The 67,686-nt window shown below is 38.0% G+C and overlaps 1 protein-coding gene across 2 annotated transcripts; it reads left to right on the top strand.

Moving 5' to 3' along the window:
- Positions 1–7,290: 7,290 nt before the first annotated feature.
- Positions 7,291–33,912, top strand: LYPLAL1 (lysophospholipase like 1). 2 transcript variants are annotated; one of them, XM_017812955.1, is made up of 5 exons: positions 7,291–7,431; positions 11,674–11,773; positions 22,516–22,685; positions 32,758–32,873; positions 33,486–33,912. In XM_017812955.1, exons 1-5 carry the CDS (start codon positions 7,347–7,349, stop codon positions 33,723–33,725), a joined length of 711 nt encoding a protein of 236 aa, XP_017668444.1. In that variant the 5' UTR covers positions 7,291–7,346; the 3' UTR covers positions 33,726–33,912. The 2 variants fall into 2 exon arrangements, with proteins under 2 accessions (XP_017668444.1, XP_017668445.1); XM_017812956.1 differs by lacking the exons at positions 7,291–7,431; positions 11,674–11,773 and adding exons at positions 13,214–13,469; positions 14,643–14,793.
- Positions 33,913–67,686: the final 33,774 nt, after the last annotated feature.

Genomic DNA, 67,686 nt, shown 5'->3' with positions numbered 1-67,686 from the left:
TTATGCAAACATAACCTACAATGTTTCCCACTGTCTGAAAATCTAGTTATTTAATTTTCTACATAATTCTCTCTATGTTAATTGTCTCAGAATGGAGTCATCCAGTAATCCACAGGTGGCCAATTTTGCAGCTTTCACATGTGTGAGAATTCATTTAGATAAGTAACGGAAAACCTGCTCTACAGCTCAGCTTAGAGCAAATCCAACACCCAGTGGATAACCTTTCTACAGTGACCTGTTCATATTTTTCATACTATAATTCCATAGTTCCTCTACAGGAAACAAAACAAATCCTTGTTATTGCTAGCTTGATGGTGCTGATTTTAAAAATGTAGGTATAACTACGATATGACAGAACTGGGTCTTTACTATTTTGTGGTTACTGTCATCACACTCCAACTATGAGAGTTTACAGACCCAAACTAGGACCCAGTTAGACTTCCGAGCGACATAATTTTCAGTGGCCTGCTAATAATGCTTTGGCCATGACCTGGAATCCAACAATACAAAACCAAAGTAGAAACCTAGAATGCGCTTAATCTCACCTAACTTGAGATGTCCAGATGAATACAGCTGAGCTCATGGCCATCAGCATCCTCTACAGATCATAGAGAAGACTCATTGCCTCTACTGACTTCAGAAAAAGGCCAATGTTACAGACTCAGAAAAAGATATCTGTGTCCTTGAAGTCCAGCTAAACAAAACAGTTAGGACTGACCATAGATTTTACCCTCAGCACACAAAAAAATAGTACACCCGGAACTTGTTATCAGGGGTTACAGAACTACTCTTCTGGGACATATTTAATTTTACAAAAATAGTTAAAACATAACAAATGTACATATGATAGTCACTCTGCACACTGCTCTTATATTCAAGCATAAAGTCATATGTAGGAAAAGTGTATTGATGCATATTGCATGTCCTTCTACCACCTCCGATCTATGATAAAAATGACACACCACAGTGTTTTATTCTAAGGCACCATAAATATTACCTTAAAAACTTGGAGTACTGTATTGCACTGTTCATCTTACCTTAATATTAATATTATATACGTGTTTATGTATAGACAAGCTTCACACTGTTTTGGAAGAATTTGGTGTATGGACACTAAAGTAATTTAAAATACAGTGCATTCAATTTAAAGAAATGGTGTTTCCATTAATGCACTGTCTGAAAATGGAACTATATTTCTTTAGGACACCCTCTGATTTCCAGTTTTCCAAAGGTCTTGGATCCTGTCAAATAGTCACAGTATTGTACTGGAAATGTGAACAAAATATTAATTTTCCAAATTAAAGGCTTTAAATTCAGGCCAATATAAACCTTTCAGAATTATGGCTCTATAAGTTTCACCCCAGGGTGTGGTGTTGCACAGCTGAGGAGCTGAGCTAATAAGTGTTGAAAAAAGGAAAACACTGCTTTATGGCATCATGTAAATCGGCACAAAAAAAAAAAATGCTTGCTCCTACACCCCAGTCTTGACAAATAAATGCCAAAATGTGGAAGCCATAGAAACAAAGTCCAATTGGTATGAAAGTAAGAAGAAAGCAACAAATAGTTCTGTCAGGGAGTTCTGTATTACACATTTCTAGTGTCAATATAAATTTGACCTGCTCAGGTTCAGAAGAGGTAAATTAACCAAAACCAAGGTGAATACAGATAATTATCACTTGCCATTTCCATGTTGCAGTGGCATTACACGACTGTGAGTCCAAAAGACTCTTTGGTTGCATTCAACTTACCTTTGGTTCAACCAGAGAATTACTCTAGACTGACAGTAATGTGACCAATACCAGATTTTAGCATTAGGAAAGCAAATTTACATTTTGTTGTGACTGTATTAAGTCTTGCCAATATATTTATATGAGCAAAGCCCTCTTTCAGACTTCCAATTTATACTGGCAAAAGTACTCCACATTGGCACAAGATACTTTGGTTGGATAGATTGCATTTCTATGGAGAAAACGAGAGAGCTTGTTAGCACAGCTATGTTATTTGAGAGTGTGATGTATTTAATATGCTCAATTCACATATACATGAAGTCAGAATGGGGCAGCACAGCTCTGGTCACGCTCATTTATGAATTCCAGTGCTGTAATCTCACTAGAGTGCTCCTATTAATTTCAAGAATTTCTATTTCATAAATCAGAACTTAAAAAACCCAGTAAAAATTGTAAGAGTTTTAAAATATGAATCTTGGGAGTTTTTTCATGCATGTCTGGATTTTAAGGTTTCTTTTTTCATAGACTTTTTTCTCCATTCATAGTGCTTATGTCCTCCTAAAGCAACAAGAACCTGAGATTTGTATTCAATAACATATATGCAAGAACACCGGTCCTCGAGAGAAATACCAAAAAAACACAACAAAATCACGAGGTGTAACAAACTTACCAGATAAACATATTAAATCGATGACAGATCTTTCATTCCCAGTCCAAAAATTTTACTGAACACTCTAATAATATTGTGGTCCCGGTACCAACATATTCCCACAAACCTCCACTGGAGCCAAACACTTCCACAGCATTTTAATCTTCTGCAAAAGTCCTGAACTCAATCTCCCACACCCAGGTGAGTTCACTACCCAGGAAAAGAATCTTTGAAATATTGACTGGTACCTTAAGCAGCTCTGCTAGCAACTGTCAAACCCATGTAAAACCAGTCACACCAGTTAGCAGCTGTAGCTCTAATCACCAACATTAAATAAAAGGCAGACACCACTAGTCCACATAATAATAGAAAGCAGCTTCTCTATTTGCTGAGAATACTGTTAATATGATTTTGGTAAGCCCCAAGCATGTCTGTGAGATTCTTTGGGGAATTCTGGTTGAGGAATATCCCTCCAGGCTTCAGCAGGCTATAAGCTGAACAAGACAAACCAAGGAGCTTGCCTGGGGATGCCTGCAGATGCAGCGGCTGAGTGGACATCCAAACGACTCAGAAATACCAAACCTGCTGCAAAGAACAAGCAGAAGAAACACACATGCACAAGTAACGTAGCCAAGCCTGGATTTGTTTTGGCAGGGTGTTGGCTAGGTGCAGGCTCTGATTTCTGAAGAAGGGAACTACCTCCTGTGTCCCTGGGACAGAGCCTTCTTTAAACAAATTGTATGGCACGAAGTAAATATCTGGCTCCTCCTAGCAAAGTTATCTCACAAGACCCTAAATAATGATTTTCACTTGGGCCAAAAAGAATACGATCTGTTTATTTATTACTTGTTTACCTTGTTCTGGTAACTAGAAACATTGGGTCAAGATCCCATAGTGCCAGACAGTATTCAGATGCAGAACGCAACTTGCTTTTCTCTGGTGGACTGATTTCCCTTACCCAACTGCACAGTAAATCATAGCTGAGATGCACAATATTCTGCATACAGCCTAGCCAGGGGGCTTTTTTTTTTTTTCCTCATAAGGAACAAGACAAAACAGTACCAAAACATACTTCTTGCTGGATAGGAAAACAACTTTTCAAAGCTACATATTTTGAACATTGATCATTTGCTAAAGACTCAATTTTTTTGTTAAATTAAAAAGTATGAATGGAAACACATTTTTGGTTGGCTTGGTAAGGATAGGAGTAGTTTAGCATGATAAATGGACAACTGGGTTCTGTGCCTGAATGTGGCACTTCCTACCTCTCCTGTGGCAGTTGTGCAGAGCTCTTTACAAGAACTTTTTACAATAAATTATGCCAAGATGTACTCTGAAAGGGGGGACCTAAAATAACCCCATGTCAAGTAAATTCTATGTCAAAGCACTGCCACTGAGTTCCAATGAGTGAAACCACCTGAAAATTAGAGAATAGTTTTTAATTTTTATCAGACCACAGGAACTGGCATGATGGTCTTAAAAATAGGGGACAGACCCTTGAGCCTGTAAAACACTGGGAGAAAGGTAGGAGAGGGAATAAAACTACAAAAGAGTCAAAGAAATTCAAGACTTAATTTTAAAGCTGTAATAATGAAGAAAACAAGTATGGGATAGCTTCACTCAATTATGTGATCTTCTGACATGGTGATGATAATGTCATCATGCTGAGAAAGAAATAAAGGGGGGTGTGGAAAGTTTCAAATACTCAGTATTTTTATCCCCACATCCATATCAAAATCCCTACTTCTGTCAAAATCACCTAAATATATAATAATATAATCAATTAGAAATCAGATATACTTCTTTGTAATCATCAATGAAGCACCTGTGGATTAACTCACCTACTATAAAAAAGAACAGTAAGTGTACAATACCTACAAACTGTTTTTCGGTATGAGGTGCAAGAGCCTTAGTCCTGCATATACAGTTGTAGCAGCATTTCTGGATGTTATATATGTACACATGCTGAACATAAAAATCACTTTGCAACATACTGCTTTCAGCTAGAGTCAATTTTTAAGTGCAAAGCCATTTTAAATGGAAAAAAGTATCAAAATGTTTGCAAGTAAATTAAAGTCTTCTCAGGTTTTTTTCTGAATAGAGGAAGTGTGAAAGAACAGAACCCAGTCAGCAAGCACTTTGAGCAAGGGCCTATACCAAGGAACAAAACACAGCACACACTTAACCTTTACTTTCTTTAGAAAACTTAAATATCGCCACTTATTTACATTTCAATAGTTATTTCACATTTAAGTCAATTTAAGTCATTTATTTCATTAAGCCCAGGAAAAAAAAATAAAAAGAGAAGCAATTACAACAGAATATGTTTTTAAGGGTATGGAATCACATTTTATTAACGTTGTGAAATCTAATAAATTCCTTTTGAAGATGTTACATGTCAGCAGTGAAAGACTTGTAAAACACCATAAGCATGAGAACTTAAGCATATGTTAGTTTAACAAAATTTGCAAGGTATTTCCATATTGCCTATAATTTTCTACAGTTATTAACATACTGGCAATTCATTCAGAATATTCCTTTCAGTTAATAAGGCTAGGTTTTAGCAGCAGCCATGGTTTTCATGGATTACATCTCTTTGCTTCATAGGCTTCACAGATTTGGCCCAGGAAAACGGTTATAACGTTTTTCTAGTTCTTACTCCAAGCATGTTTCCTCCTTCCCCTACTTCTTTAGGTAGAAGGCAAAACTGGCAGGGAAGGGGACTCTTATTCCCCTAACAACAGAAAACTCCTAGAAACAATAGAATCATCTACTGGCCATTTCTGAGCACTTGATTCAGACCTATCATAGTACTAAGGGGTTTTTGCCATGGGGTTGTTTTTCTGTTTGTTTTGTTGTTTTTTGGTGTTTTTTAAAAATGTAATTAAAATTCATTAATCATTAAATGTCATTTAATGTCATTAACATTCAATATAATTAATATACTTCAAAAATGTCCCAAAAAAATATTTTCCTTGGGTATAAATAACAAGTAAATTTGTTGTCATCCGAATAGTATTACAGCTCTTTTCTGTTTATGTTTTTTGAGAGCTCCTATTCTCTCACAAGTTGCTATGTAGTTGTCTATTTTGTCTTTAGTTTTTTTGAAATTTTAGTGTTTCTCCTGAAGCCAGCCCCAGAGTCCTCTCCACTCAGGGAAAGACAAAGTTAGCCCTTTGTTTTCTGACAGAAAAAAAAACAACAAAGAATAAATCTTATGCCTTGACTGTTTCTCTTTTCAAAAACCCAACACACAAAATCCTCCAAACCTTGAGTACTACTTTTGCATGGTGTGATATTTTATCCCTTGGCATCAAGCTTTATGTGTTGGCACAAAGAAATCTTGTACCTCCAATCTTGTAACTCAGAGGCAGGGAATGATAATCCACAAGCTTTAAAAAGGCTTGATCATGGTTTGTTGCCATAACTGTGCAGAAGAGTTTGTCCAAAGCCACACATCAATACCTTTGTTCAGTAACTCTTCATATATAACAGCCCTCAAAAATTATGATGCCATGAAAGATGGCAAGATAAAATATTATAAATAAGCATAATTAAAGGAGTGAATATGTCCAACAATAATAACTAAACTTTCCTTCTAAGCTAATTAAAAATAAAAATATAGCCTTAAAATCTCAAATATCACAATTATTTTTGTATACGGCAAGTCAAAGGAAAAGTAAGGTGTGTCTCAGCTGCTAAGCACTGGCAATAGTAACTTGTTCATGGTAGCACTACTTTGCTGAAATTTTGTGTTCTTTAATTGGGAAACTGACACTGTAGAAAATTTTAGATATATCTTTCATCCCTTCCCACCATGCAATTTGTTCATTTCCTCAACTATCAGACTATCTTTCCTTCTCTTTACTTCTTGGCCCCACTGCAGAAGGCTTTTAGATATATTAAAAACACAGCTGCATACATTCTAAAGGAGCATCATAACATGCCATTTGTCAGTCTATGTTTAACCAGTGCCCTAGGATTTCATGGCCTAAATATATAGGAAAATAGTAGTCAGGACAGTAATTTGAAAAGAAATACAAGCACAGCATGCTCCTCATACTGCACACACACTGATGTTTCATCTACTTAACCCACAGGCCATTCTGAAGGTAATAACATGCTACCTCAAGAGGCTAAGGTTTCATTACATTTTTAAGAACTAACAGGTGCGGCTCTATGGCTTGCCAAAATACTTTGTGATGAACTGCAAAACTAATCTGTAAACTTGCTGCTCACCCCTGGGTCGCACTGCACCTGGCTAGTGAAATGGCAATAGTGGAGTTTATGACTGGTCATCCTTGTTCCACTGCCACAGACCTCAAAGTACTAAGGCAGGTGGTTAATCTGCACAGCACTAGGGGAAAAAAAAATAAAAATTGTGATTTTGAGCCTGTATGAGTTACGTAGAAGTGCAAAAGTAAGCTCCTGCTCCTTATCCTCTTACACCAGCTCAGTAGAAACTAGCAAGAGCATCAGAATAGTTGTGCTAAAACATGGATTAGACCAGGTCAGACAAGCTTTCGAATGTCTACTGGACTTTTTTTGATAGCGGTCCTTGTAAACCCTTCACTTTCTGAAGTGCCTCCAAGGAGACCGCAGAGCCCCGTGCCACCTGCCTCCCCTCCGCCCTCCTGCCAGCCAGGCCTTTGCCCTTGGAGGCGCAACCCTGGTGAGGCTGCAAAACCTACACCAGACACCTCCCCGGCACGTCTGACAACAGGCAAGGGGCGGCCCCCTCTTTACTGTTGGAGCCCCAGCTTGTCTGCCACAAAGCACTGCGAAATACGCGCTCTGGAGAGATTCGGTGTTTACTATAAATAACGGAGCACGGCATTAAAAGCGAAACCTATCCTGGTTCGCTGCCAGAAGGGCCGCGGGCTCCCGAGGAGAAGGGCGGAGACAGGGCGGCGGGAGGCCCGGAACCGGCAGGGCCGGCCCGGAGGAGGAGCGGGGAGGAGAGCGCTGGGATGGCGGCTCCCGCCGCCCTGCAGAGGAGCGTGGTGTCCCCCGCGGGCAGGCACACCGCCTCCCTCATCTTTCTGCACGGCTCAGGTGGCTGCTTTCCCCTCTTCCTTGCCCCGCGGCTGGGGCAGGGCGCAGGGTGCTGCCCGGCGGGGTGCTCCCGGGATCGGGGCTGGGGTGTCCCTCCCGGGGCTGCGGGAAGGAGGCGGCGGGACGGGGTGGCCGCCAAGGCTCGGGGGAGGGGTGTGAGGTGTCGCTGTCCCTGCGGCGCTGGCCGGGAAGGAGGAGGCGGCTGTGGGCACAGAGCGGTGTGTCTGTGCCCGGAGGGCTGTGCCGTAGGGACGGCGCCGGCCCACACCGCCCTGGCCTCCTGTGCCATGAGAACACACGCGTTCTAGATCATGTAGTCATAGAACGTGCCGGGTCTGGGGGGGTGCTCATCAGCATCATAGAGTCCAACTCCTGCACAGGATACCCCAAGAATCACACCATGTACTTGAGAGCATTGTCCAGTCAGAGCATTCCTGAAGTCAGGCTTGGTGCTGTGCCCACTTCCCTGGGGAGCCTGTTCCAGTGCCCAACCACCCTCTGGGTGAAAAACCTTTTCCTGATATCCAACCTAAACCTACCACGATTCAGCCCCACGCTGTTTCCCCGAGTCCTGTTGCTCTCTTAATTGCCCCACTCAGAGGGTAGCCACTGGCAAAGGATGATTTTCACAGTTAAAGTGGCTCTTGGTGGTTTTGGATCGGGCTGAGAGTATTGTTGTCACCTGTTAAAAGCCCGTGTTGATAGACTGACTTCTCTCTGTTAGAAGGGTCCTGGCCATGTCCAGACTGGCTGTGTGGCCACCACTTAGAGAGGGGAGAGTTACCTGCATCAATGACCAGGCTGAGGGCAGGAGGGGAGTGTGCGTTTTGTTGGTTTTTTTCCTTAAAAGTTATTTCTAACCTGCTAAATAGCAACACATGAGTTTTATAAAAAACCCAAACACAGTAATCATAGATCTTTATTAGATCAAGGCCTTGGGAATCCATTCTGTTGAGCTACCTGTGTGCATATGGCAATGTGTTCAAATCTTTCAATGTCTTTCTCTTAGTTTCGCTTTTTGCTGATGCTTCTGTTTAGTTTAACAAAGCTGTATGTGCTTATTAAATTAGTTTTGTTTTTATAACCTAGTTTAATTTTGCTTTTTTAAAATTCTGTGAGTAAAAGAATGAAAGTGAAAGAGTTTATAAGATGTGTTCAGCCCCCTTGTTAACACTAATGCTTTAATGCTTGAGGAAATAATTTTCTCTAATGTTGGAGGAGTAAGGGAAGATTATGGTTAGAGGTTGATTCCACATGTGGTTAAAGTACTCTACAATTTTTCATTTTTTTTATATGATTTTGTTCATCATGTTTGCAATGGGGAAGTACAAGGGTGCTTTTATTTGGTTTTTAGCAGTTCCGCAGAATAGAATTTAAAACAGAAGTGCTGTTGCTGTGGGCTGGCCTGTAAACCTGAATTGTAAACCTTCTGTACAGCACTTGTGATGGAAAGTGGCAGTCAAGTGGCATGAATCCATTTTGTTCATAATGCTTACTCTAGACAAATTATAATAAGCGCAGAATAATATAGAAAAGTGGTAGAAAATTCCTGGTACTGTACATCCAATTTAGGTAGAGGATCCATTTGATAGCTTTGCAGGGAAGGCAAATGAATATAACAAATACGTAATAATTTTTTAGGCTTAGGATTGCAAATTTGTATGTTGTAACAGGCACAGAATCATAGGCTGGGAAAGACCTTTAAGATGATCAGTTCCAGCCATTGATCAAATGCTGCCAAGTCCACCACTAAACCATGTCCTTAATTACCACATCTACACATCTTTTAAGTACCTGCAGGGATGGTGATTCAATTACTTCCCTGGGCAGCCTGTTTCAGTGCTTGAAAGCCCTTTTGGTGATGAAATTTTTCCTGATATCCAGCCTAAATGTTACATTTTGTTAAACTTTGCGGAGAAAGAAAATTTGGAAGTTCAAGCTATATGTGAAAGGAAAATAATTCATATTTTACTTGAGGAGGGGAAAAAGATAATAGTGTTGCCATCAGTCAAAGCAGAATCATCCATTGTTTGCTTCTTTTTGTAGTGTTCAGAAAAACATATGGCGCTAAAATGTAAGAATAGCTTGAAAGACAAACCTTTCAGAAGGTTGTTGACTTTTGTTTGATGTCACAGTCTTCTCTCTTTCTCCCTCCCATGCAAATTCTATTCTTAGCAAATCAAAATGCATTATCTGTGCATGCAAGTGCTTACTGCATTTGGGGACCATTTGGGGCATGATGACTTCTCATACACAGAAAATTTAACAGAAGTTAAATTTTCTCTTACTGAGCTTTTTGTGAACTTTAATGGACAAACTAGCTTCCTTAACTTTAAATGTTTCTGGAGATCTTTGCAAAGTTTAAGAAGTGTGAATAAATAGTAAAATGCTATATTCTGCATCATTAGGGCATTTGTAAAGACCTAATGAAGTCCTGATTCTGTAAGCATTCAGATACTTGCTTAGGTTGACTTACCTGAGGGTTGGTCCTGTGCAAGTATTTGCAGAGCCTAGACCTTGGCTTTCTAACTAAAAAAAGAGGAGTGTATAGGGGGAAAAAAAAGTTTATTCAAAACATATCCCAAAGATATGTTGCTTGTGAGGTGGCAAGAACCATGAGGAAACCTTTGTACATCAAGAGTGTCTGTGAAGAAACAGAGGTGTGTTTGGACTTAGACCATACTATTTGCATAAGCAAAGTGCTTGTGGGAGTGCGTCCTGAAGCATGAAGGATGTAACTTTGATTTCACTGTTTGACTTCCCACAGAATAACTTTTGTAATGGAATTAGCTTTGCAACCCTGTTGTTTATTCGTCACATGGACCATTTAGGACAACAGAGAACAGTTCTAGTTATGCCAGTTGTGCTCGAACAGGAAAAAAAAATGCTGGCTTTGAATCCTTCGTGCCTTCTGTTTTAATTCTGAAGATGCATTAATTGTGTGTGTAAATAAGCATCACTGAATTTTGTTTGAGTGATAAAGAGCAAATTTTCTCCATTGAGGACTTTGTAACATTGTAACAATGAACTGGTATATTTATGCAACAGTGTTCAGATGAGCCCGTGTAAGGTGGCAGTAAACCTGGCTTAAAGGCAGTGGTGTTTTTTCCTCATGGTTTGAGAAAAATAATGTTTTTGAAAAGAATAGGCTGAGTTCTCAAGTCAAGCCAGGCACCTTGAGATAAAGTAGTAGAAAGTACTGTTAACTCGGATTAGCAGTTTGAGTGGATAATATGTGGGAACCTCAGCTTCAGACAAGACTGAAGGCCTGTGGCATGAGTGGCAGCAGTGAAATTCCAGTTTGCTGAACCCCCACCCCATTTTTTAGGTTGAAAGTATTGCCTGCTATAAACTGTATTCCTTGATGGACTGGTTTCCTCAAGCTTGATGTATTGTTTAACACTGGAGACTCGTGTGTGCGTGCTCGTCAGAGGGGTGGCAGTGGAGTTATGGTGGAAGATAACAGCGATGCAAAGACAAACTGGAGAAACTGTCTGGTCTGTACCTGTATACTTGTTTGAAAGGAGCATGTGCTGTCTGCAGAAGAGTTCATCCTGCTTATCTGTTCATAGCACTTCAGTCTGCAGAAGTTTTGGCCATAGATTGGGTAGCTAAGATTAGGAAAAAAACATGCTGAGAGTCAGATCTTAAGTAGTTTTCAAACAGAACCACGGGATTATAGTTTCTTTAAGAGCCTGATAGATACTTTAACCTGAACTCATCTCTTGAGTGCTTTTACAGAACACATTTTTCCCTTAAAGTCCATGTGCAATATTAGCATAATTAAGTGTGGAGATCCTTTTCACTACTCTTGAGTAGGTTTTAAATTGGGTTAATATTAAATTCTCTAGTATAAGTAATCTTTTGTAAGGGAAGGAGCAGGTATTTTATTTCACTTTTTAAAAATGTTCATCAAGATTTTTTGTTTATCACTTATCAGCAAACAAGGCAAGTAATAGGTAGGATCTTGTGTCTACCTGGGAGATACTTAAGCCATAGGATTTAGGGAAGTATTTATTAAACTTATGCTGTGGTACCTCTCAAGTAGTCTTTTTTAGGAAATTTTGAGTCCATTTTCATTGGAAAGGGGACTAAGATTCTAGAAAGTTCTTTTTTAGCATTTTGATGTATTGACTTTGTGATTTGAAATTAGGTCAATCTGGAATAAATGTATTTGACATTGTATAATTGTCTTGCTAAATGCACAGAATAATTCTTCTTGTCACCTTCTGTGTGATACAGGTGATACTGGCCAAGGAGCAAGAGCATGGATAAAACAAATTTTGAATCAAGACATGGCTTTCCAACATATAAAAGTAATTTACCCAACGGCTCCTGCCAGGTATCGTTTAACATATTATTACTGTAGGATTAAATTACGCTGTTCCTCTACTGTAAAATACGCTTCTGAATATTGGTACAGACTATTGTAACACTTCCTTCTTCTCTTTCATATGTTTGTTGGCAAAACTGGAGCTCAACAGTGCATTGTTGTCCAGCAACTGCGATTTTAGTGGTTAAGTCTCTAAATGGATAAGACTTTACAAAAGTCACAGCCTCTAGTTGAAACTCAGGTGTTGTCCTCATAGTATCTTTCCATCTCTTTGATATAGACAATGATGTTCCGATGTGTGTTGTAGTGCCATTGTAGAGCTATGTTCTGAATCCCAATCCTCCCGTATTAACTCCCATCTATTAACCCTTAAAATATTCTGTTGTATTTAATGCCAGGTTGACTGGTCTGTTTGATTAGTAGGATTTGACAGATCTTCAGCAGCTGGAGAAAGGAGTCAGAATTTGAAAACACACGTTGCTTCTCATTTGAATCCTCATCCAACAATTTCAAAGAGAATTGGGTTCAACATTTGCTTTAAGCAAGAATCTCGTTGTTAAATGACACTGTGTGTTCGGTGGTAGACTGGAAATACAGATAAAAAAATTTGCCTGCAGGCATTTGAAAGTTTATGAGGTCAAACCTAAAGGCTAAAAGTTGGGTACCTACCTCCATATTTAGCCATCCAAAAGATAATATTAAATATATAATACATAATTATAATATTATATATGTAACATATATTAAATATATAGTATTAAATTTCAGAATTGCTTAATTTTTCATAATATAAAATCATTTTTAAGGTGTCTGTGACTCTAAGTTAGGAAAATGTTTCCTTAAAGGGTAATAGGGCTTGAGTTTCTTTCTGAATTTGTGCATAAGTGTGGATGAATACTGAACGGAAAAGGAAATTGTAACAGTCTACACAGACTTTCGAGGTACAGAGGTTTGAAAGTTAGAAAAAAAATTCTTGGAGGGTATGAACAAGTATAATAGCAGATTTTGTCTGGCACTCGCTAATACGTGAAAAAAACCCCCTTTCCTTGACCATGTATTTTTTATGGTCCGCTTAGGCAGGAAAAAGCAACTGAGAGATTGCAATGTGAATGTACTCACTGTGTTACAGAAAAATCAAGACCGTGAGTGGAAGTCTTTGAAGCAGTGTGTTTTGGGTTAGTAGGAAGTGAACACGATTTTCTGTAAATAATGTGCTCATTACTTCATTGATGGCAGGCTGAAGTGATGCCAGAGTTATAAGTGGCACATCACACATGCTGATGGGCTCCATACCTTCCCTATCAACACAGCAGGTACTGGAGAAATGCAGGAGATTTTGCTTTTCTGTGAAATGATTTTTCTTTGCATGTTACATGCAGCCGGGGCACCTCAGATTGCATCTGTTGGGCCACTGCTTTGCTTTTCCATCCCACAGCACTTCTGAGGTCAATCCTTTTCTCATTTTTTCTGGTTTCTTTGGGTAACTATGGATGTAAACTATGTATAAATGATTAACCAGCAAGATCTTCTGACTCAAGGGAATTTTTTTTTATCTGAAGACTTTAGATTTCAGGACTTTGGTAAACAGATGGGAAGAAAGGCACTGTTGTAATTAAAAGATGTGAATAAACAGTTTATTTCACTCTCTTTTCTTTTTTAAGTTGAGGTTGCTCTTGTTCCTGTCTACAACAGATGGAAGTCACATGTGAGTTGATTCAGAAGCGTCTTTTAGCAAAACTGTAAAAAGGTGTATGTTCAACAAATATAAAACACACTGTGACTGGCAATATGAAGTACACTTGTGCACAGCCTTCTGTTGCTGATAGGCAGCATTATCTGACACAGTGAAATAAAGCAGGTGCTCTTAAGTACAGTAATGTTTGCCACTGTTTGCAGCAATGCTGAAGTGAAATTTGTGATGATACATGTTACTGTTTGAAAACAGAAATAACAGGAGCCTTTACAGTTGTTTAGTGTTCAAGAACAAATTACACTATGCTTTTTGAAATGGTTTTGTAATAGATGCTCTCCGTTCTCTCAGAGAAAATAAAAGCAAGGCCTAGAATATCCACACCTGGATGGCAGACATTAAAATAATTATATCTGCATTAGGAGCTTGAATATATATGGTGATTTTATGTGTGTGTATATATTTATATGTTTTGATAAGAATTCAAAATGTTTCTACCACCAGTGGGGGAATTCAGAATCCTTGATAATGAGACCTATAGCCAGACAGTTGTGGGCATGCAGATATGCTGAAGAAGATTCTGATCCAAATTCTTTGATCATGTAGAGAAAGAAGGATGTGCTGGCAAAAGTTAAGCTGATGTGAGAGAGCCTCTGTGGGTCTCTATAACTTGCCACTGTGCTGTCAGGTTATAGGGGCAAAGTGCAAAACTTGGCCGCAGGGTCTTCAAAGAAAAGCTTGAAGTTTGGCAAGACCGGATTAGGATTGCTTGGCTAATGTGCTTCTCTGGCAAAATCCTGTTAATGTGGATGTACTTCATGCTCTATAAACTCTTGTCTTTCCCAGCATAACTTAGCACATACACATTGAACGTTCTCTGTCAGTTTTGCCAGTAAAAGCAGGTTTGATGATATAACCGCAAAGCTTGGGGCTTTGGCAGGATAAACTGCAGGTCAGGAATACCTCTTCACATTTCTGATGGATATTATTCTGCTGCTAGATCTATAGATATGATCTTACACATTCTTCACCTCTATTAGACAGAGTTCTGAAAAGCAGCGGAATTCACATTTTTCAAGAAAACATTGAATTCTTTTTTTCTTTGTGGGGGATCGATGTGGTTTATATTTATGTTTTATTTAGATTTTATCCCCGGCACTGAAACATGCATATTTTTGATTTGTACAGCATCAGAGATTCAGACATATTTTGATTCAAGACTCAGTATATTTGAAAGTTATTTTGGAAAACCAGTCCAACATATAATCGAGAAGAATTCTGAAATACGTCCTTTGGCTTCACTAGCATTGATGTCGGCAAACACTAGAGAGGATTATAGGTAAAAGCAATAGAACATTACAGGACTACATTTTATAAAACTGTTTTTAACTGTTGTCTATAGATCTCAGTAAAAAGTCACACATTTTTTAAGAAGACATTTACTTTAATCATTTTTATAATGTGCAGGGTCTGTATAGAGAATGATCACTGGATATGCCCTGGACAGGTAAAGTGTTTGCAGCATTTTGTCTCACTCATCCCCCGTCACTTTGGAAACTGCGATGAGTCTCATATTTGTTTGCTTCTTGAGCAAAAATAGAAGAATGTAGATAGTTAATTTTACTATTAAAGAAGAAAGTCCTGCAAAAATACTAAGTAAAATGCATATGGTAAAAAGCATACTTAGATAAAAATGGGAAAAATATGTGGATTTGAAGCCTCAGTGTGATGTAATGAGAGTAATGACACCTGAATTTTGAATATGTTTGTAAATTAAATGCATGTACCTGGGGCATGCAAATTTTGCTTTACGAATTAAAAGTTTTATACATTGCTTTAAGGTTCTGGTTTTTTTTCTCTATAAAGTAGTCTACTGGGATACTTAAAAATTAGTAGAGAACTTGTTTTAACTGTTTGATTTAGCTTTCTTTCAAGATCAGTGCTTCTGTACATAGATTAAACTTGTTAAACACAACAGAATTCTATATTTTCTCCATTGTAATGCTAATATACATCTTTAAAAAAACCAAACTCCAGTTGTAGCCCTAGCAGCTGATGCAATCCCTAAAGCCACGTCTACACTAATAGTTTTAAAGGAAAGGGTTTCCTTTTTCCTTTTTTATTTGGGTCAGGGTGGCTACAACTGAAATACTGTTTCAGCTGCTACAACTGTGACTTAAACGTTAGGTTTCTATTGAGTTTCTAAATCAGAACTGAATACCACCCAATTTAACCTTTTTTTTTTAATAGAAAGTGATAGTTTAAATTGGCATTGCAGGAGCTAACGTGGTAAATTTAAAACCATTTAGGCTCCACTTGTTTTAATATATATACCTTACCTTCTTTAATTCCCTGAAAAAATCTAGGCCAAAGATTCTTTGTGTTGTCTTGCATTCCGTTCTGACAGTCCTTCTCTTTTGCAAGTCAGAAAATAAACTATAAATACTGCTTTGCCTATTTTATGGATCTTTTTGACATTCACTCAACAAACCTTTCTGTGGCACATAATTCTCTGTGCAGAGCTTGTTGTCTGGTTGGGTTTTTTTCCCCCAATTTGTTCTAACTTCCCATATCTTTATGTGGCTGATAAGGACTACTCAGCATTATATGGCATAGTACTCCATCCTTTCACCTAAGTTCACATCTTTGCTCAGCTCATGGTGGAAATGAGTTTCATCTCATCACAGTCCCCATTTGGCTGTATCGCAAAACCACCAGACAGTTTGGCACCATCCAGCTCCATTGGCAGTCTCTGCCTGTGAGAGGCCTAGGACTGGAAAAGCAGCAGGGGTGTACTGCAGGTCGGACTTGAGATGGATTGGCGGAGCTGTGGAGGGGAGTGTGCACAGTGCCTATCATACTGTTTTTGGCTCAAGCAAATGTTATTAATCCTTGACTTTTGTAAGCCCTAACCTCATTCATAAATTTAACACAAAGAAGTCTTTTTAAAGGTGGAAACTTAAGGGAGAAATGGAAAAGGTTTGGGTTGGTGTCATGGGGTGGTTCTTTCATCTCCTTTAAGTAGAAATTTAACATGTTCTGCATAATAATGCTGGAAGCATGCTTAGATAAACTTTGTATTTTCCTTTTTATTTCTGCTCTTGAATTAGGTGAAGAAAACTTAACAAATATGTGTACATCTAATGCTTACATCAGATGCTAAATATCATGTGGAATGCAGATACTGTAGTCATGCTTGGGGAAAACAAATTAGAACATGATGGAAATAATCTTGGATTTCTAATCCCTTTAACTACATTGTGCTCTTAGGCATTCTTCCTCTTGTTTTGATTCTCTCAACGCTTTTCCTATACAGAAGAACTGGAGACAGAGGTTTTTATATCACCCTTCTAGCGAGCAGTTGTGGGTTTGTAAATTATGTGTCATTCTTGCTCTTGCTTTATAGTCTTTTCAAGGGTTTCTGTGCTTAACTAGTGTCATTCATCCATCCTTGGTGGTGTTTGCCACCAGCTTGTGAAAGATATCACTTTGAATCCCAGAGTGTCTTTCAGACTCCACAATGGAGAACTGATGCAGATTGGGCCCTGGTTTCCCTTTTGCCACTTTCTTTCTGTGAATTTATAAAGCAGGCAATATTTGTTGGTTACTGAGGAACTGGCAGTGTGTATGAAAAGTCTTTTATGGCCTTTTCAACCATAACATTGTTGCTGTTTTCTGATTAGTACAAATCCCCATAATTTACGCCACCCACTCGAAAAAAAAACCAATCCAGCAAACCAGTAGAAACAAAGAAACAGAGACAAACTCTTAATTTCTCCCACTGAGTTTTATGCCAGCTTCTATTGTGGCTTCCTTTGTCTTAAATGATTAAGATTTGTCTCAAGTAACAAAAGCTGTCAGCGTAGTATTTCTTCAGGTAACCATTATGTACTGGTTCAGTCAGCTCTCATTTCAGGCAGTATACGTCCAGAACAACTCTATCAAAAACATTTGCATGTGGTTGAGTGAACAGGCACAGCCTTTACTGAAGAACAGCCAAAATTAGTCCTCATGGAGATGACTCTTGTCTTACCTTTTGCAATTTATTTTTTTTAAAGTATAGCTCCAAGTCGAAACTGTTTGAATTTTGGACATGTCTTATGCTCTGTTTCCATACCACAAGGCTTCATTGTTAAGATATGTTAAACCTCAGTTTTAACATAAGATATACCTTGGACTAGAGATTTGATTTATACTTCTCATTTGACTAGCTGGATTCTCTGCTTTCTTCCCCATTTCTTTTCAAATTTGCTTTCTGCTTCAAGAAGACAGTGGGAATTAAAAAACAGAATTATGTACTAAATTTTCTATTATGATGTGGTATTGAAATTCAGCAGTGAGATTATGCTATGAGAGAATTTGGGACTAGGGAGTAACCTTGCTTTCATTTGAAAAACCTGCCATCACTTTTAAGAGAGTCAAGACTTACTTCTAGAATCAGTCAATATTTTGGGTTGAAAGGGATCTTTAAAGGTCACCTAGTCAAATACCCCTGCAATGAGCAGGGACGTCTTCAACTAGATCAGGTTGCTTGGAATCCCATCCAGCCTGACCTTGAATGTTTCTAGGGATGGGGCATCTGCCACCTCTCTGGGCAGCCTGTGCTGGTATTTCAGCAGCCTCATTGTAAATAAAGTCTTCCTCATATCTAGTCTAAATGTACCTCCACTTAGTTTAAAATCATTCCCATTGTTCTATCACAACACTAAGAGGATTGTTCCCATCTTGCTTTTAGGCCCCTTTAAGTACTGGAAGACTTCACTAAGTTCGCTCTGGAGCCTCTCTTCTCCAGACTGAACAAATCCAACTCTCTCGCCTTTCTGCATGGGAGAGATGCTCTATCCCTCTGATCATTTTTGTGACCCTCCTCTGGACTTGCTTCAACAGATCCATATCTTTCCTGTTCTGAGGGTTCCATAACTGGATGCAGTACTCCAGGTGGAGTCTCATCAGAGCAGAGTTAAGTAGAACCTAGACAGTGTGGTAGTGTGCTCTATAGATTTTCTTGAAGGGGTGCGCAGTCTTCCAAAAGACAACATTACAATGTCTCTCTGCCTCCCAACTGAGAGAAGATGAGTTTGAGAAGGAAGAAAAATTGAGGATTTTATTAGTTTTGATCTTTCTCTGTCCTTATTTGAATCTCGAAGCCTAACTTCACTATAAATTTCCAGTTCTGTCTGACATTTCAGGAAGTTCTGTCTGGAACCCTGAAAGCCAGCACCAGTGGTCTGGGTTTTATGTGACTGCTAATGCAGAGTGATCGTAGCACTGAGCGTGAGGGCAATGATAAAATTGTGCATCAGGAGAAAGAGTCGGGGGAAGAATATTTACTATTTATCAACGTGCTGTCTGCTACTCTTATATTTCTTATTTAAAGCAGCTAGCACTGCTGGCTTGTCTTTTAACTTAATATGTTGGACAGGCACAGTGACTTACTGGATAATGAACAAAAACACCTGTAGCTGTATGTGAATCACTTTGCTAATAGCCTCATTTTGGAGATAGAATTTGCCATCGGTTTAGATCTGAATTTGAACCCCATGTAGCATCATTTGGTTGCTCTCCACTTCTTTTAACTTAGGATAATTTCAGACTAGTTAGCACGTTTCTAAATGTGATTAAGCAGGTCTAGAGTTCATGCTTCAGGAAGGTGGAAAAACATGGTGTTACTGCTGCCTACTTTATATTTTCCTCATTACTACAGAACTCACATTAGCAGAAGCTAACTGAAATTACATGTATTGCTTTGAAACTTTGAAGTCAAATCAACAGTCAAAATTACTTCCATTTGAATACATATTTGAAAAAGACTGAAAGGATGATAAGTACTTTCAGAGATAGTATAGGATATATTTTGCTTTTAAGATGTTGAAGTATTGTGTAGGATCTTCTTGAAATCGCAGTGTCATGCAAGAGGTGTACATGTGAGAAAACAATACTAGATCAATGGACGCCCTTAAAAATAAGACCTATAAAGTAGTCAGAAAACATGATCTAGAGTGATTTGAGGATATTGGGAAGCATTAAAAAGACTCTAATCCTAATAGTGCCTGCAGTTTCTTAAATGATGTTTGATACTAGCCATGTTTCCTTTACGTCATCTTTCCTCCTTACTTTTAAATGTTAAGAGATAAGTTCATATGAACTTTTCCTTCAGTTGTCTCTTAAAAATTGGTACAAGTTTGGAAGCTGGATATACCCAGAGAGGGTTCTTGATTCTTGTTTTCTTATATGGATTTGAATCTTTCATGTGCTCCAGAACCAAATAAATTAAAAAAAAGAAGGCTTAGGGGACTATATATTTTCATTACCAGTTTCAACAGCACACAGTTTTAGAGACACAGAGCTTTATTTTTAGTATAATTTTTAGGAGAGGATAAAGAAAGTGAGGCACAAGGGGAGTAATGTTATGAGTTGCGATTAAACTTAAGAAAGCAAAAAAATCCAAACTTAAAGTACACAATTTGTTCTGTCACTGTCCTTAACTGACCACATTGATCTTATCAGATGGAGTTTTCACTCACTCTGTATTTCTTTCCTTTTGCATATTTCAATCCAGCTTCTCGTGTCACTGTAACATAGGGATTTTTTTTTTTTTTTGTGGTTTAATTGTATGAAAAAATTTGGTGCTGTATTCTTGGAGCTATACAGATGGTTCCATGCCAAACATATTTGTTTACCGTGGTAATGTCTGAGTTGTAGTGTGCCAGCTAATAAAGGGATTATTTAAGGAACAAGGTGAATGACTAAAACAGATGTGCCAGTTGGGTGAACCATTAAAAGAATCTTACTTCTCAGCTTTATGTAAAGGTTATTTTTAAGGCATTTCTGAGAAATCAAGAGTGGTTGCAAGGATGTTTTTGAGGCAGCTGAAAATCACTTGCCTGTTTGCTTGGGGGTCTTTTCCTGTGGGCTTAAAGCACATTAGTCTTTCAGCTGTCTTACTGAAGAATTTACAAAGACAGCAGGTAGAAGTCCTGAGTTTCGTCTTCTCATAAAGTATAACAATCTCATAGTGCAATTTGTCCTGTTTATAAATGGCATGATTTTGTCTTTTAGTTGTGGGGAAACCTGCTTTAATATTTTTTTAATGTAAAAGTAAATAGCTGTAATGCAATACATATATATATCTTTGTTCCATGGAAATCTTGGGTCAGTCTGCTGTAATAATACTAAAACCTTTCACATCTTTCCTCAAAAAAGTATTAGGTACTCTGACTTTACCAGAAAATGAAGCCCTTTGGCTGCTAAGCATTTAACCAGGATTGATGTACAAGTGTTTTAGAGAGAACCATGAATCAAATGCTGTTTGCCCAGGCATTTAGTCTGCTGTACATCACATTGACCAAGTGACTTCCAGAAACTCGAGTGATTCAGTTCTTGATAGGTTTGACTGAAATGTCTCCTTATAGAAATTGACTTTTGTGAATTAGAGATTTGTAATCTTGTTTCTTAGATGTTGAAAAATTCATTTGGCAAGAATCCTGGAGACAAGATTCTAAAGAGAATAATAAAAAAAAAAGGCAAAAGCATTTGAATAATATTTTTTAAACTTAGCCTTAGCTTACTGGGTGTACAAAATATTTCCACTGAATTTCCTTTAATTTAGGTGGTTAAGTATATGATTTGTTTTGAATTAAGCAAATGAGGGGTTATTTAAGGCACACTCTGTACTAAACTTGACCATATATTGTATGCCATTTTGAATAACAGTACATTTCAGATACTTGGTCCCGAAGCTCTGCTCAGAAAGATGAAACTGTAGAAACTTTGTTGCCTCTTTCAATATATTTGTCTTACCAACTTTAAAGTCATGGACATTTTTTTTCATGTTCATTGCAACAGACAGAAGAAAATTTATGTTCTCTCATGTTTTACTTTTAAGACTAAATAATGAAATATCTTGAACTCTCATCTTCATGGCAGTACTGCTTTAGAAATAGCTGGTTACTATGTGAAGCCTCTCTGGTATTAATAAAGGCAGAATTTGTTCCTTCATTAAGAATAATTGAAATAATGTCATTCTCTTTTTAGGTTAGTTGTGTTTTGGTTCAATGCTAGTACTGAAAAACATCCAGGGAGAGCACAGAAGTGAACTTTAGCATTTTCAGTGTGTTCCCATCCAGACATTTATCAAAGGCTGTCTATTTGTGGATGACAATTGTAATCTGATCTGAGCTTAAGTAAAATGAAGAATTTGCCCCCTGATTAAGCATAGCAAATAAGGATTTCAAGTGGCTTTGTTTGAGGTGAAGGATCAATCTCCTAGCAGTATGTTTTGCAATATATTGTAGAGCCATTGCAAGGCAATTAGATCACCTTCCTTGGGATTTCAGGGCTCTATTAATAATTTTTATTTAAAAACAGAAAAGGCTGCTTTGTATTGTAGGTTTCTTGATTATCTGAGGTTTGGGCAGCATGTTGAAGCACTTAAAAATACTAATCTGACAGCACAGTATTATGGTGCAGAATATCATGTCTCTTGTTCGTGATTGTGTACCAGTCCAGTGAACACAGGGCATTTCTTTCAGTAATTTTTATAAGGTACCTGCCCCATTAAAATGAGGATGGCTGTGTTTATTTAACAAAAAGAAAAATTGGCAGAATACCTAGAGGTTCATAATACCCATCTCCTGTCAATTTTGTCAAGAGTTAGACAGTTTAATTCCATAAAGTTAGTTCCTGCAAAGCTGTCTTTTTTAGCTGTTACTTCAGTTTCTTGTATTCCAGTGTGGATTTCAACCCTAGCTTTGCTTAGGATTAAGAAGCTCTCGGCAGGCCTGAGATTTAAAATTTTTGGCTGACCTGACCAACCTTAACATTGAACTGACTGAAAATTGCTTTTTACGTAGCTTCCAAATGTTGACTTCATTCTTGAAGGACTGTGATTTGAATACAATGAAAGGCAATGTGACTGGAAGTAAATTGCATTAGCCCTAAAGGAAGTTTATTCTCTTCTTTGCTGGAAAGATACTGAATTGTTTTTATTTATCATGTATGCTGAAGGCTTTTGATCTTATGCTTGGTTAATCATTTGTTTTCTTCCCTTCTACCACTCCAGGCCATACACACCTCTGAAGGGAGCCTTTTCCACTGTGTGGTTTGACAGGTATAAGATTTCTAATGACTGTCCTGAACACATTGAAAGTATTGATTCCATGTGCCGGCAGCTTACAGACTTGATCAATGATGAGATTAAGAATGGCATTGCAAAGAACAGGATACTAATAGGTAAGAGAGATTTATTTAAATGTGTTACTTTAATGGGTTTTTTTAATTGTTAAGATATCATCTACTTTGATTCACTTTAAAAAGTACATATTTTTACTATTTTCTTTTAGCCCTTTTCAAGGATGGAAAAGTATGCTTTCCCAATATGAATTGCATTTTGGCGAGTGGAGATGTAGCATGTAAATTCTCAGGAACTTTTCCTTACTGCTCTAATAATTTTGTGTTAAATTAATTAATGGAGAAAAAATGTGCATGTTACATATCACTAAAGGTTAACACTTGATAACAAGTGAAGTATTAGCTGTCATAGTTCATATGTGTCCATCTTTGTTTGTCTTAATTTCCACAATTTTCCAGTAACTTTCACAGTTCTGAGAAATAGATAGTGGGATACTGAGTCATAGGAGCTGAGGGTGATGAAGTAGCCTACGTCAGAGGGGGGAATGAGAATTCACAAGTCCTTGGCTCCCTGTCTCATCTCTAGACCACAAACTATTTCAGGTTGGGGAAAAAACTCTTAATGTGGGAACTTATAAATTTATGGCCAGCTGAGTCATGCCATCAAAATCATGTGTGGTGGAACCACTACCATTCAGCCTACATGTTTTCTTGGTGCAGCCCCATGTTGCTCTTTGAAGGCCTGTGCTTACTTTCCCTTTCTGGCTCATTGCCCTGGCTGCAGAATGCATTGTTTTGGATGGCTGTCAGCACAACCTCTTTGATCTGTCTTTCCCATGTTATACCTGATAACTTGGAAGCAGCGGAAGAAGTGCAGGTGCATTGCTGTACAGTGAGCTGGCAGATTTTCTGTGTACAGATGCAGTGTGCTACTGGGCTTTTCTCTTTTTTCTCTAGCCTTCAAAATTAGAAATAGAGAGACTGTATGAAAGTTATTCTCCAAGTCATAAGCAGAGTAAGGAAGTTGGTATGCACTGATTGTTTCAGTTCGTAGATTCTTTGGAAGTCCCCGTCTCTGTGTGTTTGCATTCCTCATCTATAAATCAGAAATAATTATACTTGTTTTGTCAAACACTTGGGAGCTTTGTTTCCTCACCTGACAGAGACTACATGCAAACATCCTCACAGTTGAGTCCAATATTTGTGCAAGAAGCAAAATAAGACAGTCCTGAATTAGCTTTGTCCAAAGTACAGGGGGAGACCCATGTGGTTGGGTAAGAAACTTGCTAGAGGAAAATTAATTCTGTCACTTATGACTGTACAAGATTAAGTGTTCTTCCATAAGAACTTTGTGCCTTTTCTTCACTGGTATTGATAATTAACCAGTGTGTGATGCAATGGACAGTGAAGCTTAGAGGTCCTGTAAGGTCTCTATGCATAAAGGTGACATTAATCATCTTAATATGTGCAAATAATTGTCCATCTTCTGGCATTGTTTTTTACAGGAAATTAGGAGTTATGTAAGGGCGCTGTGCAGCTTTATAGCATTCAGCCTGGAGAAGAGAAGTCTCCAGAGAGACCTTATAGCACCTTCCAGTACCTAAAGGGGCCTAAAAGAAAGCTGGGGAGGGACTTTTTACCAGGGCATGTAATGATAGGACAAGGGGGAATAGCTTTAAACTGAAATAGGGTAGGTTTAGATTAGAAATTAGAAAGAAGTTCTTACTGTGGGGGGAGGTGAGATACTGGAACAGGTTGACAGAAAAGTTGTAGATGCTCCATCCCTAGAAGTGTTAAAGACCAGGTTGGATGGGGCCCTGAGCAACCCGCTCTAGTGGAAGGTGACCCTGCCCATGGCAGGGGGTTTGGAAACAGATGATCTTTAAGGTCCCTTCCCAGGCCATTCTGTGATTCTATATTCTTTTGATCAAAAGAAAATATGAGTCCAAGTCAGTATGTCTGCACCAAACTGTAAGGTACACTGGAAAAACAGAAATGGGTGGCCTGAAATTTTTCCGAATTTGGGAGATTGGTCTACAGGAGATAATAGAAAATATGGTCACTTGCTTAGAATGTCAGATAACTAAGTCCTATCAGATCTTTTTAGATTTCTCTTAAAAAAGTCAGGAATATCCATCTGGTGCAAGATGAGGCTTAAGGAAACAGGTGGGGAGCAGACAGTGGATTTGTGACTGCTGGTACCATGGAGTTGGAGGAGGCAGCCTTTGTAAGGCCTTTGTAAAGTGAAGGGAAAATAAGAAGTTTATAGCAGAGAAAACCATGATGAAATTTTGGTATGAATTCACAGTGCATTCAGTGCTGTTGAAAATAGAGACAAAATAGTTGAGAGAAGAGACTGGAGAACTTTGGAGTTTGTGAAGAGCAGCGGGGGCCTTTTCTGGTAGGTCACAGAAACCAAAGAGCAGAGCAGTTGTATGAAGGTAGTTACGGGGAATGAAATGTTTGTTAAAGGGTTAAGGAGAACTGGGTTGGGTGAGCTGTTTTGTAATAAGTGGGAGTTTTAATGAGTGGAAAGAAAACAAAATGAGTATGAGGAGGGTAACAAGATTGAAGGTTATGGTTTTATATGGAATAGCAGACTAGAAATTACAGGCTGAGGATGAGTGTCAGATATTGTTAGATGAGGGTGAGCGAGGTGTTAGGCAAGCAGGAAGGTGGGTAGCTGCTGACAGCTCAGAGGTGTGGGATAAGAAGGCAAGATCTGAGGGAACACTGTGCAAAGGTGAGTGAGTGGGAAGAGAGGGGAAGCAGGAGTGGGCTCTCAAACAGTGGAAAATGAGAAGCCCAGCACCTGGTGTTCTGGAGGATGATTCTCCTTGAGCAATTCAGACTTTCCACAAGGCTCAAGATTGTGGGACAGTAAGATCATTTGCTCTGAAAGAAATTATAGCCTGCGTTGTTTGTTTTGATAGCACAGTTAGCTCTGAAATCCACATGTGGCTGCTTGTAGGGCAGAATTCTAAAGCTGAGGATGTAGTCCAGGTTGTACAGTGCCACTTCTCTCTTTCTTTATGAAGAAAAATGTTGGTGCAGCCTTGTTTTTAACAGCTGCTGGATGAATCTACCTAAAAAGATTTAAATTACTTAATTTACTGGATGTAAATGAAGTCTTACTATTAAAACATCCATATCAATTTTCTGTAGCAACCAGCACACAGTAGTACAAGGCTCATATACCCATTCCTATTCCGTGACTATTTCATGAGTTCCTTTCCTATTAATACAAGTCTTTTAAAGGAAGCAGACTTCTGATTAAGGTTTGTTTCCCTTGACCTTAGAGGAGGAAGGAAGGGAGACTAACAGCAATATGTAATTATTCAAAAAATAATTATATCATCCCCAGAATTTGATAATGGTAGTCACCTTTTAGCCAAACATTCTTGTTGAGTTACTCTTACTGGTCTTCCTGGCTAAAGCACTTCTTGCAAATAATCCTGTAAGTAGGCTTATATTGACTTTGGAGATAAAAGAGCATTATAAATTTAGTCAAATTCTGGCAGTTGGAGCTTTGATAGTATCCCTTCTTAAAAACTTGATGTATTTCTTTTTTATAAATGCCTGAATTCATTGCTAAATTAGCCAAACAAGCAAATAACCAGTTTGAAATGTGATACAATAATTCCTTTTTCTATTTAAAACTAAGTTGGTTTTTCAGGTGGTGGTGGTTTTGCTTTGTTTTGTTTTCTTGTGTTTGGTTGTTTTGTTGGTGTTTTTTTTTAACTGCTTCCATGGTGATAGTGCACTGTAAAATAACTCCACGTAGGTGGAAAATGTCAAAGATTTCAACGATCTTATTCAAGAAGATGTTAGAAGCTCTTGAAAGAAATGGCCACCTCGTTTTTGGAGCATTTAGATAGGGCTCATTTTAGTCAACTACTTCAGTGAAAAGCAGTCTTTTTGTTCATTTTTTCTTCTTAATTTAGCACTACTTTCCTACTTTTACAGGTCACTTCTTTTGTAGCTCAGAAGTGCTGATCCAAGCGTGTTGGTCTCTGCCACCTGTAGTCATTTGTGTAAGCAGCCAGTGCAAATAAACTCTCCATAACAGTCCTGCAGGTTTGACTGTATGCCAAAAAACACATGCATGATTCCTGACCCCTTGTACTGTAACAATAACACAAGACACACAACCACTTTTTGTTTATTGCTAGACTTCTTACATAGCTACTGAACCATGGTGGAAGTAACATGAAAGCTCTGTGCTTCTTGTAAATATTAGCATTTCCATCTCTCTCAGTGTGTGTGAGAATGGGATAGGGAAGAAATATCTTTGCTTTGACATCGCAGAGAAAGAGGATTCTGTAAATATGTTAGGATAAAAAAACAAGAATAAATTGTTAAAGTGTTGAGCAAACTACTTCACCTACAGTCTTGACATTTTAATGTCTTTGGCTTCTAAGCCTTTTGCTGTCACTCACCCTACCTTCTATCTTCTGTCTTCATTAGGAAAACATTGTCTTTCATTTAGAGGTACTTACTGCTTCATTCTCACCGAGTAAATTCACAGGTTTATATTGCCTTTTTCACTGCAATTCAAATGAGATTTCTCTTTCTGTACCTCCCCTTGAGTGGCTTCGTGGTTTATCTAAATTATGCCTGAGATACTGGGCTCAAAGCAGTACTATTAGTCCATCTGCCCGGTATTACCTGCAACATTTCCTTAATTTTCAGTGAAACAGTGTAAATTTGCCTTGCATTTATACTTCAGATAAAATGTTTGCTTCTCTTGTGTTTTTTTGTATCTCAGCTGGCCATTTCTTTTTCTTTGGAGCTCTGCTACTCTAGCTTGTGCATCAGGAAGTAAAAAGAGACACTAACAAATGGATGTTTCTGTTTCCTTCATAAGTCGTTCAGTAGGAGGTACAAATGCTAATTTTAACCAGAGAGGAGGATCCACCACTGGTCACTTTGTTTCCCAGCATTTGGTGGTGTCCATATTAATGTATCTAAAAAGAGGGACTCTGAAAGGTGGCACATACTCAGTTTTGTTCTGTATTGTGAATGACAGGCTTAGGAAATGTTAGTGAAGATTAGGAGTAAATAATCAGTAAATCACAGGAGTAAATCACAGCAGCAAACCCAAAAATAATTCAATCTTGGTATCGTCATCACATATCAGATAATGACTTTGATGAGAAAATAATTATAAAGTGAATCAAATTGTTATCTTTTCAGCCTTAATAGAAACTGTCGAAGACATGTACTTACTCTTCTTTAATAAATGCCTGAATTCTGTGCAAAATTAAATGGATGAATGGGCTTTTATAATGCTTGGGAGTCATGTGTAGACATGCCACAGGGTACAGATTAACCTGTATTTTCTTCACAGTCATGCCTACAGAATCATAGAAGAGTAAGGCTTAAAAACATTCACTAATCCATGATTATGTGTCAGTGCAGGTTCAGCTCTATTTAGGCGAATCCTTACCATTGCCTCTCTGACTTCTTCTGAAAGATCTCCACTAATGGAAGGTTCACATCTCTAAGACAATCTGCTTCAGTGCTTCAATATTCTTTGCTTTAGAGAGCTATTTTCTGTTTTCCTTTCTGTGATTCAATTGGAAATCATAGATACTGTGAGCATAAAGAATAGGTTATTCTCTTCCTTTTTCCCATGTTGCACGGTTGTGCTGAATGTAAAAATGATAGGTAAGTGTTGCAGCAGGGCTGTGCTGTCATCCTCTCTAGAAACAGCCAAGGAAACACATTAGGTAAATGAAGCAAGGCGTAGATTGGGTAGTGTAAGACCTTAATAAAAATTGATTTGAGACTTTTTGTGGATTTTATTTTCCTTCCAGTCCTAAAAATTATGATTCCTTAGGTACACGTTGGGTTTCCCTCTATTACCCATAACAGTTGAAAATAAAACTGTAACTGGTTCTGGTTTTTCTGCAAGTTGATACTTTAGAAACTATTGTACACTTGTTTTTACAAGAAAGTAGTAAAACTTGTACCACTTAAATATGCATTTCAAAATGTGTTTTGGCTGGTCAGAAAGTTGGGGAGCAAATTGTGTCATGTTCCTAACAAGAGCAAGTGGCTGAACTAGTCAAGGGAGGTTGCCTTTGTTCTAGTAAAGACTTTAAGTCACTGAGTAACAAACAGAATAAAAAGGTTATCAAAGGTGGAAACCATCCATTGCAGTTCTGCTAGTGTGAAAGGTTAGTGTTTGGTGAAGTTGCTTGAATAGATTAAAAGGAGACAGTCACTGCTGTGAGTAAATTCACTTGAGACAAAGTACATGCTTAAGCACTTAACACAGGAGCAGTGTTCAGGGAGTTCTGCGGAGAAGAGAATTTGCTGTTCTACTGGCATTTTTACTCTTTGCTGATATTCATTTATGAACACTGTTAAATGTATATAATACTTTCATTCATTGATGAAAAGGGAGGGTCAAACTAGAAAGTCAGGTTCTTTGCAGATGATGTGTAGAACAAGGTTTTGCTGTTACCATTAATAGAAGGTAAATCACAGGAAGTCCTCAGGGAGAGCAGAAAGTAAACTGAAATGTAGCTTTAGAGAGAAATTCCTGATAACAAACTAATTGAAGTAACTCTAAGTTGAAATACTAAGAAAGGAGAAATTGAGAATGAAAAATGCTGTGAGAATGGAAAGAAAATGAAACAAGAGTATGTAATGTATTGTTATGGTAACAGAACGGGCCAAGACAATTTCTAACTGTGCTGGTGTAGCCTTATACAACAGAAGAGTGTTTGTCTTGTGCTGTGCTGGCACAGACACTGTATGCCACTTTGTTACCAAAGCTGTACTGACAATTCTGGAGAAATATAGGGAAGATGAAGAACAACTACTAGAGAGAAACTAGTGAAGAAATACTATTTAAAATAAGCCATACCACACCCCTGCACCCAAGTCCTAATTCTTATCTCACGGAAGTCTGGAGTTTACCTTCTCCTCCTCCTTTTTTGCTTCTGTGCTGTAATGAAGCAGTTTCTAACTTTACTACTCAAGTTCATATGAGAAGAGCTCCATTCTGTCTCTGCAAAGAGCAGAAGATCTGTATTCAATGCAGATGGCAAAATTTGTGCACTAGAGGTGATTAATTTTTTTTCCCATGGCTGTGGTTTCTAGTGTGGAAAAAACCTTTAAGCACATTTAAAAATTTTAATTGGAAAGAGCAAAATAGTGATGTTGTTTGTTGTTCCCTAGTTCCATAATCATTATAACAAATTGTTTAAAGCATTTTACAGACAGATCTATGTGATTCATGAAGCAATCAGTAATGTCAATCCTGTGTGTGTTAGAGAGGTGCTTTTTCTGTAAAGAGGAATGAAAACCTAAAGAACTTTCTGAACTTGGGAATAGATTGTTGCAGGCACCAAAGTGGAGCATGGGGGAGAAGGCAGAGTTTTGAGCATTCTCTTATGTATACAGGACAGGAGAGACAAAATAAAGAAACCTTTGTGCTGGATACTTGTTAGTCATTTTCTGAGATACAAAACCAAACATTGTAAGGCCAAATACAAAGAAATTAATAAAGCTCAAGTTCGACAGTAGGTAAATATTTGGTTTCCTGAACCCCATATAATGTTCAAGTATCATCATGGACCAGATTATCATTTCAGACAAATACAAATGAGGAGCAAATTAATACAAATCAAGATCTTTAGCAGAAGTGAGCTGAAGGTTTGTTTAAAAGGCTCCTAAGGCCATTTACAAGCTCTGGAAAGAATGTTTTATCACTGAAAAATGGCAACTGTGATGAGGGTTTCTATTCTATTCAAACAGGAATCAATTACATATGAGAAATTCAGTCTTCATTCACTCTGTTCCATCATAGTATGACTGTAACATAGTTGCAGATAATATTCCAACAAAGACTTTTTGCAAAGGAGTTTTGGTTCAATAAAGTATTGCAGCGAAGTTTCCTTCTGATTGAAATTCTCTAATTTTGGAAGTGTGACGATTGTGCGATTTCAGCAGATCTTTCTCAACTAGAAAAGCAAGTTGCAAGCACCTTCCTCCTTATTGCAGAGTGATGTTACCTAAAAATCAGCACTACACTGAAGCACATTTGAGGTCATAAATGCGTATTTGAGTCAATCTGCAACAGTTTTATTTAATTGTGTCTGTTTTGTATGTGCTTACCTTTTAGCCCGCACATATTTGTAAGGCAGGAAAGTTAAAACAAATGCTTTCCTGAACTGGTATGCTGAGCATTGTAGAGCTAACACTGTTCAACTGTTTTGAAGCATTAATCACAGTTCTCATTAAAATAGATATAAGGGGAAAATTGAAAGTGAACATACTTTTTTTATTTAAAACCTATGGGCAAACTATGAACTTCTGTGCACAACCTCTGTATGTCTTGGAAGTAGATTGGTCTCAAGTGAAGAGCTTGTGATGTTCTATCCATCTAAGGATGAAATGTTGCATGTTGTTTTGATTTTGTCTAACGCTCATGACATGCTAAGTAGGGTTTATGTATTCTTTATGCTGAGATAATTTGTTTACATGTACTTTTCTTTTTGCTTTCTGTTTTGATTACATTCTGACTGTCACTTCATGCATTTGTTTTGTGTAATATCTGTACCTGCCTCGTATTTTTCTTTAACCCAAAATTTGAATTCTTGTAGAAGTTTTTGACGGACCACGTGTTCTATGTGTTATGTCAAACATACACTTATACTGAAATGCTTCTTGTAATTGAAAAAAATTATCTGCAGCTACAAATGCTCATTCAAATTGTTGGTTTTGAAGCATGTAACATACAGCATTTACCTGGAGATTGTTGTGATACCAAGTGATAAACTTCAGGTTTTCCCATGCAAACCAAATTCAAAGAACTAGTCCTTTGTATTGCATTTTGTCATAGTAGTATGATCTACATAAAAGAACCATTACCTAATGTACTTCTAAACAGAAGGTGACTGCATTGTCAAAGACTGCTGGTGAGTAATTGCAGACAGTGTGCCAGACTGTGACTAACTGGGTACAAAATTTTAAGATTAAATCATTTAAAAACTAGTAATGAGTTTTCAATGCAGCTTTTCTTCCTATAATCTAAAATGCTTAAAATGGACTTAATTTTAAATGTTAACAAAGTATTATCTGTATTTATTTGTAAGCAAATGCAAAATGGTCTTAGAATGTAAGTGCTCCTTTTTGGGTTTGGGGATGACAGCATTGTTCAGATTGATCAAAAGGAAATGAAGTAAATGGTCAGATTCCACATAAGAAAATAAAGGAAATGTCACTCAAGCCATTATCTGGATACAGTCAATATAATAGCCTGTGTACTGTGTCCTTTTGAAGTAATGTGATAGTCTAGATTTTTTTGCTAATGAATAAGCATTTGTCATGTAAAAATCATCCCTGAGGAAGTATCTCATGTAAGGAATTAGTGCAGTTGAAGAGACATATGGATTACAGAAGGCCATTAATTCAGAGGTCCTGTTAGAGCTCAGGTGGAGTACATTGCATTTTTTCCTATTCATTATATATCCCAAGGTGTAACAACAAAACTATCCTCAGTGCTAGTCTATTGTGAATGTTCATTGATTATGTGCAATAGTGACAGAGAGCTTTCATGTGTGAATGCTGCTAGCCTAGGGGAAAAATAAGTTGAATAAAATAAGTGGTGAAAATTACCTGTTCACAGAGTTTTGCTTTGTTAATGTCAGAGTATATATGACCACAGTATTCAACTACCTGGCACAAATGGCTTCTAAAATAATGGCATTTTAGCTTGGGTTTGGGGGTTTTTTTCTCTTTCAGTAATGAAACTTCAGCAGTACTTCAGCTATCCAATTGCATTGACTTAAGCCTCAGGCTATGCCAGGGAAGGTTCAGGTTGGACATCAAGAGGAATTTCTTCATAGGAAGGGTTGTTAAACATTGGAATGGACTGCCCAGGGAGGTGGTGGAATCACCATCTCTGGAGGTGTTCATGAAATGACTGGATGTGTCACTGGGTACCATGGTCTATTTGACAACACGATGATCAGTCAAAGGTTGGATTAGAGGATCTTAATGATTCTGTGATTCTAAGATCATTGTAACCTTTATGTTACTCAAGATGTTTTTTGATTGCATTATGTATAAAAGAAACAAGTCTGAAGATAAAAATAAATTGAGTGCTGGGTTACAAAGACTTATAGAAAAATCCAGTCTTTCTTTTGTTGCATCCTAGGAGGCTTTTCGATGGGAGGTGGAATGGCAATGCATGTAGCATATAGGTTTCATCAGGATCTGGCAGGAGTCTTTGCACTGTCTAGTTTTCTCAATAAAGACTCTGCTGTTTACAAGGTGAGTATGTGGTAGACATTATAGAAAAGCTGCTTAGCTAAATGGAAAACATGGTAATTAAAACTGAATATATCATGTTTATTCATCGGAGGCAATTGATTCATATTCTAAACTTATGCCATTTCCTGGAAATAGATAAGCAGACTATTGGGGAAGTGAGGCTTTAAAGCTGTCCGTACATGATGTTGTGTTGCTTTTTTTGCATAGACAGTACAATTATTAGAAGTGTAGAAGGAGATTAACAAATGAATTTCTTCGCTAGTTTTCCTTAGTTGTTAAAGAGTCTGTGTAAGCAAAACTGTGCTTTGAAAATTTGTGATGAATTATAATACTCATGGGCTCCATCTGCTGTCATGAATTTTTTCTCTTTTTCTTATTTGGAGAGGGGTATAGACCTTAAAGTAAACCTTATCATTTGTCAAGAGTTAGCATATTGGAATTTAAAGGCATTTTTTTCCATTATTTTCTTGTTTACTTTTGTAGAGATAGTACAGTATGACCACTAAAATGCAGATTAATAAATGCAATGCTATGTAAGTTGTCACAATGTAATTGTAACTATTCTTTTAAATTTTTTAGCAATATGTCTGACATTATCTCCTTTCCATCTAGGCTTTGAAAAGAAATGAAAGTGTTCTTCCAGAATTATTTCAGTGTCATGGAACTGCTGATGAACTAGTTCTCTACTCATGGGGTGAAGAGACCAACAAGATGTTAAAGTCACTGGGGGTATCAGCATCACTTCATACCTTTCCAAATCTCAATCATGAGTTAAACAGAACTGAAATAGAAAAACTAAAATCCTGGATTGAAAAGAAATTACCTGTTGAAGCAGCAAAGGCAAATGAATAAAAGAAGATCCAGCCTCGTGTAATTCTTGATTTTTGTGGGTTTAAGATCATGTGTGGAAGGTATATGAGTGTCCCATATCCATTATGTAAGCACAGCTTCAAGGTAGACACTCTTATTGTCCGTAAAGTTCACCTAAGTGGTAAAATGATGGCGCTGACTATTAAAACTGATTTTATTGTATGGGTTCCTTTTTGTATTCTCTTGTCTATTTTTTAAATACACATCCACATCAGTCTACAGAAAATAATGACCAATAATATTAAAACCATTCAAAAATAATGAAAACAGTGTTCAGGAAGCGTTCCCCCCCCAGATTTTTTTGGGGGGGAAGGGTGGAAGGGACTCCAGGGGTTGTTCTAAAGTGGGAAAATACACAGTGGTATGATTGTTTATAATGGCATTACAGCAGAAAAAAGCCAGTTATTAAAATAATGCATATGTTCAAGTTGGTTCAGGGAGAGGAACAGTGGGATTCTCAGCATATGGCAATGAACCTACCTCAAAGCAGACTTGTATGTCACCTCAAAAAAAATGAGGTTTATGTTATATTGTTAAAAAAGTCCTAAGTAGCTGTGTCTAGCTGTACCACAGGCCCTTGTTATTACCCTTTCTCATTGTTTTGTTACTCAGAGATCTAGCTTTGTTTGAGTTTCTTGAGCCCTGTGTTGTTTATAGTGTAGGTTTAAAAAAAAGAAGTGCCATCATGATTGTTAAGATCTGTCCAGTTTTTGAAGAAATCATTCTTTGGGCACTGTTCCTGTAGAAGCTTATTTTTGCCAAGAGTTTTCTTTTGGCCTGCAAGATCACATTTTAAATAAAAAGATGAGGATACTTGACTCCTTCGTGAATATTTAAAAGTTGTAAATAATGATTGTGATATAAAGAAAACTTGTATCCCATTATTTTAATAGTGGATGATTCATCTCTGTGTCAGTTTGATAAATTAACTCAGAGTATAAATATCTATTCTTATGTAATTGTAATGCTTTTTTTTTATTTCTCCCCCCTCTGCCCCATTTTCTACTCCCCAAATTCGGTAATTTTTTTAGCATGAGAAGGTATTCAGCCTTTTGCCAAAGCCAATAGATCCAAGTCTCTTGCTTAATCTTTTCCTTTTCCTTTTTCTGAGGAGTGGATCTAGGACACTGTTGTTTGCTCTGTCACAGCAGATTGCTGCCAGTACTGACTATGACTCCAGAAGTATCAGCCAGCTCCGGAGGACTGAGAGTTTTATTTGAATCCTCGTGCACTGAGACCTAAGCCAGCTTTTACCTATCTTGAATAATAAGCAAAGGGAAAAAAAATGTCACTGTTCAAGTACAAGGCATGTAATTGGCAGTAGCAAGTAACAACTTCCTGCTGCTAAAAATATTTTGCTTTATTTCATTTTCCTAGCATTAGCAAGTCAGCAGTCTGTTCTGAAAAACAGCATTTTAAATGGCACATGAAAACTCAGCTATTTGAAACAGTAAGTGAACAGCAGTTTTTCCTGGTGCCCTAGGCTTCCTAATTACTACAAATTAAATTGAAACAGGTGTGTCCAGAGGCAGCTGAGCTAACATTGCCTTGGCCCAACTCTAATTACAATCCTTGACAAGTGAAGTAGTAGCGTTTTAGCAATAATACATCATTTTGAGTTTTGTCCCATTTTCTGCTCTTCCTGCAGTTCCTATCAAGAGGCTATTTGAGTCACTAATGCAAGGTGGTAATTCACTTTGGTGACAAGTGCATTCAGATGGGAAAGCGGCAAGCTTCTGGCAAGGTGGCTTTTAAAAAGGTCAAAGAACAGCGTAAAACAGTTGAAAGAAGATTGTCGAGGGAATAGAAATTATTACCAAGGCCAGCTCCTTTGATTGTTTTTGAGGTGTCAATAATTGTAAATACAGTGGATGCAGAGTTTGGCTTAGTTCCCTTGATATAGGCTGAGAAGCAATTACAAATGTCTGCGTTTCATGACATCCTTAGAAAATAATAAATCCCCAGTTTGCTTTCTTCCATCTTCCTTGGCTTGTGAGTGAAATGCCAACTAATCAGGAGATGCATTGTGGCATAAGACTGTAAATCTATTGGGTATATGTTGTAATGGAGTCCCAAATCTCAGAGTTTTTGAGGTCACTTTCAGGATGCTGGAAAACTCAGTAGTTTTCCTTCAGTCTGCAGGTACCTACAGTGAGGACACTGTGACTCGCCGATCCCATTTGCTGAGGATGGTGTGGCTCTGTGTCCCAGATGGTGCCTAGCTCATATTGGACAAACAGATTGAAGTTTAGCCCAAAAAAATTTGGACTGCTGGTTGGTATTGAGAAGCAGCCAGAGGCAATATTAGTCCTTGAAGACAGTGGGCCTGCTGTTAGATCTCTAGTCAAATGAAAACTTTAGTGGTCAAAATTAGCTGAGCTTCTTGACAGCATGTTTCAGAAGTAATTCAGATAGGGGTTTTTTTTGACCTGGCCCTTTTTACCACACTTAAAAAAAATTCATTTTTAATTTGATACTGGAAACAGGGCAGGGGTTTATTTGCTGAAAGGACATCTCAGCAATGCTTATGGCACTACAGCTCCAGAACCTCCCTGTTGATTTCTGGGTGGAGTTTGAAGTGCTTCATAGAATCTTTAAGGATCAAAAAGAGTTCCCTTTTAACTGGTTGCATGTTGTTGAGTCAGAGTTTCTGTAGCAGGTGCCAGAGCCCTGAACTGGTATGTCTTATCAGCTGAATCTTGATTCAGATGAAGGGAATGAAAAAGAACACAACTGTTTTCATTCACCCCTAATGTTTCACTCCTGATCATAAAAAATTTTACAGAGAAAGATGCCATCTTCTCTTAGGAGGAGCAAACTCAAGGTGCTCTCCTTTTTCTGTTTTTCCCCTTTGTACCTGAGCTTTCTCCTGTTTCTGTTCATGTTTAAATATACAGTCCTGAACAGCATTTTGAGGAATAAATTGCAAAATTTTAGTGCCAAGAATGGATCTGTATCACTTGAGTTACTGAAGATATGAGAACATAACTTAGGAAGAAGATGGCTCTGTGCTGCTCCAGAAGAGGTAGGAGCAATTAGTTGGAGTGCTGGTTTATGTTCCTATTGTAACTCTTTTGAGGTCTTTTTTCTTTCCTTTCAAATTGAGATAAGAGTTTGGCTTTCAAGTACGAACTTTTAATACCATTTAAAAATATAACTGGAATAACTGATTGAGTAAATCCATGCAGGTTGATATTATTATCTTGGGGCTTGATACTGTTTTGGTGAAACACACAATTCAGTAAGCAAAAGAAAACTAGTTTAATATAAACTTTAACTCTCTTGGGCTCAGTTACTGTGTTCCATACTGCTTCAGAAACAAAGCAGTAGTGTTTGGACTTTTTTTTTCTTTCTACTTTTCTGACGCTACACATTTGTATTTCAGATGTTTGAAATTTGTGACTAGATCATTACTGTGAACTTGAGTGCCTTCTGAGTAATTAATGTGTTCATACAGATGTATAGAGCCAGAGAACAAATGTGACTAAGGCAGAAATTGGCTGATCAATGTGGGAAGCCAGAAGTCATTGGTAATGTAATTTTGACATTAAAGTAAGAAGTCCTCTACTTATATTAATCTCTTCTCATGTTAGATCTTTCACTGCCTTTTTAGTAAATCATCTTTAAAGTCATTTAACAAGTCTCTACAGATGAAGTGAGCCAAGTGGGTGAATGTAACTTGTATTTATAAAGATGAGATCCAGATGGCAAAACACGGAAGCAGGAACCTAGTGAACGACGTTAGAATGAAACTTGTTAAGATGGAGGAAAGCAGATATGAATTTACTTTCCAGTTGACACATATTCTAGGACAGTGAGAAGATTGTTTGGGAGATCTTAGAAGAAAAACCTGTTCTGTGAGTTTTCCAGCTTGAGTCACCCTTCATTTGTGATACAGCTTAAAGGTGCTCTAGAGGAAGGAAATAACACAATTACCGATTTATGTGGTTTCCTACATTTGTTTATTTTCTAAATCCTCTTCTGTTGTGGGAACGTGATATCAGTACTCAGAAGAAAGAGAAGCTGGCAGTTCTATTTTCAATCCAAGTTGTCTGTTCAAATGTTTCTCTCTACAGTGCGATGGGACTTAGCAACATCCTGTTCATGTTCATATCAACTGATCAGTAGCACCCAGCTTATGGGAGACAAGTGCTTTTCCTGTACAGAGCTGTGAGTGAAAATATTTTTCTTTACAAATGGGAGCCAGAAGGAAAAGGCAGTGGTTTCCCCACTCCCATTCTGTACTTCAGCGGCTAGTGTTAGCTAAAGATGTGAAACCTCTGCCCGTCTGAGCATGTTCACCTGCGTGCCAGGTCTTAAAATGTTATATGGTCAATTTATCTAATACCTTTTTCAGTATAGACCTGTATCATTATTCAGTAAACCAGAGGATTCCAGATTTTGCTTTGCTTAGGTCAGTGCCTGCAAAATAATTATGCTTGTTCTCCATCTCTCTCTTAAGAAGGGTTTAACTGTTGCAGTTGAAGTAGAGAAGACAGTATCCCACATCAGTGTGCTAATTACTGGTTTCCGTAATTTCCTGGGAGTGTGGGATGCTGACCTGCACCCTCTCAGGCAGAGGTGGGAAATGAGCTTGTTCCCTGTGCCTTGGGTGAGCATTGTGTTTACTGAACAGTTAGATTAAAAAAAAAATAAATTTAGAAGAGCCAATGGTGTGGATCTAGTAAGGCCCCTTATTCCCCAGGGCACAGTGTTGAGCCTGACTACCTTAGCTAACCTGCTGTCATTGAGGTAGGTTTTGTAAGTTTGAAGTACAGAAATTCCATCCTTTTGTTAAGCACATGAGGGCTGTCCTTGAAGACAGTGGGCCTGCTGTTAGATACTGAGGAGGCATCTGAAATCTTTTGTGGGTTCACTGTGTGAATCTATAGGAGCCCTTAAAAATGCAAGAAGTTGGTTTCTCCTTATTAAGTGCTACAGAACAGTTGTGTAATGAGTGCTAGGCATTATTCTTGGATCATTAATTTCTAGTGACAAGGAAGTTAGATTCCTGAGAACAAAGCCAATGAGACTTTGTAACCTGGGCCTTAATACATAGTGGAGATTGTCTAAATAGACCACAGATTCACCACTTCAAAGGGCCGGTATTTTGTGGTCAGAGGATATTTTGCCCAAAGTTCTTGAAAGTAGTTATTGTTTTAAGTTAAATTACATGAAGGAGTAATAATCTAATAGCCTGCAGCTCCAAATAAAAGCATAGAAGAATTAATTGTTTGCTTGTGCTGTCTTGGTGTGATTAAAGGTGTTTGTCAGAATGTATACTGGTAGACATCAAGTACATCAGATCATGGTTCGAATTGAAGCCATCAAGATGTTACTGTCGTGTATACAGTAGAAAAACTATAAAAATATGAATTCTGCTGCTTCTTGGCCTCTAAAATATGCATAACTAAATGAGACTGCAAGGATTACCTGCTGTCATAGTTGATCTTAGTGTAAAAAATCCTTTTTGGATCATGTTTGAGCCAAATAATGATATTCAAGCATGTGAACAACCTCTGGTGCCTTAGAGCCTATGGTTCCCACTGATGGATCTATGTAGAAAGTCTGGCTTCAAAGATGGAGTTTGTTTTGTTTGAGTGTGGAGGATTTGGGGTAAAGTTCTTAATGTAGCCAAGGTCTTGTGAGGGGCAGCCAAAATAATTATGAACCTTAGTCACAGTAGTATGCCAAAAATGCAAAGGCAGTGATTTAATACTTCCAGAGTAATAAGAATGGTTGAATGCTCAACCATCCTTCCCTTCCATAGCTGTGTTGCTAATCTCTATCCCACTTAAGGTATGCTTATATATCTGAGGAAGGTCTCTCTTTTGTGTTTACTTTTTTTGTGAGGTGTAAGTTGGAATAATTTGCAGGTTAATGTGATACAGGATTCAGGCAACAAACTTAATGTTACTTAAAACAGAGCTCTTCCTTCTCTTTGCACTGCAGAAATAATAGTGGCTGACTGATGACATTCTGGGCAAGAAATATTGCATTTCCATCACTAGGATTTTTCCAAATATGCAATAATTTAAATCAGGTTTATTCACTGGCCCATTTTGACTTAAGCCTTGATCCTACACTTTTCAGAGAAAAAAAAAAAAAAGTGGTTTTCAGTGTTTCCACTGAACAGATTACACTCTAAATCTGCTAAATATATGTCCAGTGAGGAGCTGGGGTCTCAGAAATGGGATGAACCCTTTCTTTGGTTTGCAACAGAATATTTTCCAAGTAGGACTTACAGATGCCTGTCTGGCTGCCACCTTTCCTTTCCCACTGATTTAGGAAGGGAGAGGAAATTTGTCTTGAAGTAGGTTCCATCTCCTTTTGGACAGTCAGCCTGTGGAGAAATGTTTGGTCCCATAACATATCCTATCAGATCTACACTTACAACCATACAGATACTGGAAGAGATTTTTGTACTGTGGCCACCTGCAGCATTTAAAAAGGTGATGTGGAGTGCCATGTTCTAATTTAAAATAATTTCCTAAGGAATTAACTAGATTGCAAATGAAGGATAGTGCTGCCAGTATTTACAATAATATATTGACATGGTTTTTTGGAAACAATGTGGCCTGTGCTTCTGTTTGTATTTAGAATTTAGCATTACTCATAACCAGAAGTCAGAACTGTCCTGGTGAAAAGAATGGACATTAATATTAAAAGTGCCAAGGCTGATTTTGTATATCAAAAGCTGACAAAAAAGACAATTTGCAGAGGTTTTGGTAAGTGCATCATTAAATCATCCTTGGCTCCTTCTCAATTTTTTTTTTTAAACGATGCTTCTCTAAGCAAAAATATAAACATGTGAAACACTGAAGGTGACTTTCTTGGAAGAACTGGATTTTTTCCTCACTAAGGAAATATATTTTTTCTGAAGATGTCCAATTGATTAATGCCAGACCTCATGGAATTACTGAGTGAAATCCTCAAGATGTTCTAGAGTTTTTATAGCACAACTTGTCAGTGTTTTTGTGTATATGAAAATATTTGGCAGCTTTGTTGACCAGATAGGCAATGGTATGTGAATTTCATATTTTATATAAAGGCCCTTGGTTTCATATCTGAAAGTTAGGGGTTTAACTTTCAGCTGAGACAGCAGTTAAGTGATTGCCTTCATAATTTCTGTAATGTCATGAGAAGGGAGAGCCTCGTGTTGTGCTCCACTCCACCAGCACTGAATATTTGGTTTTCCTAAAGGCAGTACCGGATACAGCAAGCTGTCAAGCCTGGAATTGCCTGTAGTCCTGCTGGCCTCAGTGGCTCTGCCCATGGCCTGTGAGAGGACTTAGGTCAACTCTTCCAGTGTTACAAGCAAGTTCTGTCTTTGTAGTGGAACCCCCTTACTCTGTTTGGCATGAGCAATACTGAGAAACATACGTATTCTATAAATTCCCTTCTTGAAGTACTACCAGTACTTTGGTTAAGCCGCTGTAAAACTACTGGTATGCATTTGTTCATAGTTTGGAAAATACTGTTTTCATTACAGTAAACCAATATAAACATCAGCAATATTCCTATCAAACAAATTAGTTCTCATATGAAATGTATGGTAAGTAAATTTGTTGTGTAGCTGAATACAATGTTATTTAATGGAACTTGATTTGGTGCCAAGAAAACATATGGATCTTTAAATGCATTTCCCTTGGGGCTGTGTTGAAATCATCCACCAATAACATGGGCCGAATTCCCTTCCAGACTTGCAGGCCAGCTGCCCTTATTGTACGAGGTTTTGAAATGCGACCAGTGGTTCAACAATTTCTGGTTTGTTAGGTTTGGGGTTTTTTTTAAATTTGCTTCACTAAAGTTTTTTTTTCTCAACCCCCCTCCCCCCCACCACCCTGTTTCTTTCAGCCTGGAAAAGAGTTTTATTTTGTCTTCAAAATCCATAAAGGTTCTTGGTTCCTTTGAGGATTTTTTCTCCATTTCTCTTCTAGTTCTTTCCTTTTTATCAAGCGAAATTGATAAAAGGGCAAGAGGGGACATAAATGGAAGACAGGGAAATGCAGGTAAATATTCTTGTCTTTGTCTTTTTACAGTATTAAAATTATTACGGTAGGAATATATATTTCTGAAAAAAATATTTTTTCAGAAAACACTGCATTTTTAATTGTTTTTATTTGTGACAGCATATGTTCTCTGACAGGAAGCCGTATTGACAAAACTACTTCAGCCATCATATTTTTAACAACAGAACTCTAATGGACTGCCACAATAGGTTACATCACACTTGCAGCAGAAAAGAATAGATCCTTGCCTACCAAATGCTTCTATGCATACTTGCATTGATTGCTCTATGTAGTAGTATTTGAAATCAATGTCATTCCCTTCTTTGAAACGTACAAAAGTGTCAGAGCTTAATAGTGTTCCTCCGTAGCACTCAGTGTATTAAGGTAAGCTTTAAAAATTACTGTACTGTATTTACCTCAAGTCATTTAAATTTAATTCACTGCAGTTTCTTTAAAATCTTCCCCTTGAACTTAATCAAATCTTGAAGTGGTGCTAAAAAGGATGGGCCTCATTTTAATTTGTCGGATTTCCTCCAGTGCTACAACCATGAGTGATTTGTGTTATAACGATTTACTTACACATCTGCATGTGCTAATGTCTCTTGTAGTCAAAATTGTGTTTTGGCTTACTGAGACAATTAAATAGCATAAACTGTGTTCCTAGATTTGTGCCCAACATCATATTCAGAGCTTTGAACACATTTAGCTTCTGGCTGGCTGGCCAAACGTGGTAAGGTTACCTGGCGGTGGCACACAGAACTTTCAGGCGTTCAAAAACAGCTTAACATCCAGCTCCAGGCTGGATTGAGACCACCATGGAGAGACTTGGCTTTAGGAGAGCGGCAGGAAAATAAAATGTTCTTTCAATAAATAATTAGGAGGACCTGTTAATGCTATACAGAGTAGAGCAGAGTTGTCTGTGCCAGTTCCTTCTGTGAGTTGGTGTAGCTCACTGACCCTGTGCCAGTTGATCTGCTCCTCCTGGATAGTACGTCAAGTAGGAGAGGATGTCAAAGAGGCAATTCAGTAGTATGATTTTGTATTATTTTCTTTTAATTCTCAAGAAAATATAGGTGAAATGGCTGACAGCTGGAGAGGGGGCACTTGTGTTGGAATTAGTACAGCCACCACTGGAAAGCTGAAAGATGTTCTTACTCCCTCGAAAACAAAATTAGGGACTAATTTTAGATCCACTGATGTAATGGGAACATTTTGACCCACCATTATTGTCCTAATCATAGTTGTAAGTCTGGTAAATTAAAAGGTCTGTGTTTCTTGCTTTCTGCACACAAATTCCATTTCATAATAACTTTTTGCATTATTTCAGGGAGGTTGCAGGGCTCTGCAGGTGATTAAAGTTACTCAGTCATCATCAGCATGACTTGTAATCCACCCAAAGGCTTCTTATAGCAGTATTGCTTATTATTTTCTTATTTCTTCTGAAAATTCCTTAGTTGAAGGTGAGATGCAGTCTAGGGAACCTTAAGTGTTAGAGTAGAAAATTATAACTTTGTGAAGCTACTACGATCTGCTGTCTATTTTGTTAAAATCTTGGTGAGAAGGGGATAATGAGGAGTGGAAGCAGTCTGGGGGGATTGAGTAGTGTGTTGTCCTCCTGTGGTGCAGCGTGGAGCAGTGGCTGCATTGTAGCAGTGTGCTCTGTGGGGCACTGTCCAGAAAAGGACCCACAACAGCGAAATCTGTGCAGTGCTGTGACTTCACTGTGTAAATCCAAGCTCAGTCACCATACTTGCTGACACATAGACTTTGTGTACTGTTTTTAGCAGGTAAGTGCACCAAATCTGTCTGCCACCTTATACTTAGGCCCGTGTTTTTGCAAGAAAACTTTGGCTTGTGTCTGGGACCATCTCTAGTGGCAGTTGACTCTTGATCTGTTTCAGGGCAAACCCAAACTTTCAGTATAGTCTGCACTGTCAAAGATCACTTAAGCTGATTTGTTCAGCTGCTCACCTTAGGCTCTGTTTGGTCTTATCTGGGGAGAGATACCTAGTCCCTTCCCAAGGTGTTTTCAGGTTGGACCCCAGCTCTCTCCATATCCACTTGGTGTGAGCAGTGGTTTGGACTCAGAGTCGAACTGCAGAAGGGGCAGGAGCCGAATATTCATGTCGTTTCTTCTGCCTGTAGGGGCGTGTTTGGTACATGAATGACAAGGGTATCACATGTCTGGTCAGCATCAGAGTAATGTGAGCCTGTCAGCATGCTGTGGGTTGGTTGACTGCAAGTTGGTTATGATCTTGCCTGTTTAGTCAGTGATAAGCTGGGCTTTACCTGCACAAGCCAGATGCAGAGACAAAACATGTAGGTCTTGAGTGTGTTTGGATCTGCTGTTGCAACTTGAGAACTGGGGTGTACTGAGAGATGTGATGCCATAGCAGTATGCATGGATAAGAAACAGGGTCCCAGAGGATTTGACCTCCTAGGAAGAAAAATGACGTGCACTACTGTTTTATTTTGTGAGTTGGTTTGATTTTTTTATTTTATTTTTTTTAGGATCAAAAGCAATGAATAATATGGGGAGCCAGGGTAGAGTTTGAAGTTGGCAGTCAATACTTGGGAAGCAGATATCCGAGATACCAGGTATGATGTAATTCAGTGAGACATGGATGGAGAGGGTGAGGGAGGACAGCAGAGACGGTGAAAGATCCTGGGGACCATAAGCACTTTTCAGAGGAGATGTAATACTTACAGGGACCAAAGGGGGAGTGGAAAAGCCTTTGAGAGGGCTAGAAGGTTAGGATCTGTTCCCCAGCCACCGCTTGGAGATAAGCTTCTCTTTAGGAAAGGATCAGCAATATTAAAAATTTATGTGATGTGCAGGAAGTAAAATGCTTTGTCAGCTGATCCCTCAGCCAAATTTTATACATGGTCAGAAGGTTTTCAAAGCTTCATAATCTTTTAAATTATAAATCAGTATTTTTACACTGTATTAAAGTTATTATAAACTCCCAGCCTCTGTGATAAGCTACCAGAAAAAGGACTGGAAGTCAGTTATTTCTTTCTAATAATCTCAGAAGAAGCTCCTAATTCTTTTCCAAAAGACTGAAAAACTCGATTCCCAAATTCTCTTCAAACTGATGTAGATAACTGTTGCTTTGGTTATATGGGGTGTAATTCTTTGGGTAAAGGTTAGAAGATTGCTAGTTAAAAGACAGCTAAAAGTATGTTAGGTTAGCAAAGTGAAACAAAAGACACGCTGTAATAAAGAGAAACCACTCAGTCTAGTTTTTCTGTCCCAAATAAAGTGTGGAGAGTAAATCAACTGCATGATGGAATAAATGCAGAACTAAAAACTCTAGTCGTTTTGTTGCAAATTTCATGATTTTATGATATATTTAATAAAGCTGTAGCTCACTTGAAGTCATGATCCTGTGAGAATTTTTACTTACAGCATTTCAAGTGTTTAGCCTGAATTGCAGGAAAATTGAAAATGTGCTCTAAAAACTCTGGAAATTCAAAGCAAAGGAAAAAAAATTAAAATATCATTAGTAAAGAAGGTAATGGGAGAATTTTTTAAGTTGGTCATACAACTTTGGTGTATATATCTGAGTACTATGTTTGAGTAACCTGTATTTGAGTGCTACATTTCACCACCAACTTCAAAGTGATTATCCAGCCTCGAGAGGAATATTTGTTAAGTAATATGACCAGGTCAGTATAAGGGTGATTCCACTGCATGACTTCACTGCCATTTGAATTTACAGACGTAATTTAAAACTTCATTCTTGCAGATAAATCCTTTTTTTCTTACTCTTTTTGAAGTGAACCTGAAAAACATCTGATCACCATCCTCCTTACAAAATTTTTTTTTTCCTACTTGGGAAACTTCTCTCTTTATATTCAGTTCTTAGATGACATCTAAGTTCTTCAGACTTTCCTTATGTCATGTTTTGTAGGTCTGTATAATTTTTATTGTTCAATATTGAAATTGGTTAGAGTCCTCTGGATGAGGCCTTGCTATTACAAAGTTGCACAGAATAACTACTGCCCATCTCTTAGGAATGTTGTTCACATTTTTAATGCAAACCAAAAAAGAACTTTGCCCTCTTGCAGTGTAATGATACTGAATTGCATGTGGAATTGTATGCTATAATTTCAGATCCCCCAATTTAATCTATATTTTGTAATAGTATAAAAAGTGGCAAAAAAATTACCTTTTTTTAACTGAGCTGGCTCAAAAATAAGCAAATTCAATTTAACTCTCTCCTTCAAAAAAAAGATAGGGGGCAAGAAGGAGTATAATTTTTTTTGGGTGGAGAGCTTTTATTTCTAGTTTCATCCCAAAGCAAATTTTTATGGCTGAGTTATAAACCCTTGAAAATTGCGGTTCATAATGGAAACGTTGGCAGACCCTGAACGGCACTGCTGTAAAGTAGTATGAAGCTTTAAGTTTTTCCACTTTTAGACCTGGAATAAAACTAAATTGCAACACTTTCCATACAGGCATTTGATTTTCCCCCCAGTAATTTCTGCTGGATCTGTCCAGTGTTTCCTGACTTCCTGTGTTGCCATTGGACATTTTCCTATTGACTATGCAATTGGTTTCATTCAATCAGTAGATTTACCAATGGAGATGTTCAAACAATGTGTTGTTTACTGGGGTAGAGAGTGTTAGGAAATTTAATGCTGTCTTGAGGAAACTTACGCAGAAGATTTATGGAAGAAATTTACAGCAAATGGGTTTGGAATAAGTGTTATGGGACTCACAAAACATGTGAAATGATAAAGGTTCTTACAATATTGTTCTGCAGAATAGAAATGTTCTTTCAGACTCCATCCAAACCCGTTGACCAAGTGGATGTAAAAGCACTCTAAGATGGGAATATCAGGATTGTTTTTCTTTCCCAAGGCAGGAGAAGTAGAGCAGCAATGTGATTTCTCATTGCATTGCAATATGCTAGAGTATTCCAACAGGAGCAATTTTATCTGAAAGTGGATATGAAAGCAAAAGGCAGAATGGAAGTCAGCAAGTGGACAGGGCTTTTTTCTGGAATTATTCCTGGAGTCATTTCTCATACTGGCGCAGGCTGCAGGAAGCCGAAGATCAGCATGTGGGTTATTTATAACCATTTGCAAATGATCTGTTTAGCTACTTCAGTCCTTAGGGCAAGAGTTGCAACGCCACTCGTTTGGCCCCACAGTACTCCTCTTACAAATTATGGAACCAGGGTGTACGCCAATAATATATCCTTGCTTTTCTGGTTTAGGTCCCTCTTCAAAGATGACATTTTTTGTTTATTGTTATTGCAGTTACTGCATCCCAATGGATCTGTGGTGATTTCTGGCATGAACAACTCAGGGCTATGATATATTCCTAGCTGATTTGTATTTAGCTGTCTTGTCCAGGCAGTTTTGCCTTCAGCCTTATGACAACTCCCCAGGCTGTTGGGGCAGCTGGGACTTTCGCAGGTGGATGTTCTCACTGTTTCTGGAGCTCTCCGTGGGCGGCAGGTAAATTACTTTGGACTGTAATGGGAATGATTCTAACACAAGATATGAGACAGGTGTCTGAAAATTAGCTTTAAGGTCATAGATAAAGACTGTTCTGAAAGGATCCATATCAGGAGATAAACACTCTTCCCCAGAGATGGCTGAAGATTGTACCTGTCTTTTGCCAGAAGTTACAATACCTGTACTTCGAGACCTTTCCCAGATCTTCGTTCGCGAAGACTGGCCATGAAACAATACCTGTAGCTCTTCTGGATGGAAGCACATGACAGCTCCATAATCTGATGCAGGGAAAGTTAGCTCTTTAGCCTTTGCTGAGGAGCTGAACTATTCCAGTCGACTTTGTAGGTGAATTCCAGGAGCTGCGTCTGAAAATCTGTGTAGTGTTGAGCCTCCAATAAAGACAGGGATAAACTGGAATAAGCTCAGAGGAGAGCTATTTACAATGGTTAGAAAGCTAGAGCTTTCTAGAGAGATCCTAGGAGCTACTGATGGAACGGGGTTTGCTTAGTTAAGGGTGGTTGAGGGGATCCAGTTGCTGTCTTCCATTATCCAAGGGAGTTTTTGGAGATGGTGTCAGACTCTCTGAAGGACACCATGGCAAACAGACAAGAAGGAATGACACAAGTCGTAACAAAGGAAATTGTGTTTGGATTTGAGAAATGTATTCTTCAGCATGAAGAATGGCTAAGCACCATGAAAAATCCCTCCTTGGGGGTCTTCAAATCTCAGCTGGACTGGACCTCACTTTGAAGCTGGCGCTGCTCTGAGGAAGGTGGAGCAGATCACCTCCTTAGGTCCCTTCCAATCTGTTTTCTTCTGTGAATCTGAATTCATTTTACCTGAGGTAGCATCAATATGGAAGAAAAGAAATAGCAGAGTTGAGGATTTGAGAAGCAGACATATATCTATATGACCAAACAAGAAAAATGGTTTCCAACTATTTACTTTTAGTGGTTTAGTTTTACTTTGGAAAATAAAATCAGGAACAATCTAGAGTCTGAAGGTGAGAAATTACAGTTAAATCAGAAGAGCCTAATACTTATAGCTCCTGTTTTTCAGAAGTAAAACATATTTTAAAAGAGTATGTTTCCATTGCAAAGCAGAGAATGATTGTAATGTTTCTTAATATGCATTGAAAACTACCAAGGCCACATTCTCCAAACTTTTGTCCATGTGTATGTATATTAAATATATATAAACTTTGATTTATACATTTTCTGTCACTTAAAGTACATAATTTTGCATTTTACAAATTGTGAGCATGGAGTTGTCCAATGGGATGTTTTGGAAAATGACACTCTCAAAAAATCATGTGGCATTATGAGAAGCTAAGGTGGTTTACTACTGACTTTTTTTGCTTGCTTCAGCTGAAGGACAATTGTGGAGGGCAAGAAATGCGGGCTTTTGCTAATACTTCCTCTCTGTAGCAATCAGAGTCTTGTCATTTTGCATTAGATTTACTCTAAAGCTTACCAAATAGAACATCTGCCCTGTAAAACAGTCTAACTTGACCAGATGAATTAACAGCCAGAGACACAGTAATTGTTGTTCCATGGTGCTCATTGTGGAGCCTCTGTTGTATGGGAAGCCAGAAGGCATATTTGGGATCAGAAACCAGGTCTCCTATACTCTGGGCTAGTCCAGCTCAATTTCCTCTGGCCTGCTCAGTGTATTTGTTGTTAACATAAGAATCAAAATCAACCAAAAGCAGATAACCTTGTGTTACAGGATCCTGATGGTTTTTAAACACTGCTAAGTGCACTTTGCAAGATCAGCTTTTGATTTGTAGCTGTTTACATTTGGAAGAGACTGAGAGATGCTAATGTCCCTTCTGGCATTTGTAGCTATTTTGTTTTCTGAAGATTTGTGGGTTTCACATGGCATAAGATCAAGCAATAACAGAACTGTGACAGGCAGGATTGCTGTTGAGGTACAGAATGAGCCTTTCGGCTCCAAACACGTTGCTTACTTTGCAAGTCAGTGTCTGCTCTCTCCAGTGACTCCTTTTGCATAAGAGTCATCACTTCAGATGTAAGATTATGTAAAAAAATACTCAGTTGGGTTGCATGAAAGAAGTGGATGAAAGAAGGCTCCGAGCTGGGATTTCTTCTCTGCTCAGGTAGGCTTCTTCCTGCACCATAGATGTCCTCACAAGACAAGCAAACATAGTCTCTGTTATTAAGCCAAAAGGAGCAGATAAATCTGACAAATTTTGCTTTTCTGCTGTTTTTTCTCTTCTTGGTTTATAAACGGTCACAGTGTGAACCACTTCAGTGCTTTCCACTGTTTTCTTTCACATTTTACAGTGCTTGCATGATCTCAGTGAGGGAGCATATTTATTGTGCATGCCATTCAGTTTAGATTCAACTGCAGCACATGATTACAGCGACTTAGAGGAAAAAAACTGGAAAATAAGTCCCTGATGTAAAATTGGTAACTGAGCCAAAACAGTAGTGCCAGTTATTTCAGTGCCTCACATAGTGATTTACGAATTCACTGCAAACACATTTAACGATTTATTGGGACAACTGCGCATATTAACCAGATTTCTCAAAACCTTGGATGCAAACTTCTTTTGATGATAATTTTTCCTTTTAATATTTTACAGAGAAGCATTAGAAGGTGACAGTAGTGAAAGCTTATGTTTGCATCATACTTTTCTGTGCCACCCATGAGTTTATTTCTTCAGTCTCCACTGTATTATTTTATTTGGGAAAATATATGCAATGTCTCATGGAAGAATGAATGCCTACAGGATTGATCTGAATCCTATAAATATTTAGTAAGCTGATTCAGAACCCTTTTTTTTCATACACACGTATTGCACATACATGTACCTACTGCCTATGTGGCACTTTTAGGCTGCCGAAGAGTGTGAGAAGCAATTTGTAGCTGGTATCACTGATTGTCTTTCAGCCTTTGCCTACTCTTCTCTAATTTGCACAGATTAAATCTGCAGGATTCACAAGAAAGAACATAGCTGAATGGAGGATGGAGGATTGCAAGGACAAAATTTTTAGGACATGTCTGCCTGCTTCCTCACTTTATGGCAGCTCACACACAAATAAGTACATTTTATTTTAGGCAGGCATTTACTTAGCTTTATAATAGTTTGTGTCACAAGCCTCTTGTCCAAGAAGCCTCTTGTCCAAGAATTGTACTTTCAAATAGTGCTTGTCTTCATGGTAACTACAGAAGCTGTGTCAAACCTTTCAGTCCATGTATGAGACACCAAGTACCTTTTCACAGAAGAATGTTACAGCTGCTGTCTTCCTAGTAAACCTGCATCAAGAAATGAATAAATGCCACCTACGGAAAGTTTTAAAGGTAAATGGAATTAATGAAAGCCCCGGGTTACTTCTTTATGTTCAGTTTAGAGGCTGAGAGATGCAATAGCTCAGATTTTCTTTGATCCAATAAAATGCCATTCCACAGCCCTATCTATATCCTGGTAAGGTAAAGCAGAACAAAGTGCCAGCACATAACAGACAGTAACAGCTCTCTAGGGGCTGTAGGAGGAGGTTGGAATTAAAGACTTGGTTTTCACACAATGTAAAAGCTTGATCTTGTTCACCCCTTCTGGCTGGTTATCTGCAAATAAGCTCAATACTGTTATACACATTTTGAGAGATAGTCTAATTTTTTTGTAAATGTTTAGTGTGGTTTGGTTGGTAACGACTTTTACCCTCACTGCATACACACTGCGTGTGTCTCAGGCTCAAATATCTAAATCCTCTTGCATATCTATTTTTAAAAGCTATATTTTTTTACGGCTTACATACAGAGTCTCCAATGCACATTTATGTGCTACAATGAGGTCATTTTTCTGGATAATTGGGAAAGTCAAGTAATTGCTTGCAAAAGTAAACATTTCTTTTAACGTCCATGAAGCAAGTCTTAGAGCTGTTTGATACCTACGCTTCTGAAATTAAACAGTGCTTTACGTCAATATGAAATCCATCTTGAGCTATCCTATGATGTCATCTGGCAATAGCAGGGCACGTGCAGGCTACTTCAATACCCTTCATTCATGATGGGGATCCTCATTGTGATTTCACTTTTCCTTTAGACAGAAAAAGGCAACATATAAAATAGGGTATTCATATGGTTTGTGTATATATGTAGCATATCTGTTGTCAGTTTAAGACACCAGTGGGACAGGCAGGCAGAGTTTTCTCTCCATCTTCTATTACCCTTAGGCTCTCGAAAGCATGACCCTGTGGCTTTAAAGTAATTTACCTGGTGGCATACTCACGTGGCAGCAAGATACTTTGAAATAAGCCCATTTGTTGCATTGTTCAGGACCGAATAGAACAAACTTGGTCTGTGTCTAAACTTCCTTATTTAGAGTCATAAATTCCCATTTCAGCTCTGGTGGAAATTGAAGCTTCTCTGCTGATATGCCCAGCTTGCTCTGGGACATTTTAGTATTTTCTTCTGTAGAACTTACCATAAAATCTTTTTAGTTCATCAGTCTTGGGATAGGCCTTAACTATAAGAGCAAGATTTGTCCTTCCATGTCAGAAATGTTGATTCTGGGATTGCTACTTCAAATGTAGCATCGCAATCTAATCGCTTCTTTGCTTCCACTTATTCTGTAGTTTTTACTATCTTATGTCATTTGCTAAACTCTTAGGTTCATCAGACTAGACTTGTCTTTTTGTTATCTCACAGTTTGGTGAAACAAACTCTGACTGGAATGTCAGTTAATTATTTCTACTGTGGTTATTCCCGGTAATCAGTGGTATGTATTCAAGTCACTGAGATAGGAGTGAATTTAGGTGGCATAAAGCTAAATGCCAGTTTGATAAGAGAATGACAAAGATTATGATCTAAAGATGAAAAGAATGTATCTTAAATTTTGTTGCAGTATAGATGGGTGCACTACACAGGAAGAAGAGAAATAATATAGTCGGAGAGGCCGAGATTCTGAATAATAGACAGTGGCGTCCTCAGCTACAATATGAAGGCTGAAAACAAATAAAATTAGAGGCCTTTGGCAGACTGGAAAAATAAGAAATCCAGGATGATTTACTGCAAAGGCCAGTAAGGAGAAACCAGGGGAGCTGAGCTTGAGTAGTCATTCCTGACAACAGGGAGGAAAAAAGCAAGAAAAGAAACAGAAAATAAGTACTGGAAGTGGCTCCTAAGCAGAAGTCACCTGATAACCTCAGCCCTCTGATAGGTGATTAGGTATCCTGTAACATTTCAGAGGATACTTACGTGTTCATCAGCTTCTTGATCTCTTTGACTAGTTCTGAATACTTCTTAGGTTAATATTCATAAGATTTTGCTTAATTTGGATTCTTCTTGAAAAACCTGGATGTGATAGACTGTTGGTACGCTTGATGCTGCTTCTATTACTTTCTCCAAGGGAATCAGAATGTCGGGAATCAGAACTTCCCAGAATTTTCAGTCCATGTGGATCTCTCTACTGGTAATAGAAATCAGTCACTTTTCTTTTGTTTTATCTTGTCTTGGCTAAATAAACTTGTGTTGCCCTTGGAACCAGCTGATTGTACATTCTGCTTTCCAATTCCTGAATTGGTTGAATCTTTGAAATGGACTAGTTTCCTCAAAATCATTAATCAATTTTGCCACTTTGCCTTACTATAGTTGTGTAACTATTTGGTATGATGCAGAAGAATGTTTCTAGCTTATTGCTTCACCAAATGAGTGCCTAATACCCTCAGAGTAGTGAAACTGTGGTCAGCTTCTTCTTGCAGTGGCACCAGTGGTATTAACATAAATTAGAAAAGGGCAGTATAGAAAATAAAAATATGATTGCTAAGGGCTGTTTCTGAAACAGGTTAACACACCAGTACTGCAAGTTACCAAATAGCATCTTAAGGATAAGTTGAACAAAAAATATTTCAAATAACAGAGTCAGAGAAGATCTCCACAAACACAATGCAATTTTTTGGAGAGTTATAGAAAAGCAGAGAGTATAGTTCCACAATTTTCCGAAAGGGAGATATGTGGTCTTTGTGACCTCTGGGGTGAATTAATAAAGAACAACAATTAAGATTGATTCTGCATTTAGTTCAAGCTGTGCAACATCTGTGAATACCACACCCTTCCAGATGACTGCTTGATTTCTCAGTTTGCAAAAGTGAAGGGGGAAAAAAAAGAAAACATATATTTAGTAAACTGTTGTCAGATAAAGAATGAAGCCTTCAAAGTGCTGCCAGCCCCTGAACACTAGCTGTTAGTTGTGTGAAAGTGATGTCTTTGGTGCGTAACAGTAAATGGGGCAATGAGGTTATGCAGATCAATGGGCTCATCACTTTGGGAGTTTTAGTTATGTACTAAGACAGGAAAAAGTTAAATCAGGTATTTAGGGGTTTGTTACATTTACAGCGTTAGAAAGTCCTCTGGTTTATTCACAAAAGAGTCACTAAATGCACTATAAATTTTATGTGCTCTTTCTAGCTGCATCACTTCCTTACTGCTGGAATCTCACTTTTTTAATTGCTTTGGGTCAGCATCAAACAATTAATTATTCTCTTTGTCATCAGTCCTACAAATGTACACTCTCTGAGATCAGCTCAGTTGGTTAGAGCGTGATGCTAATAACACCAAGGTTGTGAGTTCAGTCCCTGTGTGGGCCATTCACTTGATAGTTGGATTTGATGATCCTTGTGGGTCCCTTCCAACTCAGAAAAATCTGTGATTCTGTAATTTCCATCCTATAAACCAAAGGGATGGCTTAAGTGTAGGATTTATCTAGCAAAGAAAGAAGTTAGAATTAAATCTAATTAATTGCAACAGCCATGTCGCCAACAGATCTAGAGGAGTGACATTTTTTACCAGCAGTAAGCACTAATGGCGTCACTCTGAGACTTGGATGTTTTCTTCCATCCCTGGAAGCATTCAAGGCCAGGTTAGATGTGACTTTAAGCAAGTTGGTCTGACTGTGGCAGGTGGGTTGAAAGTAGATGATCCTTAAGGTCCATCCAAACCAAACCATTCTATGATTCATTGCTTGACCAAACCCAGTTTTGCCCTACTGAATACTGGGGAACAGTATTTTAAAACCAAAACACGTTCATCCACTTACAATAAACCTTCAAAACGGTAAAGTCTGAGGAACAGGATCTTTTTTGTTCTAGATTAACTAGTCACACTCCCTTCTGTCATTAAGTTATGGAGTAACATATATATTTAAAAGAAAATATTGACAACCACAGAAGCATCACCATAGGCCATATAATAGTGGTAATGGTCATCATACTGAATGTGCATCTTGTTATTCTCCCCTCATTCCAGGGGTGATCAGGACCTGCATTTTAGAAATGGCCCGGGAAGGCTTAACTTGAATTTGGTATGTGTCCTTTTACCTGCTTTCATCAAGGGGCAAGTTCAGACACGGGCTTAGCGATGTATGATTTTGACTTTCATTTCTCTTCCCATTTTAATCTGTGATAGTCTGCTTTGTGTTACACTTTATGATTGAAAGCCTGTGTTTTGTGCTTTCCTTGAGGACCACAAAGGAATATTTAGCAAGTATTTCAAAATCTTGGTTGAAGATGTGAAGTTTTGAAACTTATGAAAAGTTTTCTGTGTTGAAATGCCTCTCTTTTGGAAAACAACGGAGGTATAAACAGTGAGTAGAAGTCCATGACTCCTGAGGATTTGATGGAGTAAATTAGGAAAGTGGGGACCAAAAGGCAAGAGGCTTTAAAAAAAAAAATAAATTAAAAATGGTCATGAAATGTAACTCTGTCTATTTTTAAGCCTCCTCTGAGATGAATGGTTCCATGAGAATAAAGATGAAGATAAACCAAACCCAATAAAGATGATTAAAACTCCTTTTGCATAGTAATAACTGCAATTAGAAGTCGTGCCTGTGTGTATTTTCTGTTTCTACATGTGTAAAAGTGTATTCATAATCCATTTGCTCATTCAGACACCTAATCAAACTTGACTTACATACTGACCAAGCAGTTTTCATAAAACCTGTACTCATGAACACCAGAGAGCCAAATAGAAAACTCAGGGAAACTTAGGTCTTTTTTTTTTTTGGTCTTTTTTTTTTTTTTTTTTTTTTTTTTTGGAACAGGCTATTTTGTTTTTTTTTTATCCTACAGCTATTAGAAGAGTCTTAACAAAGGATTACAGCACTTGAGGGTACATGTTTAACTTAGGGACAATATACAACTTTTTTCCAAAGGAAATCACAGAAAAAATTATCTTCCAGATGAGGTTCTACCTAATTTCTAATCAGACCCCTCCAAATATTTTTACAGTTCGTTTAAAGACCCAGAACTAACCAAATCTTGAGAGAAACTATGCTAGCTCTCAGCCTGGAATGGAGTTTGCTCATTAACAATTAGAAGCTTTGAAGAACAGCCATATCCTGACTCAGAGCAATCAGTTCACTGATCAAAATGTGAATATTTTTCCCATGTTCTCTGGGTAACCCCCAAGCTGTGCAGGCTGCCTGCAGAAGCAGCTGCCTTAGGTGCTTTGTAGCCACATTTAGAAACTTCTCCAGCCAGACCTATCTTCATTCAGGAGGAAAATGAGCGCCTGAAGTCAGGTGGAGTATTCCATTCCCTTGAAATTGGGTTGCACACCCTCTTTATATGTGAGTGACTGTATTGTTTACACCCACTTTTGATCCCAAAGAGGACAGGAATTATTTAGAAAACATCCAAGTACTTCACAATGAGAAATTTTCAAATGCAAAATTTCCTTTCAGAAGTGCCTGTTTTTTCTTTCACTTTTTGAAGTGCAGTTTATTTTTGCATTCCATTTTAAGTTGCCAGCCACTTTTCATGACTAGCTCATTATCAAGATTCAGTAAAAAATTTACCTCAGCTTTTAGAGGAAAATAGTGTCTTAAAAACTGAGCAAAAGAATGAAACAGCACACCTTGCTTTTTATGTGAACAAATTTTTTTCAGTTGAACTTGGATTTTTATGAATCTTATTTTACACTTAATATCTTTCTTAAATTTGTTTAATGTGTTCTTGGATTCTATTTGCTTTTAAATCCTTTTATTTCTTACGTTTAGATGCTGACCTAAGAAGATAGCTGGATGCAGAATGGATTTTTGACTATTACTGTGCAACTTCCTTAACTCAGATGAATCCCTGAACTTGTTCCAAACAATACTGCTGTTGGAGCAGTGCAAAACTTGTCTTCCAACTCCTGGTCCCAGCTAGATGACAGGTAAAACTAAGTATATAGTTTAGGAATACTTAGGAAAATAAATATTAAATTGCTTAGGATGGACGCAGTTAATTAGTTAAATACCTGTCTGATTAGTTAAATACACGTTCATTTCATCTTTTATGAATTATTTTCAGTAAAGTAGGGATTCATATTTCTAAAATTCCCTAGAATTAAGGAACTGGTTGATATTGATATCAGTGTTGATTAACTTTTGGGAGAAGCTTTCAACCTTATTTGCATCACTGGATTTCAAAAAGAGAAGGAACGCCACCATTGTGAAAGGTGCTGGTGAGTGAGCATCAAAACTGCACTACAGAGTTCTGGTAATCTGTGCTCTGGAAAGATTAACTAAATTAAAGCATGCATGTCCTGGGAAGGGAGGGTAAACTCCTGTTTCTCCAGCATAGAAAAATGAGAATGATGACTGATCTGTGTGAGCCAGTCATGGGGATTAAGAGGAAAGGAAAGAATTACTTAAAGGATATTCTTGGCCCATGAACAAATGAGTTTGAACAATTCATGAATAAACGAAGCTTTCGGAAGGAGCTGAAGTACAGGGTCTGGAACAGTCTTTTGGTCAGGAGAAATGGGTGAAACACTGACCTACTTTCAGTGGGAGCATGGTTAGTTATGAAAAGAGCTCATATAAAGCAGCTATTGAGTGGCCCAAGGAGCCCAGGAGGTCCCTCCCCATCTTGTAGTCCTGTATTACAGAGAGCAGAATAACAATAACAGCATCATAACAGAGATGTTGATGACTACTGCATTCTTCAATGTTCTCATTGCTTTTCATGTCTTTATTCTTTGATTAAACAAAAAGCAAATTAATAAAATCCTTGCACTTCAAATATTTTACAGTCAAAATCCTGGAATAATGGAGCAATAAGCAAACCTATCTGTTGAAAGAAGGAAAAAAAGAGAGTAGAGCTGTCTTTCTTTTCCCTCTTATATTTTTCTGCTCCTTGTGCATATTTGTTATCTTGCCAAGAGCCTGTGTAGTTGGCCAAGTGTTCTTACATTTTACTAAGGTGAAATTAAAAAAAAAAAGTCAAATATATTTTCAGGATCTATATTTTTTACAGAATATGAAATGAAAACTTTCTACTCTGAGTATGATTACTAAAATTAAATTTTCATTGTGAATGATGACCATTTCCATCTAGCATCGCAGGTACATTCTCTCTAATGATACTAATCTGCTTTCTCTTTGGATAAATAGCAGGATCACAAATTCAGTTATGTGCAAAATGCTTATTTACACCCTTCAAAGCAATTTTAGCTGAAAACAAGCATTATTTGGGCATAGGCAAGGATTAATATGCACAGAGTTTTGTCTATGCCAATAAGATCATTCAGGGGAGATCAGAAGTACAGTAGATTAGCGTCTCCATTATGTGCCTGCCTTCTTTCTGGGAAAACCTCTGTTCAGGGCAATAAAGCAGCTTCAGTCCCCGTCGCTGTTCAGCTGAAGGCCATGTCAGGGCGCATATATCAGCTTTCCAAAGCAGTAACAACACATTAGCTCATTAGTAGCTTCATACAAAACAGATCTGGAGCCCCTCAGTGAATAGTACATAGCTGCCTTTGTGTAGCCAGGATTTTGACAAAGCACTACAAAGTGTTTTTTAAGGTCTGAGGAGGAGTGAGACAATGACAAAGAAGAGACAATAAAACATGTCGTTTATCCAGTTAGGTTATTGCCATAAAACTTCTTTCCTGATGAAATCTCTCAAACATCCATAATGTCTTAGGACAGGCACCCATATTTTAAATTCAATGATTTGAAGTTAAAAAAAAATTTAAAAGCACCACATCTCACTTCTCTAATTCCCTTAGGTCCTAGGCACTGAAATCACAAAAGATTTCTGTGAGGCTGAAGTTTTTAAATGTCACTGTCCTTTTTTAAAAAAAAATAAATATTTTTTACAGTCAATTTAAAATAAAATAAAGGTGAAAATCCTTTTCAGCTCAAAATTTCACCCTGCTGTCCACAAAAAGTAGAGTATTTTGCATATTACAAGATATTTCGAGATCTTTTACGTAGAGATTTTATGGATTAAATTTTATGTGTAATCACCAGCAGAGACAGAATAGTGGAATCCTAATGAAAACTTTCTTCCAGACAAATATTTCCTACATGGCTAGGTACTTCTGAAAAACCTACTCCGACATGTCGGCATCCTTAAAAAATCGTCTAAAACCCTTTGAAATTTAATTCTAATATGTTCAAAATATAGTTCCCACCAAACACTATATATTTCCATGAAAATGTAACATTGATTTTCTGTATGACCAGAAAATTGCTACCTTCCTCAGGGGACATGTTTTGTTCCAAAGGGAGTATATTTGCTGCAAGCATGTATTTAATGCTGCAGCCAAATGTTGTAGCTGTTAAAAAGTCTGATAAAAAAAGAAAGCAACATCACTTTCATGCAAATCTGGCAGACTTGGCAGGACTTTAATCCTAAAATATCCATTTAGGTGATACAGATTGTAAAACATCCACCTCATGGAGTACTCTCAAAAGGTAAAGGCTGAAACTATTCAGGGTAATAGAGAACTATGAATTCTCTTACAATGGAAAAAGTTTAAACTTTGGTTTGCTCAATTTTCTCAGCTGCACTTTTTAAAGATAGTGACTGAAAGGAATAGTTTACTGTGAATAGGAACAATATTGACAAAGGATGGGTTAATAAAAACCAAAAAATTGCATTCTTTCTACCAAAACTGTAATTTCATGTTCTTTCTGAAGACATTACAGAAACATTTGAAGTTATTAAAATATAATATAATTTGAAGTTATTCAGCCCCCAACTGTGTGAATGAAGTCCTACCATTACGGCACTGGTTTAAGCGTTAGAATTTATTGTAAAGGCTCCGAACCTGATTTTTTATTTATTTATTGCGTGCCACAGGGTATTTTGAAAGTAAGTGGTGAGTGCAATGGAAAACAACTTGAAGCAACCACAACCAGTCATCCAAAACCCAGAAGGTTTGCCTACTGACTTCTCTCCCTGTTGCCAGTTTCTGTGAGCACGAATGTCCGACTTTAGTCATTTCCTGAGCATTTGTCTGGTCTGCAAGGCAAGCTGTGTCTTGGTTTAGCTACTCACTGCGGACCTTTCAGTTTCTTTAAAGAAGATTCCGAAGCTGTTTTTCATAAGACTTTGTCGGTTTGAACTCTTCATGTTGTCCTCGATTGTGAGAGGAGACTATAATATAAATTTAATACTGATCATGAAGTAGTAATGGCAAAGTGTGATTAACACCTTCTACCTCATATGGAGTAGCTTTCATACGACCTTTGCTCAAAATTGTTTTACTTCTTTTTTTGTATACCATCATTAATCTGTTGAGTTTCATAACATTTGCATGAGGTAGATGATAATATTGATAATTTACAGAAAAGGAAAATATGACACAGATACTGCATCTCCTCTTGGGAAACACCAGTAACTGAGCTACCAGTCTTACTATTATCAAGGGAAGTTTTACAAAATTTCCTAAGAGAATAAAAACACTAAGTGACTTGTCCATGAGTCACTGGAAGAAACAGACATTTAAACCAGGAGCCTTGTTATAGCTCCATGTACTAACTTAAGTAGTGCTACCACCACATTTTAATTGCTCTAATCAAATGATGATTCTTTTCCAAAATAATTATGATATATCTTATTTTTAAGTGCTGCAGTAATCATTTTACCTCTTCCTACAGAGAAATGTTGAAAATGTAAACAATCACTTCTTATCTGAAACAAAATTTCATTCAAGAACCTCTGTTTACTATTATTTTTTTCCTTTTCCATTTGTAATCCAGATATTGACCTCCTATGTCACAATAGATAAGCTGAAACTCTGAAATACAGTGTTACGGTGAGCTGGGAAATAGCAAAGTCTTTGGTTCTGCTGTTTTGGTTAAACTTATTTGCTTTTAATAGCACATTACAAAGTCTGTATTTCAGAAAAAAACCTCTTTAATTTTAAGTGGTTTTTTTATATTTATAGAGAAAATTTTAATTCATTAAGGTATTGTAGATCTCAAAACTAGTGATGAGTAATTCTTAGATTTTTTTTCAATGTGAATATACAAGATTTTTTAATCTCAAAAACTATTCTCATTTTTAATCTCTTACCTCTAACCTGAAATGCTACTGCAGTCACTATGTCTGTCATCCCTTTAAAACTCCTTTTAAATCAGGTGACTTTTGGAATGCGTCTCTTAGAACTGAACATATTGTACAATCAACTAAGCCAATATGTATAATTGAGCTAGAAAGAGACCATCACCATTTTTGTAGCTTCCCTTCCCTAAAATACCTTGAAATTAATTTTTAAATGATGTAATGACATTTTTGGTTCTGAACCTAGACAGAAACCGATGGTGAAAACAATTTGAGGTTGCAGAAATTGTAAAATAGGATCTGCCTCCCCTTATGTATCACCAGTATTCAGAATGAAACTGGAACATAATCATCACATTATTATCATTTCAATACCATAATTTACTAGATGAGTTCAAGTGTTTTTATAAAAGTTTGCACCAGTTGATTCAGCGTGATGTTGGACAATATGAGACAATATAACCACAACTCTTTATTAAGATGTAATTACAAAGGAAAAGCCTGATTCACCTTCTAGTGCAGCAAGTAACAGTTCAGGAACAGACAGAAGTGAGGAATGAAAAAAATAGACTGGGAAAAAAAAACCAGAAATGAACTGTAGTGACTTCTCTTCATCCTATCTGCCCTCTTTCAAAAAAATCTTAACATAAGAGGAAAAACATCCTCTCGTCCTCTCCCATTCCCCAAGAAGAAATTGTTACCACTTTTAGGAAAGTACAAATTAATCCCTAAAAGCTCCTGCCTGAACGCAGAAGTTGGAATATGTGGTGGGAGCTGTAATTTGCTCATCACAGCCCGGTTCTCTTCCATAAATCAGCATCTACAACTGGATTATATCACCCATAAAATCATTTGCCAGAGGTTCCAGGGTGAGCATCTCTCCCCTCATCCTGAATGGAGACCTTGCTGAGAGCACTATGGTAGTAAATAAGTATAGAATATAGGTTGTTCAGCTGACTGTCCAGCTTTCTGCTGAAAGACAGATATGAATGTCAAACTTCCTCTGGGGAGTGGGAGGCCAGCACAAGAAGGCAGACGTAAGAGTTCAGTGTATTTTCACAATACTCAGCGAAGAGAATGAAGAAAGAAAGTTGTAGAAAGAAAAAAACCAAACCAAACCAAAACAAATGCTGTCTTCTCTGAAACCACAGAAACAGACTTAAAGTGGGCTTTTGAACGCTCACCAAAATCCTGTCTTGACTGCTTGTTAGCCATACCAAGCTTCTTAAATCCACTATATGATCATTCAAAACTTGTGGCAGCAATAACAGTTTCAAACAAGTCCTAAAACTGCATTTGTATTGGCCTGAGAAGCTGCTTTGCCTCTGTCTGCTACCACTGGGGTACAGATCAGACCTACAGAGCAGCATGAGAAATGAGAGCTTGGATTGAAGTCCAGATCTCAGGCCCAGAGTCCCAGGGTCTACAGAGAACCTACAAAGACCATTAGTCATGGATGGACTCTTCTTTCAACCCCTTAGAATGGCAACTGGTACAAAACTCAACCAATTACTATATACTAGGAAATTCAAAGTGTCTTTCCTCAGTCTTATCATGACAGATTTTTGCTCCCATGATCAGAATGATTCAAAAAAGACTGACTGCAGTTTAAACTGAGGGATTAAAAAAATAAATAATCATGACCAACAGTAGTGTGGAGAACCTTGGTAAGCAAAGGAACCTCTGAAAATTAAAAACAAGGAAAAGGTGGCAAGTCATTCAGGAAAGAACAGACTGCCACACCACCAATGACACATCTCCTCTTCCCAACACTGACTGCAAAGACAAGCCATTCTCTTTTCAGCGATTCAGGATGTCTCTACCAAGAGAGTCACAAGCCAACAAATTACTTACAATGCCATCCTTTCCAGAAAGAGTGTCTGGATGGTCTCAGCAGATGCCCTGTAATCTCTCCGAGGTTATGACTGTCTGAGCTCTAATGTGGGTGGGCAAATAGATACCTTCTGCTTAAGCAAATATTCACAGAATGGGTAAAGTTGGAAGGGACCACAGCGGGTCATCTGGTCAAACCTCCCTGCTCAAGTAGGATCATCCTGGAGCATGTGGGCACAGGATTTCGTCCAAGCAGTTGCTGAACATCCCCAGTGAGGGAGACTCCACAACCTCTTTGGGCAATCTGCTCCAGTGGCTCTTGTCCTGTTGCTTGGCACCACCAAGAAGTGCCTGGATCTATCCTCTTGGCACCCTCCCTTCAGATACTTATAGACATTGGCAAGGTCCCCTCTCAGTCATCACTTCTCAAGGTTGAACAGACCCAGCTCTCTCAGCCTTTCCTCATAAGAGGTGTTCTAGTCCCTTAAATATCTTTCTTGCCCTACTCTTGACCTGCTCCAGGAGCTTCATGTCTCTCTTGTACTGAGGAGCCCAGGATTGGACACAGCACTCCAGATGTAGCCTCACTAGTGTTGAGTAGAAGTTTTCTTCCCAGCAGCTTTGGTTTACCTATCAAATTTAATACTTATGCATCTTTATGGTTTACATCTTCTCCATAGCTGTATTATTTTGTTAAAATAATCTTCATCATGTCAATTATTCTCATAAAGAGAATGAGAGATTATTCTTAAAAACTCCTAGATAGTGATGGTAGGTGTAGATAGAAAACTGGGAATTAAGAAATCACTATGTGAGAAAGTATTTATTTTTTAAAGATAGTTATGGGTTATTTGATTTGATTAACAGGAGTTAAATAATCTGTTTATTTGACAGCATATTTTAAAAGACCTTTGAGAGCAGATCACCAAATGAGTTGGATGGAAGCCACCCCTTGTCTCCAAGGCAGATGGATGGATGAGAGGAAATACATTTAAGACAAGTTTCCTGTGCCTCCATTTGGGAGGGAGGAAGGAGGCCCCCTGTGGATCCAGCTTTCAACCCTTTAAACATACTTTTGCCTAAGCAGGACAAAGCTGAGCATGAGTCTGGGGGTAATTTGAGATTAAGGTCTCTGAAACAAATGTATGAATAAATTTTCTTATTCACTGACCTCTTATTTTTCCACGGTTTCAAATTCACATTTTTTTATTTTATTAAAAGTAGGTGATATTTGAAATGAAAATCAATTTTGTTTATCAAGTACTAAAACATTTTAATTCAAAAATGCAGAAAAGAAATACATCAACTTCAGAAAAAGAAACCAATTTCATAAAACCATGACAAACTAGTGGAACACTGTCATACTTAAACTCTGCTTTTTTTTTCTGAAAAAAGCTCTCCCCTAATTTGGTATCTAACTCTAACGAAAAATTAGAGACTGCCTATTTCCCAACAGCAGCAGAGTGCCCTAACTTTTAAACACCTGAATATACAACTGAAAAACTTTTCACTCAGTTAATAGGTCTGTTGATTCTTTCCATTCTCTCTCCCTTCAGAGAAAGGACCATAACTCCACTGCAATTACTGTCTATGTGCTTTTCTAGAGCTGAATCCTGATTCCTACCTAACCTCCCTTATCAAGGATGGGTTTGGCTGGTCACTGCAGATAAGTCCATCTATTTTCTGTATTGGAGTCCTCCACTGGGGATATTTGACCTCATCCAACCATTTATTCTCCTTCTTTATAAACCAAATACTTCATTCTGTTGGAGGGGTTTTCTCCTGCTGCTTCCAGTTGTCAGCTACCTGCCCTAATATCAGAGGCAATCTATATCTTACTAGCCACTGACCTGGAATTCCAAAAGGCACAGATCCCTTTGAATGAAAGAGACAGGTCACTGGAAAATAGCCTATTTTTTTATGTCTGGGATTTCCTCTGCCACAGAAATCACTCAGCCTGGTAAGGAGCCGCACCAGGCATTCCTCACATGATACTACACAACGTGATACTCCTCACATGTGTGATCTTCACAAGCAAGTGCTTTTATTTGGTAGTAAATAAATTTGAAATTTTAATTGATCACTTTTATGCAGCCTACCTGAAACTGTATTTTATTTAATACAGTTTATGTAATATTTTATTAAGCGGAAAAGGATTCCAAGTGTCTACAAATGCAACTGTGTGTCTGCACAGTTATCAGCTACTCAATAGTTGCTGCTAAACTCTAGGTTAGGAGAACTTAAACTGCCTGACACTCAGGTTTATCTCGCTCTCACTAAGTTATGGTCTTTATTTGCATTGTTCATAACTGGTTTTGTGTTCATCCCCCCGTTCCCCACTCCTCCAAGTACCTTTAACAGTGAGCCTGTGAGGGATCTGTTTACATATTTCTTTTAAATCCCTCTCTTCAAAATGTATCACAGAGTCAATACATTGTCACAGTATTCTCTGGAAATGCACACTAATGACCTGGGAAACTAAAATAGCCCTCAAGACAGTCAAGGAGAATTTGCAGGAATTCCTTCATGCAAAGCTGGGCACCCTAAAAGAAAAATGCTTTCGAGTTCAAACCATTGTTTATTTTGGAGCGTGTTTCTCTCTCTGCTTTCAATGGTGACCTAGGAATGAGCTCACCATTGGAAGCAAATCTGTCTTCTGTTTCCACTCCTAAAGGATTACCTACTCTCTGAAGCTCATGGGGTTATTGATGGCCCTACACCAAAATTATGATTTGGAATTCTGTGGAAAAAATAAATACACATACAGTGTGTAACACTGACAGGTTTAAGTAAAAAAAACTTGTTGAAACATTACAATAAAAAGAGATTGAATTTGTAATAAATAGAAGACTTCCTATATTCACAAATGTTCTGCTTTGTGCTTGAACAGGAAAATATCTGATCTAGCATGACTGTGCAGGAGAACAGCAAAAACATACTGTTTTGTAATGTGCGTATGGGCTGTGTAGCATTTGGCAGCATCTCAGACTAAGATACAGATAACAAACAACCTCCCTCTGCCTTTGTGTGGGGTTCTTGATGTTTTTCTACAAGCAGATCATGTGAACTGGTGCTGCTGTCAGCTGATTAGCTGACAAACCAAGCAGATGCTTCCCCGCAGAAGATTATTAACATCAAACACCAGAACTCACCTAATGCCACTTTTGACAACAGTTTGGGACTTAAAAGGCAAGCAGTGTTTGCCAGCAGGGCCAGCACATGAAAAAGGCTCAGGTGAAGGCACATGACAGACACCTAGCGTGTCATTGCCTAAGATGCCCTCTTGATCCCCTACCACTGCCTACTCTTCTGACCTTGAGAGTGTACACTCCTTTGAATCTCTTTTACAGACAGGGTCAGACAGGTCCAGGATCTGCTCTGTAATTGCATAAATGCATCAGGAGCTTTGCCATTTCAGCCGCTGCCCAGAGGTGTGGGGAGGAATTAAAGAGCCAGTGAGTGACAACTGACCCACCAGCATGCAAAGCTGGAAACTGTTTTTAAGTTGAGTTTAAGAGAGATAGTTTTATTTTTCTTCTAGCAGCAGTTAACCTATCAAACTGAATATTGAAAGAAAGGCAGGTACAATAGTGACAGACATGATATGACACCACAAGCAGAACAAAATGAAAGAATAGGCTCTCTTTTTGGTGAAGTGTCAATCTGCTTTGAAGTCACTTATTTTGAAATTCCTGGGAAATTACCTGACAGCTGATTTCTTAAGCTTGCTTTGGTGTCTTCTCACATATACCTCTCTTTCTCCCTTTCCTGCCCTTTTGCCTGTCTTTCACACATTTCAGAAGGAAGGGTTATAAAAAAACCACCATAAAACCCAAATCTACAGATGCGGGAGAGACATCTCTTAAGTCATTCCTTCTCTTTTTTCACTGATGTATTCTCTCAAGAGTGATAATCATCTTTTTTGAAATGCAGGTCTAAGACGGAAGGAATTTTTATCTGGAAGAGTAATATAAATTAGCTTTGACTGCCAGTTTCCACTGATTATTACTTTCCAGGCGGAATTCCTACAAATTCTTGAGGCATGACCTCTGATGAAAAAATAAACCCCTTTAAAACTTGTTTGAGAAATTCCAGATAACTTTCACAAGAGATTTAATTTTAGAGCATTAACACAGTATTGGTTGGAAAGATAAAACTACAATGCAGTTATTTGGTAGGAGTCATTACTGAACAGTGAAGTCATTTGAGCTTATTTTACTGTGCTTATCTTTTTGCTCTCTTTTTTCCCCTCTCAAACTAATTTTATTATGCATTACTCAGTGCACTCTGGATTCACCCTCATAAAAGGATAAAGTATCTCAGCAGATATCCAGGCTTAGGCAGTCAGTTTGAGAGTAAATTCACAAGCCTTAGTTATCTACACCAAACAGCCAGTGCACAGGGTATCGTCTACATATTGTCAGTTAGTGTTCATTAGCTTGTAAATCTTGGGTTTGTGAGGCTTAAGCAAAGGTAAAAGCTGCCACAGACAGAAAAGAGCTGTTTTAAATACCAGTGCCAAGCACTTACTAATGGCAAATGCATCTTTGAATCAGATTTCACCTCTCCTAGGCAAATAAATTAAATTTGCACCATCAAATAAAGAAAATCACTCTCCTGCATCTCTATTTGATCTGCAGATTCATGAAAAAGTGAAAAACACATGTTGGAAGATATTGTCTTAATCTGCAACCATTTTCATATTTATTTTGGAATGTTTAGGGCCAGAGCCCCTGGTTCTTTATTTGCAAAGTGTGCACACACTGCAGTGAGGTGCCCTGACTCTTGGAACTAAATGGTCCCTTCCAACGCAAACCATTCTGGAATTCTATGACTCCCGAGGCATGCACACTTCTGCTCGAGGAGCTGTGCCAGTGTTGGTGTGTCCTGCAAAAGCACCTGCCCAACCAGACCCAGAGCAGAACTGTGCAGAGTGGGTGCCAATTTTTAACTTGAAGTGAACCATGGAGAAGTGGAGCTGTGACACTGCCCAACAAAGTGTTCACAATCACAGCTACTGCCAGGTCAGCACGCCTGCCACAGGGCCAAGGGGTGAGAATTGCAGTGCTGTAAAGGCAACAAGACCCAAATATGTTGGGGCTTTGAGGGAAATCATTTCTGTGACATCAACCCTGTCAATTGCATTATATCTGGCTGAGACCTTCCATAGCATAACAGAGGGATCAGGCACTGAGTTCCCACCCACCCTGAGCAGGAATTAGGAGCTAGCTCCAGTCCCAGTGAGAGAGAGAGAGGTCCAGCTGTACACTCACTTGTACCGGAGTCAATGTATACTTATTTTTTGAGCTCAACTTCTGTCTCCTAAAG

This window comes from Lepidothrix coronata, unplaced genomic scaffold, assembly GCF_001604755.1.
Source record: "Lepidothrix coronata isolate B3197 unplaced genomic scaffold, Lepidothrix_coronata-1.0 Scaffold38, whole genome shotgun sequence".
Classification (NCBI taxonomy): domain Eukaryota; kingdom Metazoa; phylum Chordata; class Aves; order Passeriformes; family Pipridae; genus Lepidothrix; species Lepidothrix coronata.
Note: the sequence above shows the minus strand (reverse complement) of the source record. Positions and strands in the feature narration are given on the sequence as shown.

What these genes read in the sequence shown, in the direction of transcription:
- LYPLAL1 (XM_017812955.1), top strand. Translation starts at nt 7,347, where the DNA reads ATGGCGGCTCCCGCCGCCCTGCAGAGGAGCGTGGTGTCCCCCGCGGGC. An exon ending in CATCTTTCTGCACGGCTCAG is followed by an intron (nt 7,432 to 11,673) that starts GTGGCTGCTTTC and finishes TGTGTGATACAG; the next exon opens with GTGATACTGGCCAAGGAGCA. An exon ending in AAAGAACAGGATACTAATAG is followed by an intron (nt 22,686 to 32,757) that starts GTAAGAGAGATT and finishes GTTGCATCCTAG; the next exon opens with GAGGCTTTTCGATGGGAGGT.